Below are 72089 nucleotides of genomic sequence, written 5' to 3' on the forward strand. Positions count from 1 at the left end.
CCTCCCCCACTGTCCAAAGGCACTGAAGAGAACCCTGGGGCTCTTCGCCTACTATGCCCAATGGGTGCCCAATTATGCGGACAAAGCCAGGCCCCTCATGAAGTCCACATCCTTCCCCCTTACGGAGGAAGCGTGCGCAGCCTTCTCCCTCATTAAGGGAGACATTGCCAAGGCCACAATGCACGCAGTGGATGAGTCCATCCCCTTCCAAGTCGAGAGCGATGCATCCGACTTCGCCCTAGCCGCCACCCTTAACCAGGAGGGGAGACCGGTGGCCTTCTTCTCAAGGACCCTACAGGGCCCTGAGATCCGACACTCGTCGGTCGAGAAGGAGGCCCAGGCGATTGTGGAGGCGGTACGATGCTGGAGGCACTACCTGGCAGGCAAACGATTTACCCTCCTTACCGACCAACGTTCGGTCGCTTTTATGTTTAATAACAAGCTGAGGGGCAAAATCAAGAATGACAAGATCTTGAGGTGGAGAATCGAGCTCTCCACCTATGATTATGATATCTTGTACCGGCCAGGTAAGCTGAACGAACCCCCCGATGCTCTGTCACGAATTACATGCGCCAGCGCGCAAAGTGATAGACTTCAGACCCTCCACAACGACCTCTGCCACCCCGGGGTCACCAGACTTTATCACTTCATTAAGGCCCGCAACCTGCCCTACTCCATCGAGGAGGTCAGGACCATGACCAGGAACTGCCAGACCTGTGCCGAGTGCAAACCACACTTCTTTAGGCCGGACAGAGCAAGCCTGATCAAGGCCACCCGCCCCTTCGAGCGCCTGAGCATCGACTTTAAGGGGCCCCTCCCATCCTCTGACCGCAATGAGTACTCCCGTTTCCCCTTTGCCTTCCCCTGCCCAGACATGACCAGTACCACGGTCATTAAATGCCTGAACGACCTCTTCGCCTTGTTCGGGTTCCCAAACTATATACATAGTGACCGGGGCTCCTCCTTCATGAGCGAGGAACTCCATCAGTTCCTACTAGCGAGAGGTATTGCTGCAAGCAGGACCACCAGATACAACCCCCGAGGGAACGGCCAGGTGGAAAGAGAGAACGCGACGGTATGGAAGGCCGTTCTCTTAGCCTTAAAGTCTAAGGGCCTCCCAACCTCCCGCTGGCAGGATGTCCTCCCGGCAGCGCTGCATTCCACCCGGTCACTACTTTGCACTGCCATCAACGCCACCCCCCATGAACGAATGTTTGCTTTCCCCAGGAAGTCGACTACGGGAACCACGCTACCAACCTGGCTGACCTCTCCGGGGCCCGTCTTGCTGCGAAAGCACGTGAGGGCCTATAAAATGGACCCCCTGGTCGAGAGGGTGGACCTCCTGCACGCCAACCCCCAGTACGCCTATGTGGCATACCCAGACGGGCGGGAGGACACAGTCTCCTTATGAGACCTCGCACCCTCGGGCACTCCAGAGACACCACCTTCACCACCCCCCCCACCACCCCCCCAATTCCAGCCCAGGTAGGCGGCATGCCGGAACCCCACGAGCCTTCGCCGACCACGCAGACACCAGCATTAACACCGGATAATGCAACACCGCCGCTGCGACGATCAGAAAGGCTTACGAGGCCTCCGGACAGACTGACATACCAGAACTGGTAGTACACTTCACCCCGCCGGACTCAAATCTAAACAAGGGGTGAATGTGGTAAACCACTTTTATCGTTCACTATCGTTACACTATGGTTATCACTGTTATATCGTTACTCTATGGTTATCACTGTTCACACTGTTGTATCACTATACGAGGTCGCCTCTTGTCACGCTGCTATACCTGGGCTGACCACTGCTGACTCCGCCCATGACTCCACCTACCTGCCCAGGTATAAAGGTAGTCGACTGGCTGGCATTCCTCCTTGTTGTATCCGATCACCCACGAGGGTGGGCTCTGTTATTTAGCCAATAAAAACCTATAGTTACTTTCTTAACTCGTCGCTTTTCATTGGATGAATTGATAGGTATATCAAAACCCAAAACAAAAAACTACGAAAAATGGTTTGACTCCGAGTGCCAGAACATGAGGAAAAAACTCAGAAAAATATCAAACCAAAAACACAGACAACCAGAAAACGAGGAATTACGCCTTACTTATTGCCAGGCACTAACACAATACAAAAACACACTCAGAACCAAGAAAGAGCAGTATATTAAGAATACACTCATCTCCATTGAGGAATCCATTGATTCCAATTGTTTCTGGGACAACTGGAATACACTACACAAAAAACAACATGACGAACTGGCCATTCAAAACGGAGACACATGGGAAAACCATTTTGAAAAATTATACCAGAAAAACACACTAAGCCCAGAGCAATACCAAATATGCGAAAAACTGGAAAAGCTCGAATTTGCCATAAAAGATAACCAAAACCCAATAGACTCCACAATATCTGAAAAAGAGCTATTTGAAAAACTCAAGGACCTGCGACCAGGAAAAGCTTGCGGTGCAGACGGCATCCTAAGCGACATGATTAAACACACGGACGATAAAATGAAATTGGCTATACTGAAACTCTTCAACTTGGTTCTGAGTGTCGGTTACTTCCCTGATATCTGGAACGCCCATATACAAAAGTGGAGACAAAGTTGACCCAAATAACTATCGAGGCATCTGTGTAAACAGTAACCTGGGGAAGGTTTTCTGTAGTATCATAAACAAAAGACTTATAAACTTCCTTGAGGAACACAATGTCTTGAATAAAAGCCAAATTGGATTCCTACCAAACTATAGAACATCAGATCATATCTTCACCCTGCAGACCCTAATTGACAAACATGTTCATCAAAACAAAAGCAAAATTTTTGCCTGCTTTATAGATTTCCAGAAGGCTTTCGATTCCATCTGGCACGACGGTCTATTCTTGAAACTTATTGAAAGTGGTGTAGGGGGAAAAACATATGATGTAATTAAATCAATGTATACAAACAATAAATGTGCAGTTAAAATTGGAGACAAACAAACAAAATACTTCCCACAGGGGCGTGGTGTGACGCAGGGCTCGCCCATCTCACCGACACTCTTTAATATTTACATAAATGAATTGGCAAATCTACTTGAACAATCTACAGCACCTGGCCTCACCCTATATGAATCTAAGGTTAAATTCCTCCTCTATGCAGATGACCTGGTCCTGCTGTCACCAACTAAGGAGGGTCTACAGCAGAACCTGGATCTGCTAGAGTCATTCTGTCAGACCTGGGCCCTGACAACAAACCACCAAAAAAAACAAAGTCCTTGTGTTCCAGCAAAGATCCAGACATCAGGGACCCAGAATAAATTTCACACTAGGAACAACTAAAATTGAACAAACCACTAACTACACATACTTGGGCCTAAAAATCAGCTCTACGGGAAATTTTCATCTGGCTGTGAATGAACTGAAAGAGAAAGCTAGAAGGGCTTTCTATGCCATTAAAAAATCAATCCAAATAGAAATCCCGATTAGCATTTGGCTCAAAATTTTTATATCAGTAATTGACCCAATTGCACTCTATGGCAGTGAGGTGTGGGGACCGCTAACACAACAAGAATTTGCAAAATGGGACAAACACCCAATTGAGATCCTACATGCAGAATTCTGTAAAAGTATCCTCCGGACTCAAAGGAAAACCGTAAACAATGCATGCAGGGCAGAACTAGGCCAATATCCATTAATAATTACTATCCAAAAAAGAGCCACCAAATTTTGGAAACACCTAAAAATGAGCAACCCCCACTGCTATCATTACGAAGCCCTGAAATGCCAAGAGAGGACCATAAAGAAGAATACCCTCAGTCAACTAGTCCTGGGACTCAGTGAAGTAACTACTAACACTACTAACAATAACCAGCCCCAGGACAGTGACATCGTAGCGCAGAGAATTCGACCCAACACAATTGTCACTAAGCAAAAGGAAAAATATCTGTCATATTGGGCAGAAACAACAAAAACCCAAAACAAACTCATTTGCTACTTGGCCCTAAACAGACAATACAACATGGCTGAATACCTAACCATGGTAAAGGATAGCAAACTGAGAAAAACCTTGACAAGGTACAGACTTAGTGAACATAGCCTGGCCATCGAAAAAGGCAGACACAGACAGACCCGGCTGCCAAGAGAGGACAGGATATGCTCTCACTGCAGTCAGGGAGTGGTGGAGACAGAGATGCACTTCCTCACAGCTTGTGGAAAATATCAGGGCATCAGGGAGAATTTCTACCCAAAATTCACAAAAATATGACCTGAATTCAGAAATTTGAATGACGACCAAAAACTCCCATACCTACTAGGGGAACAGAGAAATTGTGTAACCTTAGCGGCACACTATGTTACAGCTTGCCATAAACAGAGGGACAACCATTAAACCTAAGAAAAGAGTATATACAAATTATACGAATGTATATTTATACACTCAGGGATATATCTGTTTATACACTGTATGGATAGATCTGCGTTTATGTGTTCAACCAGAAATGATTTTCGATGCTTTGGCAACATAAGATGTACCTTATCATGCCAATAAAGCGATTTAAATTGAATTGAATTGAGAGAAAGACTGTGGAGAAAGAGAGAGAGATTCTGGGGAGAGAGAGAGAGAGTGATTCTGGGGAGAGAGAGAGAGAGACTGGGGAGAGAGTGAGAGAGACTGGGGAGAGAGCGAGAGAGAGACGAGAGAGAGAGAGAGATTGGGGGGGAGAGAGACAGAGAGGGGAGAGAGAGAGAGATTGGGGAAAGAGTTAGAGAGAGACTGGGCAGAGAGCGATAGAAAGAGACTGGGGAGAGAGAGAGAGTGAGAGAGACTGGGGAGAGAGAGAGAGTGAGAGAGACTGGGGAGAGAGAGACTGGGGGAGAGAGAGAGAGTGAGAGAGACTGGTGAGAGAGAGAGAGTGAGAGAGACTGGGGAGAGAGAGAGTGAGAGAGACTGGGGAGAGTGAGAATGAGAGAGACGAGAGAGAGAGTGTGGGGGAGAGAGAGAGAGTCTAGGGAGAGAGAGAAAGAGACTGGGGGAGAGAGAGAGAGAGACTGGGGGGAGAGAGAGAGAGACTGGGGGAGAGAGAGAGATTGGGGAAAGAGAGTGACTGGCGAGAGAGAGAGACTGGCGAGAGAGAGAGAGACTTGGGGAGAGAGAGAGAGACTTGGGGAGAGAGAGAGAGACTTGGGGGGAGAGAGAGAGACTTGGGGGAGAGAGAGAGAGAGACTGGGAGGAGAGAGGGAGGGACTGGGGGAGAGAGAGAGCTGATTACCTGACCACGGTAAAAGATAGCAAATTGAGAAAAACCTTGACTATGTACAGACTTAGTGAGCATAGCCTGGCCATCGAAAAAGGCAGACACAGACAGACCTGGCTGCCAAGAGAGGGCAGGTTATGCTCTCACTGCAGTCAGGGAGTGGTGGAGACAGAGATGCACTTCTTCACAGCTTGTGGAAAATATCAGGGCATAAGGGGGAATTTCTACCCAAAATTCATAAAAATATGCCCTGAATTCAAAAATTTGAATGACGACTAAAAACTCCCATACCTATTAGGGGAACAGAGAAATTGCGTAACTTTAGCGGCAAACGATGTTACAGCTTGCCATAAGCAGAGGGACAACCATTAAATCTAAGAAAAGAGTATATGCATATTATATGAGTGTATATTTATACACACAGGGATATATCTGTTTATACACTGTATGGATAGATCAGCGTTTATGTGTTCAACCACAAATGTTTTTTTCGGTGCTTTGGCAACATCAGATGTACCTTGTCATGCCAATAAAGCAATTTGAATTGAATTGAATTGAATTGAGAGAGAACCTGGGGGAGAGAGAGAGAGAGAGACTGGGGGAGAGAGAGAGAGAGAGACTAGGGGAGAGAGAGAGACTGGGGAGAGAGAGACTGGGGAGAGAGAGAGACTGGGGAGAGAGAAAGACTGGGGAGAGAGAGGGAGAGAGGGACGGGAGAGAGAGAGAGACTGGGGAGAGAGAGAGGGGGACTGGGGGAGAGAGAGGGCTACTCCGGAGAGAGAGAGAGAGACTGGAGGGAGAGTGAGAGAGAGGGACTGCGAGGGAGAGAGAGAGAGAAAAAGAGAGAGAGTGACTGGGAGAGAGAGAGCGAGAGACTGGGGAGAAAGAGAGAGAGATTCTGGGGAGAAAGAGAGAGAAAGATTCTGGAGAGAGAAAGACTGGGGAGGGAGAGAGGGACTGGGGGAGGGAGAGAGGGACTGGGGGAGAGAGGGACTGGGGGAGAGAGAGAGGGACTGGGGGAGAGAGAAAGACTGGTTGAGAGAGAGAGAGACTGGGGAGAGAGAGAAATAGAGACTGGGGAGAGAGAGAGAGAGACTGGGGAGAGAGAGAGTGAGAGAGACTGGGGAGAGTGAGAATGAGAGAGACTGGAGAGAGAGAGTGTGGGGGAGAGAGAGAGAGTCTGGGGAGAGAGAGAAAGAGACTGGGGGACAGAGAGAGAGAGACTGGGGGGAGAGAGAGAGAGACTGGGGGAGAGAGAGAGACTGGGGGAGAGAGAGAGACTGGGGGAGGGAGAGAGAGAGTGACGGGGGAGAGAGAGAGAGAGAGAGAGACTAGGTAGAGAGAGACTGAGGGAGAGAGAGAGAGAGATGGGGAGAGAGAGAGAGAGGGACTGGGGGAGAGAGAGAGAGAGGGACTGGGGAGAGAGAGAGGGACTGGGGGAGAGAGAGAGGGACTGGGGGAGAGAGAGAGGGACTGGGGGAGAGAGAGAGATTGGGGAAAGAGAGTGACTGGCGAGAGAGAGAGACTGGCGAGAGAGAGAGAGACTTGGGGAGAGAGAGAGAGACTTGGGGAGAGAGAGAGAGACTTGGGGGGTGATGTGCCAAATAACTGCCCGAATCCGAAGTTAAAGCTTAAGATTGAAGCCTTTTATTAAATAAGAATCATGGCAGAGTTAACAGAGTCCATCATCGACCGAGCCCTTGGTAGAACATACCAGAAGAGGGGCGGGGCCAGGGAGGAGCATTAGTGGTTCCCCCTGGTGGAACATTCCAGACATTACAAGTGCAAGTACAAATATCAGAACACAGTTATTTCATCACATTCACCCCCTGCTATAGATTCAGTCTGTCAGGTGGTCTGATAATCCTCTGGGAATGACGTAACTCTTGCTGAGGCTCCTCCCGGAGTACTAACTCCGGTTCATTCGAATTCCCAGAATCATCAGTATTTTCCACACTGAGGGTTTGTGTCTCTGAAGGTCCAATACCACGATTGAAAACTCTACTCTCAGAGTCGAACTCTTTTCGAGCTCCAGCAGGTGCAAGATCTTTAATAGAGACCGTATCCTCTCGCCCATCCGAATATTGAATATACGCATACTGGGGATTAGCATGGAGGAGTTGTACTTCCTCCACCAGTGGATCAGTCTTGTGGCCTCTCACATGTCTGCGCAACAACACAGGGCCCGTGGTCGTCAACCATGTGGGTAACGATACTCCATTAGTAGCTTTTCTTGGAAAACTAAACATCCATTCATGAGGGGTGGCATTCGTCGCTGTACACAAAAGAGACCTTATGAAATGCAGCACGTCTGGCAGGACATCCTGCCAGCGAGAGGTCGGCAGGCCTCGTGATTTCAGAGACAGTACGATAGCCTTCCACACTGTCGCATTTTCGTTCTCGACCTGCCCATTACCACGAGGGTTATAGCTGGTAGTTCTACTCGTTGCAATCCCCTTCGATAGCAAAAACTGTTGTAATTCTTCGCTCATAAAGGAAGAACCCCTATCACTATGTATATAGTTAGGCATGCCGAACAAGGAAAACAGTTGGCAGAGGCATTTAATTACAACAGCACTAGTCACATCCGGACAGGGGATAACAAAAGGGAACCGAGAGTACTCGTCTATAATATTAAGAAAATAGACATTACAGTCGCTCGATGGAAGGGGACCTTTAAAATCGAGACTCAAACGCTCAAATGGTCAAGTTGCTTTAATAAGATGAGCTGGCTCGGACGGCTTATAGAAGTGGGGTTTGCATTCAGCACAAACATGACAGGTTCTGGTCATTGTCCGGACTTCCTCAATAGAGTAGGGTAGATTGTGGGACTTAATGAAGTGGTTCATTCTGGTAACCCCAGGGTGGCAGAGTGCGTCGTGGAGACTTTGAAGCTTATCTGTGTAGTGTATGTAACCGTTCCACCTTTAAGAGAACTATTTTAAGGGTTGCACTACTTTATCTTGGCTGCTGTATACTGTAATGCCGGTGGTGACCACACCGGTATATAAGTGCTGTGTAATGATTTATTGGGCAGTTGAGCCCGGACCTTCGATTAGTAAAGACCTGTTAAAATTTACTCTTGTGGTCTGTGTAGTAATTCTCACTATAACACACAGAACCTGGGGGAGAGAGAGAGAGAGACTGGGGGAGAGAGAGAGAGAGAGACTGGGGGAGAGAGCGAGACTGGGGAAAGAGAGACTGGGGAGAGAGAGAGACTGGGGAGAGAGAAAGACTGGGGAGAGGGAGAGAGGGACGGGAGAGAGAGAGAGACTGGGGGAGAGAGAGAGAGAGAGACTGGGGAGAGAGAGAGGGGGACTGGGGGAGAGAGAGAGCTACTCCGGAGAGAGAGAGAGAGACTGGAGGGAGAGAGAGAGAGGGACTGCGAGGGAGAGAGAGAGAGAAAAAGAGAGAGAGTGACTGGGAGAGAGAGCGAGAGACTGGGGAGAAAGAGAGAGAGATTCTGGGGAGAAAGAGAGAGAGAGATTCTGGGGAGAGAGAGAAAGACTGGGGAGGGAGAGAGGGACTGGGGGAGGGAGAGAGGGACTGGGGGAGAGAGAGAGGGACTGGGGGAGAGAGAAAGACTGGTTGAGTGAGAGGGAGACGGGGAGAGAGAGAAATAGAGACTGGGGAGAGAGAGAGAGAGACTGGGGAGAGAGCTGGGGACTGGGGGAGAGAGAGAGATACTGTGGAGAGAGAGAGAGACTGGGAGAGAGAGAGTGAGAGAGACTGGGAGAGAGAGAGTGAGAGAGACTGGGAGAGAGAGAGAGAGAGGGACTGGGAGAGAGAGAGCGAGGGACTGGGAGAGAGAGAGAGAGGACCTGGGAGAGAGAGAGAGACGGGGAGAGAGAGAGTGAGAGAGACGGGGGAGAGAGAGAGACAGGGGAGAGAGAGAGAGTCTGGGAGAGAGAGAGACAGAGACTGGGGAGAGAGAGAGAGACCTGGGGAGAGAGAGACTGGAGAGAGAGAGAGACTGGGGGAGGGAGAGAGAGAGAGAGAGACTGGGGGAGAGAGAGAGAGAGACTAGCGAGAGAGAGAGAAAGAGACTTGGGAGAGAGAGACAGAGAGACTGTGGGAGAGAGAGAGAGGGACTGGGGGAGAGAGAGAGAGGGACTGGGGGAGAGAGAGAGAGACTGGGGGAGAGAGAGAGAGACTTGAGAGAGAGAGAGAGACTGGGGAGAGAGAGAGAGACTGGGGGAGAGAGAGAGAGAGAGACTGGGAGGAGAGAGAGAGAGAGACTGGGAGAGAGAGGGGGACTGGGGAGAGAGAGAGACTGGGGGGAGATAGAGAGAGACGGGGAAAGAGAGAGAGCCTGGGGGAGCAGGAGAGAGAGATAGAGACGGTTAGTCCAGGCGAGAGTCACCAGCCAGTAAACACCAACAAGGCAGACATCGTAATACTGATAGACTCAAATGGGAAATTCCCCCGGGAGAAAAAGCTCTTCCCTAAACATAAAGTAGACAAGATCCGGTGCCCAACATCAGACAAAGCCCTGGAATGGCTAACCACAACCCAATTAGGCTCCCCCCAACACACCATAATACACACCGGCACAAATGACCTAAAGTCCCAGCAGGAAAGGGTGGCAACGTCGCTCCGAACAGTGATTGAGAAGGCAAGCACCACCTTCCCAAACACTAGAATCAATGTTTCCACATTGTTGCCGAGAAAAGACTTTAACAACAGAACAATCCACGAGATAAATGCCAGCATAGCAAGAGACTGTGAATTAAAACATAACGTGCACCTGGCCCAACACCCCACCCTCGATGTGGAATGTCTTCACGACCACATCCATCTCCACAAGGAGCGAATGCCGGTCTTTGCTAAGGCCCTGAAGGACGTCGCTCTTAACCGGGTCCACACCCAGACTCCAAGAGGACCCCCCCCGGCCACCAGAGACAAGTGGGGTACAGACCAGGACTACTACAGAGACCACCACCACACCAACCAGGACCAGAGAGGATCCCCACGTACAACACCAATGTCGGACCTGCACCACTCCTGCCCTACAGGGGAGCAGGACCACCCCCAGCCAGGCAGAGGGAGAGGTGCTCAGGACGTACGCAATACTACAGGCAGAGACAATCCATTAAGAGACATAATGCAGATGCTCAGCAGCATCTACTCCCGCCTTATGGATCAGGAAGCATAAGGACTAGTTGTTAGAAAGAGTTGCAGCCAATTATTCTCAGCATTTATAGACACTTGAAATGTTCTTTTTTCCTCATTTAAACACGACAAACACACACACACCTATCACAGTAAAAGACCAATCTTAGCATGAAATCCTTGTATATCTCAACCTGGAATACCCAAGGTCTACGCTCTTCAGTGCTTGGCCTGAAGAGTAGGACCTCAGAGTTCCTAGATGAAATCAATGATCTGGACATTATCTTTTTGTAAGAAACCTGGTGTAGAGGAGAAGGGCCCACTGGCTGTCCCCATGGGTACACAGAGCTGGTGGACCCCTCCAATAAACTGCCAGGAGTAACCCAGGGCAGAGACTCTGGAGGCATACTGATTTGGTTTAAAGCAGAGCTTAGGAATTACGTTAAATTTATAAAAAAGCGCAAAAACCATTTATGGCTCAAGATTAAGAGGGGCATCATTTCTAGCATGCAAGATGTTTTCATTTGCGCACTCTATATCCCCCCGATAGAATCCCCGTACTTCAAAGAGGACACCTTCTCCAACATTGAGAGGGAGATTAACCAATTCCAGGCCCAGGGGAACGTGTTGATCTGTGGTGACCTCAACTCAAGAACTGGCGAAGAACCAGACTTTACCAGTAATCAGGGGAATAATTACATATTTGGGAATAATCACTTTGATCTCCCTTTTCATCCACACAGGAATAACTGCGACAAACAGACAAATGCAAACGGAAAACAGCAAAGAATCACTTTGCCGAACAATGCTTTTTAAAAGTAAAAACAAAGAAAGGGCAACAAGTCCAAGTCAATGTGATTGAGGACACTGATATAAGTGAGACATTTTTTGTAGGAATGGTGTCATGTGACAATATAGAAAAGGATACAGAAAATGTGCAGCCCTCAGGAATAAACAATGCTGAACATAATGTCAATGCAGTAAAAGAGGACAAATGGATGATCCCACTGCAGGTGAATGGAGCATTAGTTACATTGAAACTAGACACTGGGGCAAAAGCAAACTTAATCAGTATGAGTGACATTAAAAGTATGAAAGAAAAGCCCAAAATACAGAAAAAGTCAGTACTACTGAAGGACTATAATGGACAGAAAATAGATAGCTTAGGTGTATGCAGAATTAAAGTGACAGTCAAAGACAAAGTGCATCATCTCATGTTTTCTGTTGTGGCTGAAGGACTTGATTCACTACTGGGTGACAAAGCTTGTGAGGACTTAGAACTGGTCAAGAGAGTATACCGTATAAACTGTGCCATAAACAGACCAGATGACTCAGTGGATTCTGTAGTAAATAATTTCCAGGATGTGTTCAAAGGATTTGGAGTTCTACCATTCACTTACAAGATCCAGTTAAAGGAGGATGCTCAGCCAGTGGTACATGCTCCACGAAGAGTTCCAGCACCCCTGCGTGACCGGCTCAAGAAAGAACTGGACAGAATAACCACACTAGGAGTCATCAGGAAAGTCAAAGAGCCAACAGACTGGATTAACTCCATGGTATGTGTAAAGAAAAAGAACAATTATCTAAGAATATGCATGGATCCAAAGGACTTAAATGCAAACATAAAACGTGAACACTACCAGATTCCCAAGTGAGAAGAAATCACCAGTGAAATGTCAGGTGCCAGATACTTTACAAAGCTCGATGCTCGAGGATTTTGGCAACTAAAACTGGATGAAGAGAGCACCAAATACTGTACCTTCAACACACCATTTGGCAGGTATTGTTTCCTCAGAATGCCTTTCGGGATAATATCTGCATCTGAAATCTTTCATAGAGCGAAATTGAAGGTCTGGAAGGAGTCCGGGTCTATATTGATGACATTATCATCTGGGGCTCCACACTAAAAACACAAGAGACTATACAAGAGCAGATCGATGACAATGCCGCAACTGCATCTTGTCAATCACCACCAGAACAATCTCATGAAAACACATCAGACTTACCCATGCTGAGAAGACCCACACGTGTAGTAAAAAAGCCTGATAGACTTAATCTTTGAGTACAAAGAAAAAACTATATTGAAAATGTATTGACTGTTGTGAAAATGTTTATGTTTATACAGCACCAACAAATGTGTTACTGATATCATCTTTATCGTTTTTCTTGAAAGTTAATTGATGTTGATTGATATTGATTTTGTTTAACCTCAAAGAAAGGGGGATGTAATGATCAATAACATGTCATTCTATAGTGGACACTAGGTGGAGCCGTAGAGCTGTGTACAGATGTATATTGCTGTATGTCTATATATATATATAAGACTACATTACCCAAGATGCACTAAGCTACCCAGCAGGCAGTAGTCAAGATGGCGGCCTGCACACGGTAGCACACATGCTGGATCTCTACAGATGCTGTACCTAGAGAACATGTACTGAATAAATAGCTAGCTAGAAGCTAGCAGTTCATAATAAGAATGTCTATTTATTAATGAACATAACAGTTAACAAGCAGTTTTTAGCCTAACCCTTATTTTAAGGTTGAAGTGTGGGATTCCTGACGGCTCCAAACCATGCCAAGTTAGAGGAGGCGGGCCGTTGGGTTGAACGACTTGGAGGTGTCGAGATGTCAGTGTTCAGGTGAGCGATGTGTGCATGAGTGCAAAGGTAAGTGTGTTTGGTGTGTCTAAAGTGATTAAATAAGTTTTACATACCTTTTCTTACCTTTTCAGCCTTCCTTCTTTTAGGTCTCATGAGTCCCTCATCTCACCAGCACAGAAAGCAGAATGGCTACGAACTGTCAAAAGTGACAGCCTGCAGCTTTCTGTGCAGGAGAGATTTTTAATTGAGTCTGTGGAGTAGGACTCAGGTTAGAAGTAAGACTGTCAGCGTTTGACAGCTTCAAACAGCTGTGAAGCGCTGATATTTCATCTGTCAAAACCTCTTGACAGATGAAATTTCAGTCTGTGATGTCACCTGTTGCCGGGTGGCCCTTAATTGGACTGCTGAGCCCGCTTGGCAGACTCAACAAGGTCAATCAAGTTAAGATCGCGTGGATTGGCCGCATCTCGATGGAGGCGGGACTACAACCCCGAAAGCTGCAGTCCCGCCTCCAACCCGACTCCTGAATGAAAATCCTGCCCAGTGATTTCGTTTAGTAGTGCATGTTTTAGCCAGTGTATGTTAGACCAAATAAATATATGTATGATTTTTCACTGAAGCATTCCTGTCCGTGACTTATTCCATTTACACTCTGAATAATAATTCCCGGGTATAGAACTTTCGTAAGGCGGGGGTGATTCGAACCATCCGTCTAGCAATTGGGCTGGGATCAAAACCGCTTACAACTTGTCCCCTGACTCCGCATTCCCTGACCTTGTTCATCAGTCTATTATAGGATACCTTATCGAAGGCATTTTGAAAATCTAGATAAATCGGTGCTTGGGCCCCAGCTATTCACAGTCTATATGAATTATTTGGATGAGGGGACTAAAGGTAACATTTCCAAGTTTGCTGATGACACAAAGTGAGGTGGCAGTGTCAGTTGTGAAGAGGATGTGAAGAGGCTTCAAGGGGATCTCGACAGGCTCAGTGAGTGGGCAAGAACATGGCAGATGGATTATAACGTGGATAAATGTGAAGTTATCCACTTTGGTAGAAAAAACAGAAAGGCAGAGTATTTCCTAAATGGTGAAAGATTGGGAAATGCAGATGCTTAAAGGGACCTGGGTGTCCTTGTACATGAGTCACTGGAAGTTAATGTGCAGGTGCAGCAAGCCATTAGGAAGGCAAATGGTATGCTGGCCTTCATTACAAGAGGATTTGAGTACAGGAGTACAGAAGTCTTACTCCAATTATATAGGGCCTTGGTGAGACCACACCTGGAGTACTGAGTACAATTTTGGTCTCCTTACCTAAGGAAGGATATACTTGCCATAGAGGGAGTGCAACGAAGGTTCACGAGATTGATTGATTCCTGGGATGGCGGGACTGTCGTATGAGAAGAGATTGAGTAAACTAGGCCTGTATTCTCTTGAATTCAGAAGAATGAGAGGGGATCTCATTGAAGCATACAAAATTATTGCAGGGCTTGATAGGGTGGATGCTGTGAGAATGTTTCCCTTGGCTGTGGAGTCTAGAACCAGGGACCACAGCCTCAGGACAAAGGGTAGGCCATTCAGGACTGAGATGAGAAGAAATTTCTTCACACAGAGGATGGTGAATCTTTGGAATTCTCTACCCCAGAGGGCTGTGGAGGCTCAGTCATTGGGTATATTCAAAACAGAAGTCAATAGATTTCTGACTAGTAAGGGCATCAAGGGATATGGTGATAGTGTTATGTTTGCACACTGGGTTACAGTGCTGCATTAGAGTTACTCTAGCACATGAAGTTTGATAGTGCTGTTATCGTTATATTATGTCTGACATTGGTGATAGGTACTCGATTGCCTTGGCCTGTAAGAGTTAGTTGGATCGGCCATTAAAACGACACAAGTTGATTTCTACATGCTGTCATTGAGTCATCCTTGCAAACGCAACAGATAGGGCCGGTGAATGGAGTTGAGGCAGAAGATCAGCCATGATCTCATTGAATGGCGGAGCAGGCTCAAAGGGCCAAATGGCCTACTCCTGCTCCTATTTCTTATGTTCTTATCTACTGCATTTCCATTGTCTACTCTCTCTGTTACCTCTTCAAAAAATTCAGTGAGGTTGGTCAAGCAAGACTTTCCGTTTTGAAATCCATGCTGGCTATTCATTAACATATCTACAATAATAGGCAGTTTTACTGACTGTCAGTGTTCTGAACTGTACATTCCATTTGTCCACATGTCTCTAAGATATCTCTGGAGTAGGTTGTTAACTCTACGGTACCCTTTGTAAGTGGTACTTGATTAAACTCACTCTCATATGTGTCCTTACTCATGACAGAGCAGTCTGCTGCTGTGTTGATACACATCAATATATTGCTCATTGATCAAAAGTTTTGTACGGAAGTCTTTCTCACGACTGCTTGCGTTGTTGCTAGTGGCATAGATACTGTAGATGTCTAGTTCTTCAACATCAGGTGTGTTCACTTCAATATTGTGAACTCCTGCCTTTTGTTGTTGCTGCTTTGCATTGCCACTAGAATGGTTCTTATTTCCTGCTTTCGATCTAGCTCTGCAAGCTGTTGAAATATGGCCTTGCTTCTGACAGTGAAAATACTTCACATTTCTGTATTGGCAGGTCTGTGGTGAGTGATTTTCATTGCAGTGATAACAATTCACTGAACTGCTCTCACCGACATGCTTTTGACTCGGTCTCAGAGCTTTTGGCTCGGCGGTGGCTTTGTGACTGTAGACCTCAGCTGCACTCGTCACTTGCGTAGGACGGAGCTCCCCATCATTCTTAGACGCCAGCTCCATAGATAGGGCAATTTTGCATGCTATGTCAAACATTAGATTCGGAGTGTTCAGTAGCTTGGACTGTGTGCGCTCATCCACTAGTCCACACACAAACTTATCTCGCAACACACGATCCAAAAATGTGCCAAAGTTACAATGCAAAAACAGGTTCTTAAGAGCTACAATGTACTCACTGATGGTTTCACTTTGTTTTTGGTTTCTGTTAAGTCTGTGTGTTATAGTGATAATTACTACACAGACTACAAGAGTAAATTCAACAGGTCTTTACTGGTTGGAGGTAGGGACTATACTGAATACAATATTACTACACAGTGCTTATATACCGGTGTGGTCACCACCGGTATTACGTATACAGCAGCCAGAGAAAGTAGTACATCTCTTAAGGTGGAACAGGCTTAAGTTCTCTTAAGGTGGAACAGGTTACATACACCACAATCCTTCCTTTTTAGCTTAACAGTCATATCCCCATTTAACATAACATAATAACATATATACATATATAACTTCAGGTATAACAGTTCAAAGGTTCAGTCTCTCAGGAGGCTTTCTGATGCGGCTTGGATAACGCCTCTCAGTAGTCTCTGATTCTTGTTGTTGAGGTGCCTCCTCTATTTGGTTTCCAATGTATTGGGTGTCATCATCATCAAGTACATTCCCTGCCGAGGTAGATGCTTCAGGTTCATTAACGTCTTCCACAGATGTCTCTGTCACAACCATGGGTTCGACCCTTGCTCTCGACTCTACCAGTTGATCCGCATGACGCCTTATCACATTATGACTAATATCTACTGTGTACATCAGAGGTCCTTGTCTGGCCCGAATTGTTCCGGACTGCCATTTTTCGTTTCCATAGCCCCTTGCCAACACTGGTTGTCCTACGTCGAAAGTTCGAGTGGTCTTGTTGTTAATATGCCGAAACTGTTTGTTTTCCACTTCCCTCTGCACATTTGGTTTTAACAAGTCCAACTTGGACCGCAACCTCCTGTTATAAAACATCATGGCAGGACTTTGGTTAGTCACTGCATGATCGGCGTTTCGATATGACATCAGGAACTTGTCGACCTTGTGTTGCAGCGGAATCTGGTCATCGTTCATGGCCTTAATTGCCTTTTTGAATGTCTGGACAAATCTTTCAGCCAACCCGTTTGTCGCCGGATGATATGGGGCAGAGGTATAATGTTTTACTCCATTCTTCTTTAAGAATTGTCGGAATTCTTCCGATACAAACTGTGGTCCGTTGTCCGAATAGATCTGTTCTGGCAATCCGTTCCTTGCGAATATTGTTCTTAACACCGCAATTGTCTTTTCTGAAGTAATGGTATTCATCTTGATGACTTCTGGCCATTTGGAATGTGCGTCCACCGCGATTAGGAACATGGAGTCCATGAATGGACCAGCAAAGTCAATGTGTACGCGTTGCCATGGGGCTGAAGGCTATTCCCATGGGTGTAGCGGTGCTATCGGAGGTGCATTTTGCACTTTTTTGCACCCAGCGCAGCTTTTCGTTAACTCCTCAATCTGTTGGTCAATACCCGGCCACCATACATAAGCCCTAGTAAGACTTTTCATTTTAACTCCCCCCAGATGACCTTCATGCAGTTCGTTTAAAACTCTTTCCCTTAACTTGGGAGGAATAATCACTCTTGTCCCATACATCAAGGTACCATGGCAGACGGACAGCTGGTCTCGCCTTGCCGAAAATGCCGGTAACAGAGGATCACCCCGTGTTGGCCATCCTTTCACTGTCACCTCGTAGACTCTGGACAGTGTCGGGTCGTTCCTGGTTTCTCTTTCAATACTTGCATTGGTGACTGGTAAACACTCGATGATGGTCGAATGAAATAACTCAACAGGGTCAACTTTCGTCGTGTCTTCTTCTTCAGGTAGTGGCAGGCGCGACAGCCCATCAGCATTGCCATGCTGTTTCGTACCTTTGAATTCTATTTGATATTGATGTGCCCTTAGGAAAAGATACCATCTCTGGAGACGCTGCGCTGCCATCACCGAAACACCCTTCTTAGGGTTAAAAATGGATACCAACGGTTGATGGTCTGTCAGAAGTGTGAATTTTTGGCCCTGCAGGTAATGATTAAACTTCTTCACTCCCCATACAAGGCTGAGAGCCTCCCTATCGATCTGCGCATAGTTGCGCTCAGCGGAGGTCAATGATCTGGATGCAAACGCGACTGGCCTTTCCATGCCATTTGGCAACTTGTGTGAGAGTACTGCCCCAATACCATATGGAGAAGCATCACAAGCCAACCGAATAGGCAGTGTCGGGTTGAAGTGAGCCAACACTTCCTCTGAGGTGATCAATTCTTTGCTTTTGCGAAATGCCTTCTTACAGTTTTCGCCCCATTCCCATGGTACCCCTTTCTGTAAAAGAGCGTTTAACGGGTGCAGTACCGTGGATAGATTTGGCAGAAATTTATGGTAATAGTTAATTAATCCTAGAAACGACCTCAACTGAGAGACATTCTCCGGAGCGGGAGCCTTTACAACTGCCTCAATCTTGTCAGGAGACTTATGAAGCCCCTCCCGGTCAATGACATGGCCACAGTATGAGATCCGCTTCTGGAAGAACTCACATTTCTGCCGATTTACTCTAAGTCCATACTCTTTCAGTCTGTTGAGCACCAGTTCCAAGTTTGCGAGATGTTGTTCATCACCATCACCTGTGATCAGAATATCGTCCAGGTAACATTGTGTGCCTGGAATTCCCTGTAATACCTGCTCCATGGCCCTCTGCCAAATTGCTGGAGCCGATGCCACTCCAAAAACCAGCCTATTGTACCGGTACAACCCTCGATGCGTGTTGATCGTGAGGTATTGGTGTGACTCTTCCTCAACCTCCATCTGCAAGTACGCCTGCGCCAGGTCTATCTTGGTGAAATGTTTCCCGCCAGACAATGAAGCGAAAATATCCTCAATCCGTGGAAGCGGATACTGCACCGTGTGAAGCACCGGATTAACGGTGATTTTGAAACCTCCACAGATGCGAACCTTCCCTGGATCTCCTGGCTTGTTGCTCGCAGGACGTTTCATAACGGGAACAATGGGCGTAGCCCACTCACTCCAATCTACCTTAGACAGTACACCTGAACGTTCTAGTGCTTCCAGTTCCGCTTGAACAGTAGGTCGTATTGCATAGGGTACCGGTCTGGCTTTAAAAAATTTTGGTTGTGCATGTTCATCAATCTTGATGTTTGCCGTAATTCCTCTCAGTGTTCCCAGTCCCTGCTGGAACACCTCTTTAGCATCATCCAATATTCTGGACAATCGTTTAGGTTTGACATCTGTTTCCCTGGAATCTACCGTTAGTGCCTTCAAGGAGTGCCAGTCCATATTCATTTTCCTAATCCACTCCCGTCCTAGTAGTGGTGGACCTCCTTCAGGTAGCACATATAAGTCCATTACTTGGCTTTCTTCGCCCTTGTGGACCACTTCTACCTCTACTTTTCCGATGGGGTACACTCTTTGCCCCGTGTATGTTTTCAATATAATCTCCGTATCCTGTAGGGGAATATGTTGGAATAACCTTCTGTAATCTTTCTTATTCATGACAGTCAATGCCGATCCAGTGTCCAATTCCATTTTTACTTGGACTCCTGCTATCTGAAGAGTGACCCAAATTGTCTGGAGATCTGCATCCTTACCAACGTTGTGTACTCTTAAGCTATCCAGTTCATTACTGCTAGTGTCTGAATCTGACTTCGGTTCAGTCAAACTGTTCTTTGTCACCTTGTGTACCTTTGCGTATTTTCCTTGCGGTGACTTTTTGTTGCTGGTCTTCTTTCCTGACCGGCATACTTTAGCTATGTGGCCAAGCCTGCCACACGTTCTGCATTCTTGGTTTTTAAACCAACACTGGTTCTGATCGTGCGTTGTCTTTCCACAACGATAACATTTGACAGAACTCAAACCCAATTTGTTTGTACCGAGTTCCGGTGACCGTAGCTGCATTACTGCCGTGCCTCTTGCTGCGGCTTCGTGTGCTGCTGCCATAGTGACCGCCTTCTCAAGCGTCAGCTCATTCTCCTCGAGCAGTCGCTTTTGTGTATCCTGTTTAAATAAACCACACACAAATTTATTTCGTAGTGCCTCTGTCAGTCCCGTTCCAAACTGACAATATTTTGCTAGCTTACGTAATTCCATCAAATATTCAGCATTGCTTTCATTCTGCAGCTGCCTTCTGTCGTAAAATTTAAATCGTTCCACTAGCATCAGCGGCGTGGGGTTTAGATGATTTTTCAGGACAGTAACAATCTCCTCGAACGTCTTATCCGCCGGTTCATCTGGTGATACAAGGTGTTTCAATTGCCCGTATGTCTTCGCACCCATTAAATTTAATAATGTTAGTGCTTTATCTGCAAAAGGAACTTTATTTGTCTTACAATAATTTTGTATGCGTTCTACATACATGGCCCAATCTTCGATGTCACTATCAAAGGTATTAATGTTCCCATGTTTAGGCATCGTTGCAATTTATTGTATTTTTATGTTATCCAAGATGGCGGCTTCCCGCTCTTGTCGTCGTCCTCCGCCCACAAAATGGTGGTTTTCCCGCGCTTGGCGGTCTTCAACCGTCCCCCGACGCTGTCTCCGCTTCACCGCGGCTCTCGCGCCTTCAGTTTCCCCAGATGCTGCGCCTTTTAGCCCGAATGCGGCCCTTATCTCTGGTCGCGATCGATGTCCCCGCGCTGCGCCTCTCGCTCGAAAGCGGCCCGGCCCTTATCTCCGGTCGCGATCGATCTCACCGCCCTTATTCCTCCGTCTTCCCAGCCCCGTCTGTACAGCCAACGCGGTTGACTTTCTGTCGCGTCACTGCCCGGCTTACCCACCACCAAGGTAGAAGAAGAAGCTGACAGTCGCTGATGGAGGCTTCGAGGTCAGGATGTCTTCTGCACTCCGGTTTCTCGATGCCTGCCGCTCGACGTGTCTTCCAGTAGGGTGATGAGGGTGGAAACCTATCTTCGACGTCCTGTCTGTGGACGAAGCCGCCGTGGAAATAACTGCCGCAGGGTAAGAATCGGACTCGTCGCCACTGTTAAGTCTGTGTGTTATAGTGATAATTACTACACGGACTACAAGAGTAAATTCAACAGGTCTTTACTGGTTGGAGGTAGGGACTATACTGAATACAATATTACTACACAGTGCTTATATACCGGTGTGGTCACCACCGGTATTACGTATACAGCAGCCAGAGAAAGTAGTACATCTCTTAAGGTGGAACAGGCTTAAGTTCTCTTAAAGTGGAACAGGTTACATACACCACAGTTTCTGGTACCAAACTTATTGTTCTCTGCTATTTCTAACGGCTTTGGGTTGAAATGGTCCTCGAGTTGCTCGACAATGTCTTCAAACGACGCATCCTTCACTTTCCCTGGCGCGGGTAGGTTTGCCAACGTTCCGTAGACATCTGGCTCAATCTCCGTTAGAAAAATTGCCTTTTTCCGTTCATGAATGACTTTATTTTGAGCTTGAACATTCTCATCTGCACCTTCAGTCTCAATAATGTTATTGGCCTTAAAAAAAAATCTCCATCCGCTCAATGTAAGAACTGAATGGTTTGTGAGCTCGGTCACACATGCCGAGGCTTCTGATGAATCCTGTAGGCGCGGCCATGATTGTCCCAATCCCGTCGAACAGTGACTCAGCACGCTACCTGTGTATCTTAAACTTTTCCACTCGAATGTTGAACACTGTCCTTCCATGGTCCCTAAAAATGGCTTTTGGATCCCATCCTCGTTGCCAAAAATGTAATATATGTTGGCAGAACAAATGAAGGACAGAGGCATGATGAGTTGCTAGTCCATGTGCTTGCTTTACTAGGCCAGAACGAACTGAGCATGCTCATACTAAACCATGTGACAAGCCATGTGATAATACAATACAGTCCCACTCCCGCTCTTTCCCTCATTGCTCTGCAAAATCTCCCCTTCAAGTATTTATATAATTCCCTTTTGAAAGTTACTATTGAATCTGCTTCCACCATCCATTCAGGTAGTTAATTCCAGATCACAACAACTTGCCGTGTAAACAGTTTTTCCCTCATGTTGCCTCTGGTTCTTTGGCCAATTAAATCTGTGTCCTTTGGTTACCGACCCTCCTGCCACTGGAAACAGTTTCTCCTTATTTACTCTATAAGAACACTTCATGAATTTGAACACCTCTATCAAATCTCCTCTTAACCTTCTGTGCTTTAAGGAGAACAACCCCAGTTTCTATAGTCTAGCCACATAACTGAAATCTTTCCTCTACCATTCTAGTAAATCTCCTCTGCACCCTCTCTAAGGCCTTGACATCTTTCCTAAAGTGTGGTACCCAGAATTGGCCGCAATAGTCCAGGAGGAAACAGTTTGTGGTTAATTATACAAGTCTATGCTGCAGGCCCACTTACCACTAAACAATTATTACCAAGCCTGCCACTACATGAGGCTAGAGGAACACCAATGCCTTTTTACTTGTGTTTTTAAATGATAACCTACCTGCATGTAATCAGGGGAGTAAGCAGTGTGGGTAAGCTTTCAGTGCTTTGATTAAACATGTTGGCCCAAATGACAAAGGCCAGCTCGTTGCAAACAGCATGTTGGCAGTGTAGCCTGCTGATACTGGCTTTCCAGGCTCCTCGGCAAAGCACGCCCAATCAAGTGAGGTCTGCTGGTGCTGGTGGAACTGTATGATGGGGGGATTGTCCTATGAAGAGATTGAGTAGACTAGGCCTATATTCTCTAGAGTTTAGAAGAATGAGAGGTGATCCCATTGAAACATACAAAATTCTTACAGGACTTGACAGGGTAGATGCAGGGAGGATGTTTCCCCTGGCTGGGGAGTCTAGAACCAGAGGTCACAGTCTCAGAATAAGGGGTCGGCCATTTAGGACTGAGATGAGGAGAAATTTCTTCACTCAGAGGGTTGTGAATATTTGGAATTTCTACCCCAATGGGCTGTGGAGGCTCAGTCGTTGAGTATATTCAAGACAGAGATCGATAGATTTTTGGATATTAAGGGAATCAAGGGATATGGGGATATTGCAGGAAAGTGAAGATGAGGTAGAAGATCAGCAATGATCTTATTGAATGGTGGAGCAGACTTGAAGGGACCAAATGGCCTACTCCTGCTCCTATTTCACCCCCGTCAGTGCCTTCAGAAGAGAAATGGGGAGAAAACTGCAGGGGAAGAAATTGCCCCCCCCCCACCATCCCAAAATACTGAAGTAAATTTTACAAATTCGTACTGTGAGTGCAGAGCTTCAGTCAATGGGAGTGCCTATCATGAATCCAGGTGCAGAGGTCATCATGCCCAATTCACAGAGAAAGTACTTACATGTATACAGCGCCTTACATGTCCTCAGGATGTCCCAAAATGCTTCACAGCCAATCAAGTGCTTTTGAAGTGTAGTCACTGTTATATATAAAATTACAACATGGAAATAGGCCAGTCGGCCCAACCAGCCTGTGCCGGCATTTCCCCTCCACACGAGCAAAGAGTTCTAATCACATTTACCCAGTGTTCCCACATCCATTCATTCTCTTTTCCTTTATCCATCTATGCAATCTAGTCTTGAACGTTGACATAGTTTCTGCCTCAGCCACTAACCCTGGAAGTGAATTCCACAGCCTCACAACTCTCTGTGTAAAGAGGCTTCTCCTGCCCTCTGTTCCAAATCTCTCACATTTAATCTTGTGTCTGTGGCCCCTCGTTCTAGACCCCTCAACTACTGGAAATAGCTTCTATCTACCCTGTCCCACCCTTTCAAAACTTTTAACATTTCTACTATATTGCCCTGTAATTTGCATTGTTCGTACCAAAGATGCCCCAAAGTTGTTGTGCAAGCGAAAACAGCAGCCAATTTGTGTACAGCAAGGTCTCACAAACAGCTGTGAGAGTGCTTGAAGGATATATGTTTGAATAATGTCATGCGATCTTTCACAGCCACCTGAGAGGACAGAAAAGAACTCTGTTTAACGTCTCATCCGAGAGATGGCACCTCCAACAGTGCAGCACTCCCTCAGTACTGCACTGAAATGTCAGCCTGGGTTATGGGCTCAAGTCCAGGAGTAGGGGGTGGGGGCTTGAACCTGTTAGATCCGTGTATCTTGATGTTGTGTGTCCTTCAATAACTAGACAAGAGACTGCAGGGAACAATCAACAGGTGTTTACTGGATGAGGGTTACTCTAAAACTAACTGTACAGATCCCTACTCAGGGTTTATATACAGGTGTGGTCACTGCCAGTACTACAGTATACAGGAGCTGTAAAAAGTAGTTCTCCCCTTAAAGGTGCATACACTACAATTCCTCCCCTTTTAGATTAACAGTACCATAACATTCATTTAACAATTAAATATCAACTAATTACAATTAACACTTTTAACATGCAACATTAACTGAAATAGTCTATTTATAAATTCAGTCTTGGGGCGGCTTCCTGATCCTTTCGGGATAGCGCCTTTCCTGAGTGTCTTGCTCTTGGTGCGGAGGCGATTCTGGCCCCCTGTCGTCGGTTGGTTCATCAGCTTCCGATGCTACTGTTTCTGGGGTAGATGCAACCTGTATGTCGGGTCCATCACCAGGTACGCGAGACATGGGGTTGACTCGTTCCTGTGACTCTAGGATCTGGTCGACATGGAGTCTCACAATGTTCTCCCCAACATCCACTGTGTACATTAGTGGCCCCTGCCGTGTGCATATCATTCCTGGTTGCCATTTCTCTGTTCGGTAGTCGCGGGCCAAGACTGGTTGCCCTACATTGAAGCTCCTTGTTGGCTTCTCATTGATGTGCTGGAATTGCTTATTCTCAACATCTCTTCGTACATTTGGTCTGAGCAAATCCAGACGAGAGCTCAACCTTCGGTAAAAGAACATCATGGCCGGGGTCTGGTTGGTGACTGCATGTGTCGCATTTCTGTAGGCTAAGAGGAAATTGTCCACCTTATGCTGCAGTGGAATGTCGTCATCGCACATGGCCCTTACTGCTTTTTTAAAGGTTTGTACGAACCTCTCAGCCAATCCATTTGTGGTTGGATGATGCAGGGCGGATGTGTAATGCCTTACCCCATTCCTTTTCATAAATCTTCGAAAATCTTCGGATACAAACTGTGGTCCGTTATCAGAGCAAATCTGCTCTGGCAAGCCGTTCCTGGCAAATATGGTCCGTAGGACTGCAATAGTTTTCTCCGTGGTGGTGGAGGACATTTTGATCACCTCAGGCCATTTCGAGTGCGCATCCACGGCTATTAAAAACATTGAGTCCATGAATGGACCAGCAAAATCAATATGCACCCGTTGCCATGGAGATGAGGGCCACTCCCATGGGTGTAGAGGGGCATGTGGTGGTGCATTTTGGACCTTCTGGCATCCTGAGCAGCTCTTTGTCAGGTCCTTGATTTCCTGATCGATCCCCGGCCACCACACATAAGCCCTAGCAAGGCTTTTCATTTTCACCCCTCCCAGATGGCCTTCGTGAAGCTCATTGAGCACTCTCTCCCTTAACTTGGATGGAATTACCACTCGGGATCCACACATCAAGGTCCCCTGGCATACTGACAGCTGTTCTCTTCTGGATGAGAATGCTGGCCACAGTGAGTTGCCATGTGTTGGCCATCCCTTCACCGTCAAGTCCTATACCCGAGACAGTGTCGGGTCATTTCGGGTCTCCTTCTCTATATCAGCGTTAGTTACTGGCAAGCGTTCAATTATAGTCGAATAAAATATTTCGACAGGGTCCACTGCTGGTGCTTCCTCCGCAGTAGGCAGTGGCAGGTGTGATAGCCCATCAGTGTTTCCATGCTGTTTCGTGCCCTTATACTCGATTTCATATTGGTTCACCCCTAGAAAAAGGGACCATCTATGTAGCCGTTGCGCAGTCATCACCGGAACGCCCTTCTTTGGATTAAAGATGGAGACAAGTGGTTGGTGGTCAGTCAGCAAGGTGAACTTCTGCCCGTGCAGATAGTGGTTGAACTTTTTCACTCCCCACACTAGGCTGAGGGCCTCCCTGTCAATCTGGGCGTAGTTACGCTCGGCTGAGGTTAGTGACCGAGACGCAAAGGCTACTGGCCTCTCCGAGCCGTCCGGGAATTTGTGCGACAGCACCGCTCCAATACCATAGGGTGATGCATCACATGCCAACCGAATTGGTAGTGCTGGGTTGAAATGAGCCAACACCTCTTTTGATGTGATCAATTCTTTGCACTTCTGGAAAGCTCGTTTACATTCGTCATTCCACTTCCATGGTACCCCCGTTTGCAGTAGGGTGTTCAGTGGGTGTAGTACTGTAGACAAATTCGGCAAGAACTTATGGTAGTAGTTCACCAGTCCGAGGAATGACCTCAGTTGTGACACATTTTCCAGTGCTGGAGCCTTGACTACTGCCTCAATCTTTTCAGGGGACTTATGTAACCCCTCTTCATCAATAACGTGGCCACAATACGAGATCTGCTTCTGGAAAAACTCGCATTTGTGGCGATTAGCTCGGAGCCCATATTCCTTCAATCTAGTGAGCACCTGCTCCAGGTTGGCGAGGTGATCACTGTCATTTTCACCCGTGACCAGGATGTCGTCCAAATAACACTGGGTCCCTGGAATCCCTTGCAGGACTTGATCCATTGCCCTTTGCCAAATAGCCGGAGCTGATGCTACCCCGAACACCAGCCGGTTGTATTGGTAGAGACCTTTATGAGTGTTGATCATGAGGGACTGTTTCGAGGCTTCTTCTACCTCCATTTGCAGGTATGCCTGGGCCAGATGAATCTTAGTGAAGCATTTCCCTCCAGATAGCGAGGCGAAAATATCTTCAATCCGCGGAAGCGGATATTGTACCGTGTGAAGGACTGGGTTCACTGTCACCTTAAAGTCCCCACAGATGCAAACCTTCTTTGGTTCCCCAGGCGTATTACTCAACGACCTCTTCATTACAGGAATGATGGGTGTAGCCCACTCGCTCCAGTCCACATTGGACAGTACTCCTGAACGTTCCAAACCTTCCAGCTCTGCTTCGACGGCTGGACGGATCGCATAAGGCACCGGTCTGGCCTTAAAAACCTTTGGGCTTGCATTTTCCTCTATTTTGATCGTCGCTGTTATGCCTTTTAGTGTTCCGAGTCCCTCCTGGAACACTTCTTGTGCGTCAGTTAGCATTTTTGACAGTCGTCCAGGTGTGACGTCGTCATCCTTTTTGGCATCTACAGTCAGTGCTTGTATGGAATGCCAATCTAGCTGTATCTTCCGGATCCATTCATGTCCTAGTAGTGGTGGTCCTCCATCTGGCAATACATATAGGTCCATTTTTGGTGTTTCCTTGCCGTTATATATAACGTTCACCCTTATTTTTCCTTTGGGGTCGACTTTTTGTCCCGTGTACGTCTTCAAGACAATCTCTGTATCTCTCAAGGGTATATGTGAGAATAACCGCTTGTAGTCCCTTCGGTTTAGGACTGTTAGGGCTGATCCTGTGTCCAATTCCATTTTCACTTGGACTCCGGCTATCTTGAGCGTGACCCAGATAGTTTGGTGATCCTCTGTTTTGATCACATTATATAGTTTCAGACAACCCAGCTCCTTGCTTCTGGAGTCTGTATTACTTTTCTGTTCGTCTGAACTACTCTCTGCCACCTTATGTACCTTCTTGTACTTCTCCTGTGGAGATTTCTTGCTGCTGGTTTTCTTTCCCGACCTGCAGACTCTTGCTATAAGTCCTACTTTTCCACACTGTCTGCACACTTGGTCCTTGAACCAGCAATCATTATGGTCGTGTGTTGTTCTGCTGCAGCGATAGCACTTCACTCTTCCGTATGACATTTCATTTGTGCCATATTCTTGTGGTCTCCATTGTATCTCTGCAGCGCCCTGTGCGGCTGCTTCGTGTGATACTGCCATGCTGATAGAAGCCGTTTCTGGGTTCCTTCACTTTGAAGCCCACACACAAACTTGTCCCTTAAAGTATCTGCTAGTCCCGTTCCAAACTGGCAGTGTTTCGATAGCTTGCGCAGTTCCGTTAAATACTCAGCATTACTTTCATCTTTATGCTGGTTCCTTTTGTGAAACTTAAATCTTTCTGCTATCAGCAGCGGTGTGGGGTCTAAGTGGTCCTGTAGGATTGACACTACGTTTTCAAAATCCTTTTCCACTGGCTTCTCTGCGGTTACTAGGTTTCGCAGTAAGCCATATGTTTTTGCACCCATTGAATTCAACAATACCAGTGCTTTCCTGTCATCTGGCACTTCATTCGCCTTGCAGTACACTTCCATGCGTTCGACATATGTCGCCCAATCTTCGACTTCATTGTCGAACGCTGTGACACTGCCACTCTTTGGCATCCCTGGGTGTGGTTAGACTGGCTCAAAATGGCATCTCCTGCGCTCTCCCTTCTGCTCCGCTGTGGCTCAAAATGGCGTCTCCCGCGCTCTCCCTTCTTCTCCGCTGCGGCTCAAAATGGCGTCTCCCGCGCTCTCCCTTCTTCTCCGCTGCGGCTCAAAATGGCGTCTCCTGCGCTTTCCTTTCTTCCCCGCTGACGCTGCTCGGCCCTTGAACACCGGCTGCGCTCTGCGCATTTTCCTTTCTTCCCCGCTGACGCTGCTCGGCCCTTGAACACCGGCTGTGCTCTTCGCGTTTTCCTGCGCGCCTCTCTCTCTCATTGACGCTGCTCATTCCTGAACACCGGCCGCGCCCTGTGCACTCTCGTTGACGCCGCTCGGTCCTGAACACCGGCTGCGCCCTGTGCGCTCTACCCCCTCTCTTCTCCCGTCGACGCTGCTCAGCCTTTTTCTGTGCCGTCGGTCGGCTCTAGCCGCCGCTGTCCGGGAAGGGTCTGCGCCGTACCTGTTGCCAGCCCATTTCGCTGGACCACCGTGACTGGAGAACCAAGCCCAGCTCTCAACAGCCTCCCCTGCGATGCTCAAGTCTCCGCTGGATGGTCGACGCCCGTGCTTCTGGACTCGGCCTTCTTCTTTCACTGTTTTCCAGGAGCTAATCCCTGGGAGGTGATGCAGAGCTGCAGGTAGGTTTGAATCTTCTCGTCGCCAATGTTAGATCCGTGTATCTTGATGTTGTGTGCCCTTCAATAACTAGAAAAGAGACTGCAGGGAACAATCAACAGGTGTTTACTGGATGAGGGTTACTCTAAAACTAACTCTACAGATCACTACTCAGGGTTTATATACAGGTGTGGTCACTGCCGGTACTTACAGTATACAGGAGCTGTAAAAAGTAGTTCTCCCCTTAAAGGTACATACACTACAGAACCCATAACCTTCTGCCTCAAGAGTGCTACCCACTGAGCCACGGCTGATCCTTAGTCGGTAGAAAATCATGCAGGCCGTGAAGCGGTTGCCTGACCTCCGTGCTCAGATTGCCAATACGCACTCCTATAGCGCAAAACAAAATTGTAAAATTTATCCCTATATTTTGCTGAAAGGATTGACAATATACAATGACAGATTGAGGACATTTTAACCCCTACTGCCGTACGGACTGTTCTGTTAACGTTGTGGATATTTCGCCATCGGCTTTGCCAGAATTTTATAAATCTGGTAAAATATTAAAGCAAAATGTCATTGCTCATTCGAAGCAGGCACTGGGCACTTTGTATGAAGGTGGGCAGTGAGGCATTGGTTGGGTGACGTCATGGAGTGGGAGGAAGAGGGGGACACACTGTGGTGGGAAATTTAAAGCACTGATCGGCATGTAAATCATCTATATAAAAATCCAATGATCTCCCGGGCTGCTAGAGGCAGCACCCAGGAGACTCCCTGTCATTCCAGGAGGGTTGGAAACCCGAGTGTGAGGCCCTTCTTGATTTTGCATTAATTCTACAACAGGTTCAATGGATACGACCGCCTTTTTTCCGTATTCATTCTTGGGATATGGGCTTTGTTGGCAAGGTTGGCATTTACTGGCCTTCCCTAGTGGCCTGAGAATGTGGTGGTGGGTCTTCTTCTTGAACCACTGCAGTCCGTGTAGTGAAGGTTAAACAATATTAGAACAGAACGAAAGGAACACAAGAAGAGAGAGAGAGAGACAGGAACAGAGAAAGACACATTGAGAAGAAATAATGAGAGAGAGGACAGGAAGAGCAACACAGGAAAAGTGCAACAAAGATACAAGGCCCGATTTTAGCCTAACGCGCTAGGCGGGAACATGGCGAGTTTGGGTTGGTTGCCTGTTTAACACCCCGTCCGATTTTGTTCTCCGCTGACTTAGATGGAGTGTTAAATCAGGAAGTGTGTAAAATGAGCGTATGACCCAAAGCAGCCCTGTTCCCGCAGGGATCTGGGGCTAGAGAATGTGAGATAGAAAGAGAGGTCGAGACAAAACACAACAGCAAACAGACAGAGATACATAGTGAGACAGACAGAGGCTGAGGCAAAACATACAAGGGTGGACTTTAACTATCGGGTGGGCAGCTGGCGGTGCTGGGAGTGTAGGGGTGGGGGCTGTCCGCTCGATCCCTCATGCAGGAGGCCCGGTCCATTTTGACGTGTGGTGAGCTGCATGCACTGAATGGGCATCCTGCCAGCTCCTGGCCAACGTATATCAGGCACCAGAAAGCCGACCCAGCCAGGTGGTTGCAATCATTGGGTGGGGTAGTGGAGGGCGACAGTGGCTCATGTTGTTCTAGTGGGACTCGGAGGAGCACACCTGTCCCTCCTGGCCACACAAATACTTACCGTTAACACTTACCCTTTTGGGCTTTTTCTGCTGTTCCGCTAGGTTTTACTGAAAGGAGCAGTCCTATGCAAGCCGTTAAATTGGCAGCGGGGTCCTATGTACGTGAAAGGACCCTGATTTGCATGAATTCATGAGGATCCCGCCTGATTCAGGCGAGTGGCTCGGCCGCCCATGAAAATACAATGGTGGATGGGAGGCGGAAGGGTAAGTCCACCGCTTGGATTTTAACACTGCCTGTAGGATCCGCAAAATTGGACTTTATATTAATAAGGGTCAAATGGCAGAAGAGGCCGTGATTTTAAAGACTGTTTTAAAAGAAGCCCAGAAAAAGGGGCATACAAAATGGCCGCCATATCATGTGACCAGCTTATTGGGACACTTTAAAATAGTTCCTGCGCAACCGCAGACAGCTTTGTGGATTCAACCTACAGCAAGTTCTGGAAGCCGTTTCTGAGAGAATGAAACCAGACCCACACGTATACATATGGATTAGATGCAGATCCAGTCAAGATCGGCCTGGAGACAGAGGCCATCAAAATGTTGACCTAGACAAAAGGGGACAATTTCATATTCATGAGAACAGCACCCAGGACTAGATAATGAGATCAGCAGGACATTAAAAACAATGAAGGTAATTCCAGACCAGAGATGGGCCTTTACCAGCCGTTTAAGACATTTTAAAATATAATAACTACCCCGCTGTGCTCCCAGCCCGCCAAAAATAAAACAAAGACTAACCTGATTTTGGGCGGGAAGTGAAGCCTCTGAAGAAAAGGTATAACTGGAGTTACAGTTGGAGGGGGTTACAGTTGCGAGCTGGAACACAGTTGCAAGCTTGGAGACAGTTGCAGCTTGTGTCGAGTTTGAATCCGGACAGCCAGAAGAAGAAACAGGCACTCGCAGGAGGAAGAAGAAGGCCAACATCGAGAAGGCCGTCTCGAAGCTGGCGTCCCATCCCGGGGAAACACATCGGGAGACCATCGACCATCCCCGGGCCGTTGCCGGAACGAGAGGCCATCGACCCAACTTGGGAGAAGAGACAAAAAAATAAAGGTCCCAAGAGAAGAAACCTTCCAGCCACCCCGGCTCGGGAGAAGAGATAAAAACAAAATGAAGAAGCGATGGGAGCCAGCCCAAGGCTCCTCTAACCAGGGTCGAGCCGACGATCCTCGACACCGCCGACATCCAGGCCCGCCGGTGTCCAGCCGCCCCCGACCCCCACCTCAGAAGAGAGGTGTGGCGCAGCTCGCAGGGGCTCCACGATCCACGTGTAGACGAAAAGCCTGAAAGGACCAAACACAGACTCGATTTCAAAACCTTGTACTTCCTAGTGGGATTGGTGAGCATGTTTCTGGCCCTTCACAATCAGATCTAGATAGGTTTAATAAGGGGGGGTGGATTTAAGGGTACAATTAACATGAGTTGTTGTCCCTCGATGTTCCGTGTGTTTCCTTATTTCATAATGATCTTTGTAGAGTATAAGATGCCTGTATTTACTTTAGTTAGTTATGATTTGTTTGTGTGTTTTTCCCTCCCATGTACTCCCTTATCTGCTTGCATTTGATTTGATATTTTTCCTTATGCAATAAAATTTCATTTTGTTTCATCAAACTTGGTCTACAAGAGTTTTCTCTACATTGTAGTTCCTGCCCCTAAGTCCAGAGTATAGAATCTAAGGGGCGAGTGGGTCGAACCACTCAAGGTTTTACTGTGCAAGAGAGAGAGGCCTCTAGAGAGAGAAACCTCAGGGAAACCTCTCAAGGAAAACCCCTTACCCTGCCAACACCCGGTTTCCACCAGGCGGAGGGAGTTAGAATCGGTCCTGCAGCAAACAGAGACAGGTAGTGAGACAGAAGGGCAGAGAAGAAGACCAAACACAACAGGGAATGGACAGAGATACTGGGACGGAGTGGGGGGAGTAGATTTTAACCTTCACTGCTGGGCGTAACACTGGCAGTAGCGGATAGGCTGCCCCTTATCCACTCGCCCAATTGTCCTTCCGCCTCGCGGGGAAACTTCAAATCTATTCCAGTGTCTAAACACAACAAAAACTTGCATTTATATAGCGCCTTTAACATAGTAAAACGTTCCCAAGGTGCTTCAGAGAGCATTATCAAACAAAATTTGACATCGAGCCACACAAAGAAATATTAGGACAGGTGACGAGGTAGGATTTAAGGAGCGTTTTAAAGGAGGAAAGAAAGGTAGAGAGGCGGAGAGGTTTAGGGAGGGAATTCCAGAGCTTAGGGCCTAGGCATTTGAAGGCACGGCCACTGATGGCAGAATGATTAAAATCGGGGATGTGCAAGAGGCCAGAATTGGAGGAGCGCAGAGATCTCAGAGGGTTGTGGGGCTGGAGGAGTTTACAGAGATGGGGAGGGGTGAGGCCATGGAGGGATTTGAAAATAGTAAACAGACAAAGTCAGAAAGTGGGAGGTGAATTTTTCTTTGGCTGTTCTTGTGCTTTCTGAGATCCAGAACCCGCCCCCTTTAAATGCACACCTTGCTCACCATTGTTCACAATGCATGAAGCAGAGCCATGTAACTCTAAACACCTAGCAGTGGAGCTCATCCTGTCCCACCCACAGCCTCAGCCCATTGGTTCAGATAACCATATTGAGAGTGCTTCCTGTTGCTCCTGATTGGCCCCTCACTTGTCAGTCATTAGAGGGTATCAGGCTACACTAAGTGTCATGAGGCAACATGCCAACAGTTACGGTTCAATGAAGACAAAAGACAAAACTATTGAAACATGCGCACTCGTTGAGGCGGTCACAAGACTGGCCAAACATTATCAACGTACATAAAGGAGACTTGTTGCAAGTTTGAACCACAGGTGAGTTTTACCTCAAACATTACCAGTGGATATTTAATACAGGAGGGAACTGTGTCGTTGATGATCTCTGACAAAAGAAGGCATTGGCACATTTCCTTAGCCTGAAGCAGGTTCAGTTGATCACATTTACTGAAACAATTGTTCTTTCTTTGGTGATGTTCTGTACAGCGGGTTATCTTAGCGCATTGACTTGTTCTCAAATTTTAGAGATTGTATTGGGGATAATGGATTATTGGAGTGAGTTACAGGCTGGAATCTAAACGCGGGGTTCAGTGGTTTATATATAGTATAATGGATTCTGGGAATGAGATGCAGTCTTGGATTTAACTGAGGAGTTGAGAAGTTTTTGAAAGAATAATGAGTAGATGGGCGTGAGGTACAGGCTGGAATCTAGTTGAGGGGTTCAGTGGCTTATATATAAAATAATGAATACCTGTGAGTGAGGTACAGGCTGGAATCTAGTTGAGGGGTTCAGTGGCTTATATATAAAATAATGAATACCTGGGAGTGAGGTACAAGCTGGAATCTAGTTGAGCGGCTCAGTGGTTTATATATAAAATAATGAATACCTGTGAGTGAGGTACAGGCTGGAATCTAGTTGAGGGGTTCAGTGGCTTATATATAAAATAATGAATACCTGGGAGTGAGGTACAAGCTGGAATCTAGTTGAGCGGCTCAGTGGTTTATATATAAAATAATGAATACCTGTGAGTGAGGTACAAGCTGGAATCTAGTTGAGGGGTTCAGTGGTTTATATATAAAATAATGAATACCTGTGAGTGAGGTACAGGCTGGAATTTAGTTGAGGGGTTCAGTGGCTTATATATAAAATAATGAATACCTGGGAGTGAGGTACAAGCTGGAATCTAACCAACACCAACAACAACAGGTTGCATTTATATAGTGCCTATAAGATAGAAAAATATCCCAAGGTGCTTCACAAAGGCGTAATAAGATAAAAGGACGACGAGCCACAGATAGAGATATTAGGAGGGGTGGGTGACCAAAACCTTGGTCAAAAAGGTAGGTTTTAGGGGAGGATCTTAAAGCACTTTGTGTAGGGGGTGGTGTTTGGGTCAGCTTCACCTCTGACTTATGAGCGGTTCGAATCACTCCCACTCCCTTGGTTCTAGACCTTGGACTTATTTGGAGGCTGTAATGAAATTGCAGCAGAGAACTGAATTTTGGTGAAAGAACTTTGATCTTTATTTGAGAAAGAAAATACACAACACAATAATCTTAACACTCTAAATTGGGGGAACACTTCGGAATATATGAGGGAAAATAACAATAGACAGAATACTTCACCCCTCCCAATCCCACTTCACTAGCTAAGTTGGGCTCCAGAGGACCAGGGATAATGCTCACCAAAATGACTTGTTTTGACAATTGTAGAGGTTCGCAATTTCGGGGTTCTCTAGATGTGTTGGTTGGGGCCTGCTGTACCCCGGACGCGGTAGAGGACTTCACCTGTGTAGCTGGTCAGTCTTCATGAGTCCGCTGATGCGGTAGGGTGCGTATTGGATCTATCAGGTGAGTACCCAATTTCTTTTGGTTAGAAGTAGGGTTTTGAGTCTTTTCAGTAAAATCTTACCCAGGGGTAAGTCAGGATAGTTTATAGAGTGGAAAAACTTGCGGATCTTCGGTTTCTTCCAAGTTAGTTTTCTTGTTGGTCGCGGTGGTCCAATATTACCCGGTTGCTGGTAATATTTTTGGTTGTTTGTTTCGTGGGGCCCTGGTCTGCCGCAATGGTGTGTTACTTCTTTGAGAGGGAGAACTGCTTCAAGATGGACTTCTTGATCCCGATGTTGGTGGATCTCTTCTGGGTCGATGATTCCTTCGAACTTGAACCGTTGACTCGAACTGCTTGAACCCGGACTGCTTTCTTGAACTGTTTTCTGTGAGAAACAGGCCTTCAGTTATACTGATTGAGGCCTGCTAATCTGCACGCCAAATCAGTTCTGGCTTATTGTTAGTTTTGGCGGGCTCATTAATTTTGATTGGTTTGAAATGTTTCATTGGTTTCGGAATGGTCCCATCGATCTTAAGTTGTTTTAAGAACATGTGAAGTGGTTTCGGGATAGTCCCATTGATTGTTTAACCTCTTGTTTAATTGCAGTAAAGTTGTCTTTTCCTGTGGGGGCCAAGGTTCTTTTGTTGGTTCACAGAAATCACAGAAATCACAGAAACCCCACAGTGCAGATAAAGGCCATTTTGGCCCATCGAGCCTGCACCGACACATATTCCACCCGATCCCCGTAACCCCTGCACCAACACATATCCCACCCTATCCCCGTAACCCCATGTATTTAATCCCCCTAACACTAAGGGTCAATTTATCATAGCCAATCAACCTAACCTGCACATCTTTGGAATGTGGGAGGAAACCGGAGCACCCGGAGAAAACCCACGCAAACACGGGGAGAATGTGCAAACTCCACACAGACAGTCACCCGAGGCCGGATTCGAACCCGGGTCCCTGGCGCTGTGAGGCAACAGTGCTAACCACTATGCCACTGTGCCGCATGTTTTGCATTATGCAAGGTTTTGGATGGTTCTGTAATTTTGGCGGGAACTGCTTTTCCGTTGGTCTATTGTCAGTATGTAAAATGACGGAGACAGTCTAGATAGTCCCCAGACAGCTCCGTTAATGCCAATACCCAAAACTGTCAATTTACAGAAGCCAATCCCAATTCTTTTGTTGCAGCCTTTTTCCTTCCACAGGCTCGAACATGCTTTTAAAAATAAAACCAAAACCCTGGGGTCTTTGATTTTAAATCTCCCTTAGGCCCAATATTCTTATACCATTCTGACATGGTTTATTAACAGTCCAAAAATCCCTTCTTTAGGGTAATCTCCTTGGTTTTGGGGGGGAGGGATCTGCTGAATTTTGCGAATCTTACATTTGGAATGTCCTGAGGTAATGAAAGGTGCTATATAAATGCAAGTTCTTTCTTTTATATTCAACACAGTCATTATTTTAATATCTCAACAATCTGATTGGGGAATTTGTTGGCAGTTCTATTAATTTTAGTAAAAACTTTTGAAGGCCTGTGCAGCTTTAATTGTATTTGGAGAATTGCTGAAGTCTAATTGGGAAGCAATGTTAGTGCATATCCTGCGGGAGAAGGCAGAGATCTGTGATTAAAATGTAGATTATGTGACTACACCACCGCTTAAAATACTCATGTGAGACCAGCCAGCAATAACAATATACTTCACATTGCTCTGCATTGTCGACCATCCCCTCAACAGCCAAATATGAAGTGGCAAGGTCTGGTTGTTAAAAGTAGCATATTTTTAAAAAATGCAAAGTACTGCGGATGCTGGAAATCTGAAATATAAACAGAAAATGCTGGAAATGCTCAGCAGCTCAGGCAGCATCTGTGGAGAGAGAAACAGAGTTAATGTTACAGGTCGATGACCCTTCGTCAGAACTCTTCGGAGTTGAAATGACCTGAAACGCTAACTTTGTTTCTCTCCCCACAGATGCTGTGCGTTTCCAGCATTTTCTGTTATTTAAAAAAAAGCCTCTCGTTGCCATCTGTTTTAATGATGTTAGCGTTTTGTCGTGATTGTCAGTTTCCACAACATGTGGATTTCTGCTGTCCCATGGCTGACCAAGGCTGCTTCATTTTTAACTTTTTTCTCCGTGATTTTTCTGAAACCAGCAGCAAAGGCCAGAGCACAATCACACTGTCCTGAAATCGTACGCCAATGGACATTTCGGTGTCCATCGTGTTACCAAATCTGCATCCCTTGGAAATGAAACACAGTGTGGGGTGCAACTGAAAATCTCTTTGGGTGAATTGTAAGATCCATCACTCGAAATACTGCGCAATTGTTCTCCTTCGAACAGAGAAGGTTAGGGGAGATTTAATAGAGGCATTCAAAATTAAGAAAGATTTTGATAGAGTAAATAAGGAGAAACTGTTTCCACTGGCTAGAGTGTCTGTAACCAAAGGGCACAAATTATGCTAATTGGCAAAAGAACCAGAGGGGAGATGAGTAGAAAGTTTTTTACACAGCGAGGTGTTGTGATCTGGAACGCGCTGCCTGAAAGGGCGGTGGAAGCAGATTCAATAGTAACTTTCAAAAGGGAATTGGATAAATACATGAAAAGAAAAAAATTGGGGAAAGAGCAGGGGAGTGGGACTAATTGGACAGCTCTTTCAAAGAGCTAGCACAGGCACAATGGGCTGAATGGTCTCCTCCGTGCTGTAAGATTCTATGAAAGAACAAAAGTACTCGTAGGAATACAGTACAGTTCCAAGTGGGCTTTAGCATCATTTTGTCATTTAAAATTGGCAACAATGGCATCCAATGGGGCAGTGCGTTGAGGCACTCGTACACCACAATGGGATTGGGCTCCTAGCCGCGATCCAACAGGCAATGCCAGGTTCAGCCATGCCGCCAGGGCCAGTAGAGAGAGAGTTACCCTGCCCACTCTCGCTGGCCCTCACGTGGCCTGGGGATGGTGATTGGCACAATAAGGATCAGGAGCGGGGACAGCAAAACAAAAATGGAAATAGCAGCAAATGGCCTTTAATAACTCTTTAATGTAATGGTTGTATTTATTTGTACCTTTGCTCCTGATATGCTTGACATAGGGAGAGCAGTATTTAACAGGTAGAAATGACTGCAGGTGAGTTCCACTATGTTTGAGTTACTAGGTTAATTCCAGAGATGAGAGGGTTGACTTATGAGGAAAGGTTGAGCAGGTTGGGCCTATACTCTTTGGAATTTAGAAGAATGAGAGGTGATCTTATTGAAACATATAAGATACTGAGGGGGCTTGACAAGGTAGATGCAGAGAGGATGTTTCCCCTCATGGGGAAATCTAGAACGTGGGGGCACAGTTTTAGAATAAAGGGTCGCCCTTTTAGAACTGAGATGAGGAGGAATTTCTTCTATCAGTGGGCCGTAAATCTGTGGAATTCTCTGCCCCAGAGAGCAGTGGAGGCTGGGTCATTAAATACGTTTAAGGTGGAGATAGACAAATTTTTGCAAGATAAGGGAGTGAAGGGTTATGGGGAGCAGGCAGGGAAGTGGCTTTGAGTCCAAGATCAGCCATGATCTGATTGAATGGCAGAGCAGGCTCGAGGGGCCAAGTGGCCTATTCCTGCTCCTAATTCTTATGTTCTTATGATCCTGCTTATCAACCAGAAACATCTGCATATTGATTGAAAAGAAAATGAAAACACTGAATACAACAGCTAACAGTAGCCAATCAGCCTACAAACCCGAATAGATCTAGGGCAAATGCACCTATCGTCTGAAACCCAATTGGTTCATTACCATCCTTCAGGGAAGGGAACCTACTCCCTCCCTACTTGACTCGGCCTACACGTGACTCCAATCCCACAATATGTGTCTGACTCTTTACACTCTCTGAAGTGGCTTAATAAGCCGCTCAGTTGTAAAACAAACACGACACGCCACAAGGACTTCAAGAAGAACGCCCAACACCTTTCCAGGGCAACTGGGGAGGAGCAATAAATGTGGCCTTGCCAGTGCTCCCACATCCAGAGATCAAATCTTACAAAACACAACGGCTGTGTTCCAATCTCCTGTGCCCATTTTGGGGAGAACAGCAGTTACATATCTATCGACTGCTCTGGATCAAGTGCCAAGCTGCCAATGAACAGCACACAATTCAAGTTCATCTTCTGGTCCATGGTGACCCCCAGGATCCTGGTACTGGAAGACTCGGGTCACGAAAAGTTGATTGTGATTTCTCCTGTTCGAGATGGTCATTACCTGGCACTTACGTGGTGTGAATGTTACCTCCCTCTTGCCAGCCCTTGGGCTGCTTCATTATTGGAGGAGTTGGGAATGAAGCTGAAAACTGTAAAGCCATCACCAAACAGCAACCTGATGATGGGAGGGGAGGTCGATAATGAAGCAGCTGAAGAAGTAAAAGTAATTCATTAGCTGTGAAGCGCTTCGGTACGTTTCGAGGATGTGAAAGGTGCTATGTAAATGTACAAGACCTTTCTTTTTTTTAAACGATTAAGAGTCCATTATAGACAGCAGCAGAGAAGCTCACTCTTTGTGATGACACTTTCCGATCTAATGATAGAGTGAGAAGTGCCGTTACTGAACATGCACGAGTATTGCTGGGCTATATTCTATATTTTATTAATGTGTCAGTGGCCAGGCAGACAGCCTGTTCCTTTCAGTTCCTCGCCACTTTTATATTATTCAGCATTAACACACCCTTTGTACCGTCTTTGGTGACATGCTGCAAATTCAATGGATCCAAGGCAAAGGGAGGAAAAGCAGAATCTCACCAGAATTATCTGTGTCAGCTAAAGACAATTGGATCAAGAACTTCTGACAACATTCAGTGGAATTCTACACAAAGTATATAAAAATAAATGAGATACATAGGAACAGGAGGAGGCCATTGAGCCCCTCGAGCCTGTTCCGCCATTTAATTAGATCATGGCTGATCTGTATCTTAACTCCATTTACCTGCCTTGAATCATAGAATCAAAGAATGGTTACAGCACAGAAGGAGGCCATTCGGCCCATCAAGCCCCTCCCGGCTCTCTGCAAGAGCCCCTCAGCTAGTCCCACTCCCCCGCCCTTTCCCCATAGCCCTGCAAATGTTTATTTTTCAGGTACTTATCCAACTCCCTTCCGAAAGCCGTGATTGATCTGCCTCCACCGCCCTTTCAGCCAGTGCATTCCAGATCGTAACCACTCGCAGCGTAAAAACAGTTTTTTATTATGTCGCCTTTGGTTCTTTTGCCAATCACCTTAAATCTGTGTCCTCTGGTGCTCGACCCTTCCGCCAATGGGAACAGTTTCTCTCTATCTACTCTGTCCAGACCCCTCATGATTTTGAACACCTCTATCAAAGCTACTCTCAGCCTTCTCTGCTCCAAGGAGAACAACCCCAGCTTCTCCAGTCTATTCACATAACTGAAGTCCCTCATCCCTTGAACCATTCTTGTAAATCTTTTCTGCACCCTCTCTAAGGCCTTCACATCCTTCCTAAAGTGCGGTGCCCAGAATTGTACACAATACTCCAGTTGAGGCCGAACCAGTGTTTTATACAGGTTCATCATAAGTTCCATGCTTTTGTACTCTATGGGCGCGATCTTTCCAGCCCTGGGGAGGTGGGTATGGAGGCGGGACTGCCGGGAAAATGGCAGAATTTGGGGGTGGGTGCCCATCCCGCCCCCAACCCACCTCAATGCCATCTTGCGAGGAGGCGGGTAGCTGACCCGCGCCGGGTCCCGTCTCCTTGGAGGCGGGAAGGGGATTACAGCCAGTTAACTGCCTGTCAACAGGTAGTTAACAGGCAGATAAGAAGATTATCCCCATTTTGCCCACACAAGTGCGGGCTTGCCGAAGGCTCCGAACCCCGCCAGGGTCACCGAGGCGAGCAGTGGGTCTGTGGGGGTCGGAGGGGTGCAAAAGTGCACTGTGAAGGTAAGTGATGGGTGCATGTGTGGATAGGTAAGTATGTGAGGTAAGTGGGAAGTGTTAGAAAATGTTTACTTACCATTGTTTCTTCCTGCAGGCTTCAAGAGTTGGGGATGAGGAGAGTCTCGAACCTCCGCGGCAGAGATAACAGGTGACTGCTGCATTCTCCAATGCAACAACCATCTGATTTCTGCTAAAGAAAGAGGTTTGATGAGTCTTGAATTCAAGAACTCATCAAAGTACATAGAATGTCAGCGTCTGACAGCTTCACAGAGCTGTCAAACGATGACAATTCATCTGTCAAAAATTTTTGACAGATGAAACGTCATACGCTGATGTTCTCTGTCACTGGCTTTCCCTTAATTGGCCTGCTAAACCCGCTGGGCAGGCTTAACAAGGTCAATCAAGGGAAAATAGCGTGGGTTGGCCACAAGTCGATGGAGGCGGAACATCGACCTGACAAGCAGCAGTCCTGCCTCCAACGCGCCCCCATTGGCAAAATTGCCCCCTATGGGCCGGATTTTACTTACCAAGGGGAGTTGGTGGCGGGACTGCTGTCCTCTGGGTTCTAGTCCCACCCCCAGCATCGTCCGATGCACAGACGCTATTTTCCTCTGATTGGCCTTGTTAAGCCCGCCCTGCGGGCTTGCCGGCCAATTAAGAGAAAGCTGGTGTCAGATGACATCAGTTGATGACGCTTCATCTGCCGCTTTTCTCAAAGGGACATGAAACATTTATTTTTGACATGATCTGTCAGTGTTTGACAGCATTGAGGTGATGTCAAACACTGACAATCACTGTACAAAGGTGAGCCCTTGCACCCAGGTTCTCCAATGACTCTCTCCTTAGGATGAAATAGATGGCAGCTGCAGGTGAGGGTACAGAAGCGATCTGTCACTTCTGCCAATGAGGTGAGGCCACAAAATCACTTCATAGCTTGTCACCTACAGAAAAATCTAAACACATTAAAAATGACTTTCCCAACATTTCCTTACCTCTGATACTCACCAGTGTCCCATTGCATCCTTCACACCACTCCTGCAGCTGTCATCCAAACACCAATATTACAACAGACCCACAGCATGACTCACTTACCCGGGGTTCACCGATGTTGGGAAGCCCACAGCAGAAATTGCAAAATGGGAAAAAGCCTCTTAACTGCCTGTTAACTACCTGTTAACAGGCAGTTAAGTGGCTATAATCCTCTTCCCGCCGCTCGGAGTCAGGTCCCTGTGCAAATCGGGGTCCTGACTCCCAGGAAGATTGGTTGGATGCAGGTTGGGAGCGGGTCCGGGACCCGCTCCCATTCTTTTTGATTTTCCCAGCAGTCCCGCCTCCAACCCCGCCTCCTCAGGGCTGGTAAAATCCAGCCCATGCCTCTATTCATGAAGCCCAGGATTCCGTAACCCTTTTTAACTGCTTTCTCAACCTGCTCTGCCATCTTCAACAATTTGGTTCCTTATCTCTTAATACCCTTGCTGAACAAAAATTTTTCCATCTCAGTTTTGAAATTTCCAATTGACCCCCCAGCCTCAACAGATATTTTGGGGAAAGAGTTCCAGATTTCCACTACCCTTTGTGTGAAGAAGTGCTTCCTGACATCACCCCTGAATGGCCGAGCTCTAATTTTAAGGCTATGCCCCCTTGTTTTGGACTTCCGCACAAGAGGTAATAGTTTCTTTCTATCTACCCTATCAACTCCTTTAATCATCTTAAACACCTCAATTAAATCACCCCTGAATCTTCTATAGTTGGGTGGTTCGGTACACTCTTCTGGGGAAGTTTTGTATTTTGTCACTGGCCCCGTTTCAGTCTTGACCCTTTATCCTGGGCCAGGGCACAGATATTGGCGCGACATCCTGAAGTTCTGGAATAAAATATAACTTTAGTTTTATATTCTTAACCCTTGGCTTGTGGCTTCTTCAGGTGATGCCATCTTCAATAACAACTATGGCCAGAAATCCGCATCTTCACCTCAGGCGAAAAACACAAGACACTGGAGTCCCATCAGAACCCTAGCATCTACAGACCAGCTTTCTGCTCTGGACGATTTTGTAACCGTTAACAAACCTCATTCTTTTAGATGTGTTTATCCAGCTAAACCCAGCCCTTCATTACTTGCATTTCTCTTTCTGCCTTTACTGCTTCTTTTACTTTCTGTTAATTTTCCTATTCTAAGTCATTAATAAACACTCCGCTATTTAAAAATGGTGAGAAACCAGGGAATTATGGACCAATTAGCCTAACATCAGTTGTTGGGAAATTGCCAGAGTCTATAATTAAGGATAAGGTGACTGAACACCTCGAAAACTTTCAGTTGATCAGAGAGAGCCAGCATGGATTTGTGAAAGGTAGGTCATGCCTGACAAACCGGATTGAATTTTTTGAAGAGGTGACTAAAGCAGTGGACAGGGGAATTTCTAAGGATTTTATTTATATGGACTTCTAGAAGGCATCTGATAAAGTCCCACATAAGAGACTGTTAACTAAGCTAGAAGCCCACATAATTGAGGGCAAATTATTGACCTGGTTAGGAAATTGGCTGAGTGGCAGGAGACAGGCAGTAGGGATAATGGGCAGGTACTTAAATTGGCAGAATGTGACTAGTGGTGCCCCGCAGGGATCTGTGTTGGGCCTCAACTATTCACAATATTTATTAATGACTTAGATAATGGCATAGAAAGTCATATCTCCAAATTTGCCGATGACACAAAAATAGGCGACATTGTAGGCAGTGTAGATGGAAGCATAAAATTACTAAGGGATATCGACAGATTAAGTGAATGGACGAAACTGTGGCAAATGGATTTCAATGTAGGAAAATGTGAGATCATCTACTTTGGACCTAAACAGGATACAACAGGGTACTTTCTAAATGGTGAAAGGCAAAAACATTGGAGGTCCAAAGAGACTCAGGGGGTTGTAGGATTTGCAAAATTTCTACATTTCCCCGAAGGTTATTATTAATAAAAAGGGACCCTGCGTGGACATTTTAAATCAAAAAGGGTACCCAAGATGGCATCTGTGCCTCGTGGCAGAAAGCCTGTGAGATTTTAAAACTTGGACTCTGCAACGCAGGCAGCTTGTGGAGAAATCGAAACCAAAGCTGCAGTTTCTGTGAAGAGAGACTTTGCATTTTGAAAACCAGACAGGACTTTGAATTATGTATTAGATCAAATTGGAGACAAATCTGTCGTGTATGTACCTTTAAGGGGAGAACTACTTTTTACAGCTCCTGTATACTGTAGTACCGGCAGTGACCACACCTGTATATAACCCTGAGTAGGGATCTGTACTGTTAGTTTTATAGCAACGCTCATCCAGTAAACACCTGTTGATTGTTCTCTGCAGTCTCTGTCTAGTGATTGAAAGACACACCATACATCAAGATTCACGGATTTAACAAAATCTAAACCCAGTTAGGCCTATAGTTAAGGCCATCAAGCAGTTTGCATAAATAATCAGCAACAGATTAAGGAAGCCATCGAGGTTGGACAGGCCCATCAAGGTGCATTCATAACAAAACAAGTTAATTATCGGGCCAGTAGATGCGATTACCAGCCATCTAAAAACAGTTAGTATAGATTGCTACCATTATTTAAAATAGCCCGCCAAGATTAAGACAAAGAACTGACCTGATTTGGCGTGCAGATAAGGGTTTTCGAAAGGAGTATAATTGAAGGCCCCGGGTAGCAATCGCTCTCTTCTCTTCTCTCTGGCCTCTCCTTACTCCTCGCCCTCGTGGCTGTTGCTCTTTCCTCATCCCGCGCTTACCCCCTGGCCTTTGCCCGTGCCTTTCCCCACTCCATCTGGAATTGCCCAGGAACTGCATTGGGCGGACACGGACAATTCAGGCCAGGCGAGGCGGGACGCGATGAGGCAAGGAGGGGAGACGAACTGAGGAAGACGACTGAAGACAGACTTCGAATCATCGGGCCTTCAGTCTCAGCTGACCTGCAACTATCTTTATGCAAACTCAAACTGTCATCTGAGGAAGAGGAACCTTCATTCCTGCAAGGTAAAGTACCCAAGCAGAGACTTTGGCCTAGAAATTCGGTGGGCTGCGCCACCAGTTAGCGCCTAAAGAGGGCACTCAGTGGCTTTAGCGCCACTGGCCACGCCTCCCACGAAATTTAGCGGGGCACTGATGGCGGCGTTAGCCTGTAGCGCTGCGCCACCACCGATGGCGTCATCGGTGTGCGCAGCGCCCCGCTACTGCCCCGAACATGATATTGGGTCGTGCCCCCCCCATAGCACTGGTCGTAAATCGCGACCGGTCCAGGGGGGCCTACCTGTGGTGGTAGTGGCGCAAATTAAAGAGGAGGTGCAGGGCGGCCGTTTTTTTTGGTGGCCGCCTGCCAGCACCTCGTCGCGCTGCCCTCCCCGGCCTCCTGATCCCCCTCCCCGGGCAGTGCCGGCTGTGTCTCGAGAGCCCGGCACCTCTCCTCAGTGCCGGGCTCTTTTACCGGCACTCGTGATCAGAGATCGCGCTGGTGCAGGGCCCTCCCCTTTAAGAAGGGGAGGAAGGCCTGCAGTACCGCAGCACGCCGTGCCGCAGCGTGTGGCACTGCGGCATGTTGCGTTGCGATATTCAGTTTCAGCGCCCCAAGACGGACACGGGGCGCCTCAAGCAGCGCCCCGCTTCTGTTTGGGGCGCTCAAACTGAATACCCCGCTGGCGCTCCCAGCTCCTTCTGGGGTGGGAATTCCGGCGCCCAGGCGGGGTGCCACTGAATTTTTAGGCCTTTAACTTTGGGGTACTCAAACCTGGACAACGCCCTTGCAGCACCCGGAGACCACGTGACGACGGCAGGCTCCAGAGAGCACCAAGAGCGAACCCCAAACCCCACCGCTGTTTTGAGTTCAGCAGACCCTTTTGATTGGTAAGCGTAAATTCTGGCCCCACATAGCTTAATCTAGTTAGTTATAGGGGGTGGGATAAGGATAAGGGGATTGTTAAGATAGTTGTTTTCCCTCGATGTGCCGTGTGTTCCCCATTCCCTGTATAAGTATAGTTATTTGTATTTGACTGTAATCTTATGCACTGGTAACTTCTCATAAGACTGTGTTATTTTTCTGTTTAATAAAATCTTGAGTTTTGCTTACATCCAAACCACCTGCCTACTCGAGTCTTTTCTGTACCGCCGCCTGTACCTAAGTCCAGTGTCTAGAACCCAGGGGCATGGGAGCGATTCGAACTGCTCATCAACAGTCAGAGGCATAACTGATTGGGCGTATGCGCCAAACACCACCACACGCCACCCCCTACAGGGTCCAGGTACATAGATCATTAAAATGTAATGAACAGGTACAGACAATAAACAAAAAGGCTAATGGAATGCTGACCTTTATATCTAGAGGATTAGAATACAAGGGGGTAGAAGTTATGCTGCAGCTATACAAAGCCCTGGTTAGACCACACCTGGATTACTGTGAGCAGTTCTGGGGACCACACCTTAGGAAGGATATATTGGCCTTGGAGGGAGTGCAGCGTAGATTTACCAGAATGATACCCAGACTTCAAGGGTGTAGAAGGTGGTGTCTGGGGTCAGCTTCACCTCTGACTTATGAACGGTTCGAATCGCTCCCACTCCCTTGGTTCTAGACCTTGGACTTATTTGGGGGTTGTGATAAAAATGAAGCAGACAACTGGTTTTGGTGCAAGAACTTTGAATTTTATTTGAGAAAGAAAATACAACACAATAATAACACTCTAATAAAATGGGGAAACACTTCGACATACACGAGGGAAAAATTACAGTAGACAAATATCTCACCCCTCCCAATCCCACCTTACTAGCTAAGTTAGACTCTAAAAGTACCAGGGATAATGCTTACCAAACGACTCCTTGACAGTTGAGCTGGTTTGCGATTTTGGGGTACGCTATATGTGTCGGTTGGGGCCTGCTGTACCCCGGACGCGGTAGAGGACTTCACCTGCGTATCTGGTCAGTCTTCCCGAGTCCGCAGATGCGGTAGGATGCGTATTGGATCTATCAGGTGAGTACCCAATTTTCTTTGGTTAGAAATAGGGCTTAGAGTCTTTTTGAATGAAATCTTACCCAGGGGTAAGTCAGAATAGCTTGTAGAGTGGAAAAAAAACTTGCGGATCTTTGGTTTCTTTCGAATTGGTTTTCCGTTGGTCGCGGTGGCCCAATATTACCCGGTTGGCTGAGGGTAATATTTGGTTGGTTGTTTCGTGGGGCCCTTGGTGCCGCGAGGTGTCCGATGGTGTGTTATTTCTTCTTCTTCAAGAGAACTGCTTCGAGATGCTTGCTCCTTGATCTTGATGTTACTCAATGATGGCTCTTCTTGAACTCCTTTCTTCAACTTGTACTTGGAACTGTTTTTCACTTCTTGAACAGGCCTCCAATTATACTAATCGAGGCCTGCTAATCTGCGCGCCAAATCAGTCTCGGTTCATTGTTAGATTTTGGCGGGCTCGATTTAACATTGATTTGTGTAATTTGTTTAAGCGGTTTCGGGATGGCTCCCTGAGCTGTTGAAGTTGTTTAAGAATGTGAGAAGTAATTTTGGGATGGTTTCCTGAGCTTTTGAACTCCTATTTCATTGTAGTGCAATGTCCTCCGTGTTTGAGTTTCCTGTGGGGTCTGAGATTCTTTGTAGGTTGGCGAAGCGATTTGTTTTATGCATGTTTTTGGATGGGTCCTGTAACTTGGGTGGAGACTGCTCTTCCGTGGGTCTATTGTTATAATGTAAATTGTCTGATAGGGGCTGAGTGACGTTTACAGTTCCCCCAGACAGTTTGATTAACTGATTAACTCCAATACTCAAACTGTCTATTACAGAGGTTGATCCCAAATCTTTGTTGCAGCCTTTTTCTTCCATTGCAGGCCCAAACATGCTCCCTTTTAAAATGCCAAGTCTGTTTTTAACCTTGAATCTCCCTGTTAGGCCCAACATGCTTTTTATCCTCCTGAAGTTTTTAGCAAGTGCCCAAAGTCATTTTTAATAGGGTTTTCTTTCGTTTTGGGGATCTGTTAATTTTGAGAATCCTACAAGGGTTAAGTTACGAGGAGAGATTACACAAACTAGCGTTGTATTCCCTGGAATTTAGAAGGTTAAGGGGTTATTTGATCAAAGTTTTTAAGGTATTAAGGGGAACAGATAGAGTAGATAGAGAGAAACTATTTCCACTGGTTGGGGATTCTGGGACTAGGGGGCATAGTCTAAAAATTAGAGCCAGACCTTTTAGGAGTGAAATTAGGAAACACTTCTATACACAAAGGGTGGTAGAATTTTGGAACTCTCTTCCGCAAACAGCAATTGATGCTAGATTAATTAATTTTAAATCTGAGATTGATAGCTTTCTGTTAACCAAAGGTACAGTATTAAGGGATATGGGCCAAAGGCGGGTATATGGAGTTAGGTCGCAGAACAGCCGTGATCTCATGGAATAGGTGGGTCAGTGGCAACTTGGATAAGGAATTGGCTTAAGGACAGAAAACAGCGAGTTGTGGTAAATGGCTGCTTTACAGACTGGAGGATGGTAGACAGTGGTGTTCCCCAAGGTGCAGTGCTGGGCCACTGCTTTTTTTGATATATTTAAATGACCTGGATATTGGAATACAGAGTAGAATTTCTAAATTTGCCAATGACACCAAATTTAGGGGTGTGGCAAACAGCGAGGATGATACCAATTGTCTGCAACAGGACATAGAAAGGCTAGCAGAATGGGCAGACAAGTGGCAGATGGAATTTAATACAGAGAAGTGTGAGGTGATGCATTTTGTAAGAAGTCACACAACACCAGGTTATAGTCCAACAGCTTTATTTGAAATCACAAGCTTTCGGAGCGCTGCTCCTTCTTCAGGTGAAGTGGAGAAATGCATAAAGACACAGCTTATATAGTCAGAGAATCATGTCAGATGTTTACAGGTAACCTTTCCAACTGCCATTGGAACTCCCAGCTTCTGTCGCGACACTACAGACTTCTTACAGAAGCTCAGCACCCACGGACCAGTTGAACCAGGAACACTCCTCGCCACGATGGACGTCTCGGCACTCTACACCAGTATCCCCCACGATGACGGCATCGCTGCGACAGCCTCAGTACTCAACACCAACAACAGCCAATCTCCAGACGCCATCCTACAACTCATCCGCTTCATCCTTGACCACAATGTCTTCACCTTCGACAACCAGTTCTTTACCCAAACACACGGAACAGCCATGGAGACCAAATTCGCACCCCAATACGCAAACATCTTCATGCACAAGTTCGAGCAAGACTTCTTCGCTGCACAGGATCTCCAACCAACGCTATACACCAGATACATCGACGACATTTTCTTCCTATGGACCCACGGCAAAGAATCACTGAAAAGACTACACGATAACATCAACAAGTTCCATCCCACCATCAAACTCACCATGGACTACTCCTCAGAATCAGTCTCATTCCTGGACACACGAATCTCCATCAAAGACGGACACCTCAGCACTTCACTCTACCGCAAGCCCACGGACAACCTCACGATGCTTCACTTCTCCAGCTTCCACCCTAACCACGTTAAAGAAGCCATCCCCTATGGACAAGCCCTGCGAATACACAGGATCTGCTCAGACGAGGAGGAATGCGATGGACACCTACAGACACTGAAAGACGCCCTTGTAAGAACGGGATATGACGCTCGACTCGTCGATCGACAGTTCCGACGGGCCACAGCGAAAAATCGCATAGACCTCCTCAGAAGACAAACACGGGACACAACCAACAGAGTACCCTTCGTCGTCCAGTACTTCCCCGGAGCGGAGAAACTACGCCATGTTCTTCACAGCCTTCAACATGTCATCGATGATGACGAACACCTCGCTAAGGCCATCCCCACGCCTCCACTACTCGCTTTCAAACAGCCGCCTAACCTCAAACAGACCATCGTTCGCAGCAAATTACCCAGCTTTCAGGAGAACAGCGACCACGACACCACACAACCCTGCCACAGCAACCTCTGCAAGACATGCCAGATCATCAACACAGATACCATCATCACACGTGAGGACACCACCCACCAGGTACATGGTACATACTCATGTGACTCGGCCAACGTTGTCTACCTCATACGTTGCAGGAAAGGATGCCCCGGAGCATGGTACATCGGCGAGACCATGCAGACACTGCGACAACGGATGAACGGACACCGCGCAACAATCACCAGGCAGGAGTGTTCCCTCCCAGTCGGGGAACACTTCAGCAGTCAAGGACATTCAGCCTCCGATCTTCGGGTAAGCATTCTCCAAGGTGGCCTTCGAGACACACGACAACGCAAAATCGTCGAGCAGAAACTGATAGCCAAGTTCCGCACTCATGAGGACGGCCTCAACCGAGATCTTGGGTTCATGTCACGCTACATGTAACCCCACCTGATGCAGGGTCATCCAGACTTGAGTCGACATTGGCTTGTTCTCTCTACACAGATGCGGCCGGACCTGCTGTGATTTCCAGCCAAAAAAAATGTTTTTTGTCTGTTTTTTTGTTTTTCATACAGACCCCAGCATCTGCAATATTTGACACCTTGTGACCCCACCTCATTGTTCTTTGATGTAATGTTTTCCTGACTGACCTGTTTGGACATCATTCACACCTTTGACTGCTGTGATTATCTCTCTGCCGAGGTGTGATTAATGGCAGTTGGAAAGGTTACCTGTAAACATCTGACATGATTCTCTGACTATATAAGCTGTGTCTTTATGCATTTCTCCACTTCACCTGAAGAAGGAGCAGCGCTCCAAAAGCTTGTGATTTTAAATAAAGCTGTTGGACTATAACCTGGTGTTGTGTGACTTCTTACATTTGTCCACCCCAGTCCAACTCCGGCATCTCCACACCGTGATGCATTTTGGCAGAGGGAACAGGGAGAGGCAATATACACCTAATGGCACAGTTTTAAAGAGTGTGCAGGGACAGAGGGACCGGGGAGTTAATGTGCATAAGTCCCTGAAGGTGGCAGGACATATTAAGAGAGTGGTTAACAATGCATATGGGATATTGGGCTTCATAAATAGAGGTATTGAGTACAAAAGTAGTGAAGTTATGCTGAACCTTTATAAAGCGCTGGTTGGGCCACAACTGGGGTATTGCACCTAGTTCTGGTCACCACACTTTAGGAAGGATGTGAAGGCCCTTGAGAGGGTGCAGAGGAGATTTAGCAGAATGGTTCCAATAATGGGGGATCTTAGCTACAAGGACAGGTTGGAGAGGCTGGATTTGTTTTCATTAGAGCAACAGAGGTTGAGGGGTGATTTGTTAGAGGTGTACAAGATTATGACGGGTTTGCATAGGCTAGACGGGGAAAGGCTGTTCCCACTAGTTGATGGTACAAGGAGTAGGGGACACAGATTTAAGGTTTTGGGCAAGAGATACGGGGGGATGTGAGGAAAAACAATTACAGAGTAACTGATCCCCTGTATATATTACAGAGTAACTGACCCCCTGTGTCTATTACCGAGTAACTGACCCCTGTGTATATTACAGAGTAACTGACCCCTGTGTATATTACAGAGTAACTGACCCCCTGTGTCTATTACCGAGTAACTGACTCCTGTGTATATTACAGAGTAATTGACCCCCTGTGTATATTACAGAGTAACTGTTCCCCTGTGTATATTACAAAGTAACTGATCCTCTGTGTATATTACAGAGTAACTGTTCCTCTGTGTATATTACAGAGTAGCTGTTCCTCTGTGTATATTACAAAGTAACTGACCCCCTGTGTATATTACAGAGTAACTGTTCCTCTGTGTATATTACAAAGTAACTGATCCCCTGTGTATATTAGAGTAACTGACCCCCTGTGTCTATTACCGAGTAACTGACCCCCTGTGTATATTATGGAGTAACTGTTCCTCTGTGTATATTACAAAGTAACTGATCCCCTGTGTATATTAGAGTAACTGACCCCCTGTGTCTATTACCGAGTAACTGACCCCCTGTGTATATTACAGAGTAACTGTTCCTCTGTGTATATTACAAAGTAACTGATCCCCTGTGTATGTTACAAAGTAACTGATCCCCTGTGTATATTACAAAGTAACTGATCCCCTGTGTATATTATAGAGTAACTGATCCCCTGTGTATATTAGAGTAACTGATCCCCTGTGTATATTACAGAGTAACTGACCCCCTGTGTATATTGCAGAGTAACTGTTCCCCTGTGTATATTACAAAGTAACTGATCCCCTGTGTATATTACAGAGTAACTGTTCCCCTGTGTATATTACAAAGTAACTGATCCCCTGTGTATATTAGAGTAACTGACCCCCTGTGTATATTACAGAGTAACTGTTCCCCTGTTGTATATTACAAAGTAACTGTTCCCCTGTGTGTATTAGAGTAACTGACCCCCTGTGTATATTACAGAGTAACTGATCCCGAGTCCATTACCGAGTAACTGTTCCCCTGTGTATATTAGAAAGTAACTGATCCCCTGTGTATATTACAGAGTAACTGATCCTGAGTCTATTACAGAGTAACTGATCCCCTGTGTATATTATAGAGTAACTGACCCCCTGTGTATATTACAGAGTAACTGATCCCGAGTCTATTACAGAGTAACTGTTCCCCTGTGTATATTACAAAGTAACTGATCCCCTGTGTATATTACAGAGTAACTGATTCCCTGTGTATATTACAGAGTAACTGATCCTGAGTCTATTACAGAGTAACTGATCCCCTGTGTATATTACAGAGTAACTGACCCCCTGTGTCTATTACCGAGTAACTGACCCCTGTGTATATTACAGAGTAACTGACCCCTGTGTATATTACAGAGTAACTGACCCCGTGTCTATTACCGAGTAACTGACCCCTGTGTATATTACAGAGTAATTGACCCCCTGTGTATATTACAGAGTAACTGTTCCCCTGTGTATATTACAAAGTAACTGATCCTCTGTGTATATTACAGAGTAACTGTTCCTCTGTGTATATTACAGAGTAACTGTTCCTCTGTGTATATTACAAAGTAACTGATCCCCTGTGTATATTAGAGTAATTGACTCCCTGTGTCTATTACCGAGTAACTGACCCCCTGTGTATATTATGGAGTAACTGTTCCTCTGTGTATATTACAGAGTTACTGTTCCTCTGTGTATATTACAAAGTAACTGATCCCCTGTGTATATTAGAGTAACTGACCCCCTGTGTCTATTACCGAGTAACTGACCCCCTGTGTATATTATGGAGTAACTGTTCCTCTGTGTATATTACAAAGTAACTGATCCCCTGTGTATATTAGAGTAACTGACCCCCTGTGTCTATTACCGAGTAACTGACCCCCTGTGTATATTACAGAGTAACTGTTCCTCTGTGTATATTACAAAGTAACTGATCCCCTGTGTATGTTACAAAGTAACTGATCCCCTGTGTATATTACAAAGTAACTGATCCCCTGTGTATATTATAGAGTAACTGATCCCCTGTGTATATTAGAGTAACTGATCCCCTGTGTATATTACAGAGTAACTGTTCCCCTGTGTATATTACAAAGTAACTGATCCCCTGTGTATATTACAAAGTAACTGATCCCCTGTGTATATTATAGAGTAACTGATCCCCTGTGTATATTAGAGTAACTGATCCCCTGTGTATATTAGAGTAACTGATCCCCTGTGTATATTACAGAGTAACTGTTCCCCTGTGTATATTACAGAGTAACTGTTCCCCTGTGTATATTACAAAGTAACTGATCCCCTGCGTATATTAGAGTAACTGACCCCCTGTGTATATTACAGAGTAACTGTTCCCCTGTGTATATTACAAAGTAACTGATCCCCTGTGTATATTAGAGTAACTGACCCCCTGTGTATATTACAGAGTAACTGTTCCCCTGTTGTATATTACAAAGTAACTGTTCCCCTGTGTGTATTAGAGTAACTGACCCCCTATGTATATTACAGAGTAACTGATCCCGAGTCTATTACAGAGTAACTGTTCCCCTGTGTATATTAGAAAGTAACTGATCCCCTGTGTATATCACAGAGTAACTGATCCCCTGTGTATATTACAGAGTAACTGATCCTGAGTCTATTACAGAGTAACTGATCCCCTGTGTATATTATAGAGTAACTGACCCCCTGTGTATATTACAGAGTAACTGATCCTGAGTCTATTACAGAGTAACTGTTCCCCTGTGTATATTACAAAGTAACTGATCCCCTGTGTATATTACAGAGTAACTGATCCCCTGTGTATATTACAGAGTAACTGATCCTGAGTCTATTACAGAGTAACTGATCCCCTGTGTATATTACAGAGTAACTGATCCCCTGTGTATATTACAGAGTAACTGATCCTGAGTCTATTACAGAGTAACTGATCCCCTGTGTATATTACAGAGTAACTTATCCCGTGTATATTACAGAGTAACTGACCCCCTGTGTATATTACAGAGTAACTGACCCCCTGTGTATATTACAGGGGTACAGAGTAACTGACCCCATGCATATTACAGAGTAACTGACCCCCTGTGTATATTACAGTGTAACCGACCCCCTGTGTATATTACAGAGTAACTGACTCCCTGTGTATAGTACCGAGTAACTGACCCCCTGTGTATATTACAGAGTAACTGGCCCCCTGTGTATATTACAGTGTAACTGACCCCCTGTGTATATTACAGAGTAACTGACCCCCTGTGTATATTACAAAGTAACTGACCCCCTGTGTATATTACAAAGTATCTGACCCCTGTGTAGATTACAGAGTAACTGATCCCCTGTTTATATTACAGAATAACTGCTCCCCTGGGCTTGAATTTCATCGGGCCGTTGAGGCGGGATTGGAGGTGTGTGGGGGGTTAAAATTGCAAAATCTGGCGGGCAGGCCCAACCCCGCCTCCATCCCTCCTCCAAGCAATTTTTCTTAAATCATGTCTACTGATCCCGTCTCTGTCCCGCCTCCAAGAGGCAGGATAGGCCGTTAGGGCCCTTACAAGCACCAAATTGCCTCTATAATGCCATTTTGATAGGCCTTTGTGATTTTAAGCCTTTTCCCACGTGAAGCACGCCTGTTCTGACACACGACAGTGAAACCTGATGGGAGCACAATTGGATTGCTGAATATAAGCTGCAGCTCAACCATTAAATAGGAGATTTGATCAGCCATCATTTGCAGGTGGCAGGACTTTGTTGTCTCAGGTCTGGGGGAACTTTTAGAAGGCGTAACCACAGCTGTGGAAGTTTGGAGCCTGACACCCATCTCCAGTGTGACCTCCTGGGAAACCCCTCTTGCCACCTTGACTGAGCACTTCCTCAACTGAGGCATATACCAGAATCATGGGAGGCATTTATTTCTTTCCCTTCTAGACATCAGATGAGGACAAAGACCAGCCGCGGCACCAGCAGAACCATGAACAACAGCAGCAGCAACAGCAGCAGCAGCAACAGCAGCAGCAACAACAGGAGCGACAAGCTGCTGCTCACCCACCTGCAGCTGCACAGGCCAGAAGGAGCCAGCACATGGAAGCCCGTCGGCGCAGGAGATACCCCCAAACAGGGTCTTCAGACACAGGATCAGTTACCTCAACATGTCTGAGCAGCAGTGCCAAAGGCAGCTCTGACTTTCACGAGAGGTAGTGGTTGACATCTGCGTAATGCTGCAACAAGACCTGGAGCCCAGAGGACCAGGTGGACAACCCTTACCAGTGGCCGTCAAAGTCACCACTCTTATGTTCATTAATAAATAGACATTCTTATTATGAACACAGCTAGCTTTTGCTAGTTAGTTTATTGAGCACATGTGGACTAGGTACTGTATCTGTAGAGGCTTCCATCTTGACTGCTGCCTTGTGGGTAGCCTAGTGCCTCATGGGTAATGTAGTCTTAATATCTATACAGCTGGGTAGTGTAGTCTTATACATACAGCTATATACAGCTCTACACAGCTCTACGGCTCCACCTAGTGTCCACTATAGAATGACATGTTAATGATCATTACATCCCCCTTTCTTTGAGGTTTAACAAAATCAATATCAATCAACTTTCAAGAAAACAATAAAGATAATATCAGTAACACTTTTGTTAGTGCTCTATAAACATAAACATTTTCAAAGCTTTACATTGTACTCAAAGATTAAGTCTATCAGGCTCTTTTACTTCACGTGTGGATCTTCTCAACACGCATAAGTCTGATGTGTCTTCATGAGATTGTTCTGGCGGTGAATGACAAGATGCAGTTGCGGCATTGTCATCAATCTGCTCTTGAATAGTCTCTTGTGTTTTTAGGAGGGAACGGCGGTTCCTCCTGAGAATCTGTCCTTCCTCAGTTCTAACAGTGTATGACCTTGGTCCTACTTCCTCAAGAACTGTAGCTTTCCTGTTCCATGCATCTGGATCCTCAATCCTGACAACATCATCCCTTGTCAATGGTTTTAGAGTTTTGGATGACTTGTCATAGTATGATTTCTGTTTCAGCTTTAACAGTTGAAGTCTCTGTCTCAGTTCCTCACTTTGCTTTTCTTTTGCACAGCAGGGTAGCGTGGTGCGCAACTTGCGACCCATTAGTAGTTCAGCAGGTGAAGTCTAAAGGTGAGGCTCGGTAGCTCAGCAGGGCGAGATAAGGATCAGACTTGCTTTCTGTCGCTTTCTTCAGCAGCTGCTTGAGAACTTGAACACCTTTCTCTGCCGTACCATTTGACTGAGCATACAAAGGACTGGATGTGATGTGCTGAAAGTCATACTGTGCTGCAAACTGTTGCCACTGCTTACAGTTGAAGCACGGACCATTGTCGCTAATGGCAATCCTGGGAATTCCATGTCTGGCGAAGATGGATTTCACATGCATTATTACACTGCTTGCTGTGGTGCTTGAGAGCAGCGCCATCTCAGGATAGTTAGAATAGTAGTCAATCACTATTAGATAGGCTTTACCATTTAAATGAAAAAGGTCCATACCAACCTTTTGCCATGGTGCTGCTGGTATGTCAGCTACTATCATTGGTTCCTTTGCTTGTTTGTTTTGGTGTTTCTGACATGTCTCACATTTGCCTATCATGTTCTCAATGTCCTTATTTATGCCAGGCCAATAAACAGTGTCTCTTGCCCTCCTTTTGCATTTTTCAATTCCGAGGTGTCCCTCATGAATCCTTTTGAGCATGTCTTGACGTAGAGCCTGTGGAATGACTATTCTGTTCTGTTTTAGTAATAGTCCACTTGCGACACTCAATTCTGACCTTATGTGAAAATATTTTGGACAGGAACCTTTTGGCCAACCATGATGAATGTTCTCTATTACTGTTTGTAATACTGTATCTTTTACTGTTTCTTCTGCTATTTGCTTTGATTTTGTGTCTGACACGGGCAGCGCAGCAGTGACCATACTCACATGAACATCCACGTCTTCTTCAGTAGAGCTCACATAACTCATTGTGGGTGCTCGGGATAGTGCATCTGCTAACACTATGTATTTGCCTGGTGTGTAGATCAGTTCAAAGTCATATCTTTGCAGCTTCATCATGAGTCGTTGAATCCTTGGAGACATCGCATTCAGGTTTTTTTTTATGATGGCAACCAAAGGGCTGTGGTCTGTCTCAACTGTGAAGGTGGGAAGTCCATATATGTAGCCCTGAAACTTTTCTAGTCCAACTACCAAGCCTAGACATTCCTTTTCAATCTGGGCGTATCGACACTCAGTATCAGTCATAGACTTGGAGGCATAGGCAACAGGCTTCCAATCTTCACCCTCTGCTTGTAGCAAGACCGCACCTAAGCCATCTTTTGATGCATCCGTTGACACTTTGATTCTTTTTGTTGGGTCAAAGAAGGTGAGTACAGGTGTGGTTGTCAGCACTGTTTTGAGGTTTATCCACTCTTGTTCATGTCTTTCTGTCCATGCGAACTCATTTGTTTTATGTAGCAGGTCTCGCAGACAGGCTGTCTTGGCTGACAAGTTAGGAATGAACTTTCCAAAGAAGTTTATCATCCCCATGATGCGTAGCATTCCTTTTTTGTCAGTGGGTCGGGGCATTTTGAGTATGGCGTTTACCTTTTCCATATCTGGCTCTATTCCTTTACCAGATAGATTGTCTCCTAGGAAAGTGACTTCCTGGACGCCAAACTGACACTTGGCTTTGTTGAGCTTCAGTCCATTCCGGTGGATGCTCTGTAGCACTTTAGTCAGTCTCTCATTGTGTTCTTTCAGTGTGGAACCCCAGATGATGATGTCATCAACATAGACCCGAACTCCTTCCAGACCTTCAATTATGTGTTCCATCGCTCTATGAAAGATTTCAGATGCAGATATTATCCCGAAAGGCATTCTGAGGAAACAATACCTGCCAAATGGTGTGTTGAAGGTACAATATTTGGTGCTCTCTTCATCGAGTTTTAGTTGCCAAAATCCTTGTGAGGCATCGAGCTTTGTAAAGTATCTGGCACCTGACATTTCACTGGTGATTTCTTCTCGCTTGGGAATCTGGTAGTGTTCACGTTTTATGTTTGCATTTAAGTCCTTTGGATCCATGCATATTCTTAGATCATTGTTCTTTTTCTTTACACATACCATGGAGTTAACCCAGTCTGTTGGCTCTTCGACTTTCCTGATGACTCCTAGTGTGGTCATTCTGTCCAGTTCATTCTTGAGCCGGTGACGCAGGGGTGCTGGAACTCTTCGTGGAGCATGTACCACTGGCTGGGCATCCTGCTTTAGCTGGATCTTGTAAGTGAATGGTAGAACTCCAAATCCTTTGAACACATCCTGGAAATTATTCACTACAGAATCCACCGAGTCATCTGGTCTGCTTATGGCACAGTTTATACGGTAGACTCTCTTGACCAGTTCTAAGTCCTCACAAGCTTTGTCACCTAGTAGAGAATCAAGTCTTTCAGCCACAACAGAAAACATGAGATGATGCACTTTGTCTTTGACTGTCACTTTAAGTCTGCATACACCGAAGGTATCTATTTTCTGTCCATTATAGTCCTTCAGTAGCACTGACTTTTTCTGTATTTTGGGCTTTTCTTTCATATTGTTAATGTCACTCATACTGATTAAGTTTGCTTTTGTCCCAGTGTCTAGTTTCAAGGTAACTAATGCTCCATTTACCTGCAGTGGGATCATCCATTTGTCCTCTTTTACTGCATTAACTTTATGTTCAGCATTGTCCATTTCTGAGGGCTGCACATTTTCTGTATCCTTTTTGATATTGTCACATGACACCATTCGTACAAAATATGTCTCATTTAAATCAGTGTCCTCAATTACATTAACTCGTTGTCCATTCTTAGTTTTTACTTTTGAAAAGCATTGTTTGGCAAAGTGATTCTTTCCATTACACTTTGTGCACATTTTTCCAAACGCTGGGCATTGTTTTAACTGGTGTTTGTAACCACAGCGTTTACAATTAAAATTTTCATCCTCCGATTGCTTTTCATTTCTGTTCTGCCCATGTTTCTTCCCCTTGTAGGACACAGTACCGACAGCAGCATTATCACTCATTACAATCGCATCATTATTGATTTCACTGAAAGTCTTCACGTGCTTTCGAGCTAGCTTGCTGGCTTGGCATATTTTCACCGCATTTTCCAAATTTAGTTTGGTTTCTCTCAACAGACGTTCCCTGACTTTTTTATCATGAATACCAAACACAATCTGGTCATGAATCATGGATGCTTTGAGCTCAGAGAAATTACATGTCTGTGCTTTCAGTTTCAGATCAGTTATAAAGCTATCAAAAGTCTCATTTTGTTGCTGTGTCCGAGAACGGAAGATGTATCTTTCATAGGTCTCATTCTTTTTGGGAGAGCAATGTGCATCAAATGTTTTTAGCACATCTTCTAATTTTTCTCTGTTCTCTGGATTAAATACAAATGTATTAAATACCTCTATCGCCTGTGGGCCTGCAACCGTAAGCAGCAACGCTATCTTCCTTGTGTCTGGCTTTGTACCGAATCCAATGGCTGCAGTGTAGAGTTCGAATTGTTGTTGAAAAGTCTGCCAATTGTAATCAATTTTTCCTGTGAGTTTCAAACGCTCTGGTGGCTTCAAATTCTCCATTTCGCTTTTCACAATTTTCAGCAGATCTTCACCATCCTGGTACCATCTTATGCTCATTAATAAATAGACATTCTTATTATGAACACAGCTAGCTTTTGCTAGTTACTTTATTGAGCACATGTGGACGAGGTACTGTATCTGTAGAGGCTTCCATCTTGACTGCTGCCTTGTGGGTAGCCTAGTGCCTCATGGGTAATGTAGTCTTAATATCTATACAGCTGGGTAGTGTAGTCTTATACATACAGCTATATACAGCTCTACACAGCTCTACGGCTCCACCTAGTGTCCACTATAGAATGACATGTTATTGATCATTACAACCACCGCACTCAAATTTTTTGCCTCAGGCTCATTCCAGGGATCAGCAGCAGACATCAGCGGCATCTCCCAGGCGGCTGCACACACTTGCACCATGCAGGTAACCGATGCCCTCTTTGCCATCGCGCACAATCACATCCATTTCACCAAGGATCCAGCAAGTGTCACAGTGCATGTGGTTGCATTAGCTAATCTGGCAGGCTTTCCAAGGGTGCAGGGCATCATTGACTGCACACATGTGGCCCTTAAGGCACCCCATCGCAATCCAGGTATTTTTGTCAACCGCAAGGGCTTCCACTCCCTTAACATTCAGCTGGTGTGTGACCACAAGAAGGAAATTTTGCATGTTTGTGCCAAGTACCCTGGCAGTTGCCATGACTCCTTCATACTGCGCCAGTCTAGTGTGCCTCTGCTATTCAGTCCACCAGGCCAACTTAATGGATGGCTACTAGGAGACAAGGGCTGTCCCCTGAGGACTTGGCTAATGACGCCATTGAGGAGCCCATCCAATGAAGCTGAGGAGAGCTACAACTCCAGCCACATGTCCACCAGAGCCATAATCGAGCAAACCATCGGTTTGCTGAAGTTGCGTTTCAGATGCCTGGATAGATCAGGTGGAGCCCTGCAGTACTCAGCAGTCATGGTCTCCAGAATCGTCGTGGTTTGCTGTGCACTTCACAACATGGCACAGCGTCGTGGCTTGCAGATTCCTGAGGACCAAGTGGCTCGTCACATATCCTCCTCAGATGAGGAGGAGGAGGAGGAGAAGGAGGAGGAAGAGAGCGAAAATGAACATCTTGCAGAGGCCCATCAAACAGCGGCAGCAGTACGTGAGAACATTGCTGCCCAGGATGCAAGGAACGCACTCAGCTTGGCCAAATTTGCTTATGTAAGGGGTTTTCGATCGACGAGGTCTCTCTCTCTCTCTAGAGGCCTCTTTCTCTTGCACAGTAATTCACCGAGTGGTTCGACCCACTCACCCCTTAGGTTCTATACACTGGACTTTGAGGCAGGAACTACAATGCAGAGAATACTCTATAGACCAAGTTTAATGAAACAAAATGAAATTTTATTGCATAAAGGAAAAATTGAATGTAAGCCAATAAGGTACATGGGAGGGAAAAACAAATCATAATACAATACTAACCAACATATCTACAGGCATATTATGCTTTACAAGGTTCATCATGAAATAGGGAAACACACGGAACATCGAGGGACAACAACTCATTGTTAATTATCCCCTAAATGCCCACCCCCTAAACCTAGCTAGATTAGATTATGAGGGGCCAGAAACATGCTCACCAGTCCCAGTTAGAAACATAGAGGTTTTGAAGTCTGCGTTTTGGTCCTCTCAGGCGTCCTGTCTCCACGTGGTCATTGGGCTGTAGGAGCAGTGGGCTGCTCAAGCTGATGGCTCCTTCTCTTCAACAAGACGCGCTGACCATCATTTCACCCGCAGTTCATTTTTCTCAGTGCTCCTGCATTCAACGCTGGCCACCCGTTCTGTAGGGCGTTTCGTCTCCTCTTCTTCTCGTCTCGTCAACGGCCCGGGGTTTTTGTCGATGATCTCCCGATAACTACCCCGGGTCTCGTCTTCTTCTTCTGAGTCCGAAAAGGCCTTCTTCGGACCCCCGAGCAATCTCTCGAAACGACTGGCTCTTCAAAAGCTACCAAGCTAAAAACTGCAAAAAGCTCTCGATGGCTACCCCGGGACTCCAGTTATACTTTTCCATAGAGGCCCTTATCTCCCGCCAAATCAAGGTTAGTCTTTGTTTAACTTTTGGCGGGCTTGTAGCACAGCGGGGTAGTCTTTGTTTTTAAAGTATCTTCGGGATGGCCGGTAACTGCCATCTCTGGTCTGGAATGACCTTGTGTTGTCTTTAATGTCCCTCTTTGAACTTGAATCTGTTCCCCTTTGTCTGGGTAAACATTTAGATGGCCTTTATTTACAGGCCGATCTGATTGGATCTGCATCCAATCTGTATGTATGGGGCTCTGTCTGGTTTCGTTTTCCCTGAAACTGCCTTCCAGAACCTACTGTGGGCTGAATCCACAAAAGCTGTCTGGGGACTGCAGGAACCATTTTAAAGTGTCCCAAAAGCTGGTCACGGGGGTCTGGCGGCCATTTTGTGTGCCCCTTTTTCTGGGCTTCTTTTTAAAACAGTCTTTAAAAATTAAGGCCTTTTCTGCCAATAGACCCTTATAGGAAAATGTTCAATTTTGCGAATTCTACACTTAGCCTAGCCAATCAAGCATTTTTGTCTCGCAGCTTCTTACCTGAGCATCGACAATGGCCAACCAGCAGATTCCAAGCAATTTGACCACCATACTGACAATTGCAAGTAATCCTAAGCCCACAATGTGGAAGTCCCATTCGCGAAATGACACATGCCACAACTACAGCAGTAGCCATCAGATTTTTTATTTACAGTCATCAGCTGATGGCTTTTTAACATAAAACATCAAATTTCACCCTAGTGACTACCCTTGTGACTATTTGTGCAGTATCTTTCTCTTACACGTGCTCCTACGTGGTGCTTCCCCTGTGGCTTCAGCAGATGTGGAGGCCCTATGCTCATTTTCTTGCTGCTCCTGTCTCAACACCTTTGGCGGGCATCCTCTGGGGTTGCGAACCTGTGAGGGCTCGCCAACAGTCTGCTGCTCCTGCAATTGTGCATGGGTTGAGACGCCAATCTCAGTTGGGTGTGGACTCTGGTAGGGCTCCGACCGAGGGCTCTGCGGTGGCATGGAAGTGTGAGCACTCAGAGAGCAGCCCCCACTTCCTTGATGTCTGCCACCAACTTCCCTCTCGTGGGTCAGGTTCCCCTCAGTGCTTGCAAGTGGCTTGAGAGCACCTTGCTGCACATCAGGGGGGCCATGGGGACCCATATCTGCACTGGCAGTCCTACTCAGAAGGATTTCCATGAAGATCTGGTTTCTCTGTTCAATAGATGACCATCGCTCCTCCAGAGATGTCATTTTATTCAGAACACTCACCATGTTTTCTGCACTTTAGCGACTTAACACCTCCATGGTGGTTGCCATCCTTTCCATGGTGATGCGTTCATGCGCCAATGACTCCACAAAGGCTCTGCTCATGTTCGCAATGGGATCCTCCATTTGCTCCACACTCGCAGCGACTCTGGAGACAAAACCTGCCAGAGACTCCTGCATCTGTTCCAGGAGTTCCAGCCCCGCTGATCTTATGGATGGACCCAGAGGCAGAGGGTCGACATGCAGCTGAGCTGAGCTGGCAAGGTCCTGCGCCCTCTGACTAGGACTCTCCACTGCAGTCCCTGTCTCCACAATCTGCTGATGCTCACTTATGAGCTGTGATACACCAAGTGACAACACTACTCTATCTCGCGATGTTCCCTCCGAGGTGTGAATGTCTGTGCTGGTGCTGGGTGCGGTGAATTCTGCTGATGCTGCGCCCTCAGAGGTTGCAGCTTCCTCTGAGGAGTCTTGAATCTCATGCTCTTCCTCCTGGATAGTGGGGACAGGTGCTTGCGATGGTCCTGTGGGGAGTAAAGGAAAGAGTCAGAGATGTGAGGCCAAGGTTACATGCACGTTGCATATTGCAGATGATCATAAGTCCATCTGTTAGAGCTTCAGAATCATTATCAGCAACTCATGCAATGTCATTGAGAGAGATGGAAAACTATTCTGTCACCAGCTTGCTGCGATGCGCCCGTCTGTCCATCCCACACTTGGGAATCTTCCTCCACTCCCATGATCTCCAGGGCCGCCTCCTCCCAGGTGGTGAGCTGGGCTACTGAGGGTGGTGCTCCTCCTGTCCTCGCTCTTTCCCTCTTATTGTGAGCTCTCTTTTCCTGCAATGAGGGATGTTGTGTATTTTGAGATTTAACAGAAGTGGCGACGAGGACGTCTGAACTTACGTGGCTCTGCTGTGCGGAAGATAGTCGGGTTTTACGTGTTTAAAATTGTTATTTTTGCCCTGGACAGTTAATTAAAGTGAGGCTGGCTCGAGGATAAAGGAGCTTGAAATGGCGGGAAGACGAGATGGCGTATAAGGTACTAACGACTTGAGGAAGGGGAGGAAAAACAGTGAGTAAATCGGGAAGGACATTTATTCAACTGTGAAACAATTTGTGAATTGAAGCACTTAACTGATCGTGATTTTAGTTGAGTTCAACATTGGAAGGATCCTTAGTGAATGATAATTAGGAGCCTGAGAGAAGGAAAATGGCTGGAATTATCGGTAACATTGGACCGTTTGATGAGAATGTCGAACAATGGAGCTCATACACAGAATGATTTGAATACTTCACACAAGCAAATGACATTGGAGGGAACAAAGTAGTACTTACATTGTTAAGTGTGATGGGACCAAAGACTTTCAATCTTTTGCGTACTTCAGTGCATCCAGATAAACCAGGGACTAAACAATATAACGAAATTGTGGAGATACTAAAAGGGCATTTTTCACCCAAACCCCTAGTCATAGCTGAGAGGTTTAGGTTCCACAGGCGTAACCAGGAAGAAGGAGAAACAGTGACCATGTTTGTAGCTGCACTAAAAAGACTATCAGAGCACTGTGAGTTTAATGACGTGCTAAATGATACTATAAGAGACAGGCTAGTGTGTGGTATGAGAACTGAAGCCATACAGAAGAGACTATTAACAGAGAGTAATCTGACTCTACAAAAGGCCATTGAAATCAGTATTTCCATGGAATTGGCAGCTAAGGAAGCTCAACAGTTGGGTGCAACAGAAAAAGTGCACAAAGTAAGAACAGAGAGCCAAGGGCCATGCTTCCGTTGTGGCAAAATGGGGCACCTTGCGTCTGCATGCTGGTGTGTGGACATGGATTGCCACAGCTGTGGTAAAAAGGGACATATTCAGCGCACATGCAGAAATAAAAAGGACACAGAGAAAACGTCAAAGACGGAAGGAAGAAAAAAAACATTCAGACAAAAGACAAAGAAGCATGTCCGCTCTGTAGAACAGGACAAAACAGAGGCAAGTGACACTTCAGAGGGGGAACTATTACTGAACGTGCTGACTGTAGCTGGGGATTCGCATGGCTACTGGGTCTCACCCTTGCTAGAGGGGCAGCCTGTGCGAATGCAGATCGATACCGGGGCAGCAGTATCTCTTATATCAGAGACAGCCTACAAAAAGACATTAAAGCACCTTCCACTTCAGCCAGCTAACATAGCGTTGAAGACATATACCGGTGAAAGAGTAACCATGAGAGGTATCACTGGGGTCACAGTTCAGTTGAATGGACAAACTAGGAAGTTACCACTCTACGTAGTTAAAGGAGACTACGCCTCCCTGCTGGGACGTTCGTGGGTGGAGAGAATAAAATTAGACTGGTTATCAGTCTACATGATGTCACACAATGATCCAGGCTTACCCGCCATCTTAAAGAAACATGCAGAAGTCTTTAATGGAGAACTGGGTAGCATGAAAGATATTACTGTGAAGCTTCGTATTAAGCAGGATAGCAAACCCAAGTTCATGAAGGCACGACCTGTACCTTATGCCATCAGACCAAAAGTCGAGGGTGACTTAGAAGCCCTAGTTGAAAGCGGAGTACTAGAACCAGTCAGCGTGAGTGAATGGGCAACGCCCATCGTACCAGTGCTCAAGAAAGGGGGTGGAGTTAGGATATGTGGCGATTTTAAAGTAACTGTTAACCCTGTATTGTCAGTGGAGCAATATCCACTTTCCCATATTGATGATTTGTTTGCGGGACTTGCTGGGGGCCAGAAGTTTAGCACAATCGACCTCTGTCAAGCCTACCTGCAAATGCATGTGGATGAACAGTCACGAGAAATGCTGACTATTGTGACGCACAAGGGCCTATTTAGGTATCGTCGACTTCCTTTCGGAATTACATCAGCTCCAGCGCTTTTCCAACATGCTACGGACCAGATCCTTAGTGGATTGCCTGTAGTCCAGTGCTACTTAGATGATATCGTAGTTACTGGGTGTGATGACCAAGACCATCTGCGTAACTTGGACGCAACGCTACAGAGACTGAGGGATTACGGACTCAGAGTTCGCAGGGATAAATGCGATTTTTTTCAGGCATCAGTTGAGTACCTTGGTCAAGTGATCGATGCCACAGGCCTTCACAAGGCACCGTCCAAGACCAAGGCAATCGTGGATGCCCCAGCACCTGAAAATATCAGCCAGCTGTGTTCTTTTTTAGAGTTACTGAACTACTATGGATGGTTCATACCGAACCTAGCCTCGATGCTGAGGCCGCTGCATTGGTTGCTATGTAAAGACAAGAAGTGGGAATGGACTAACAAGTGCCAGGAGGCATTCATGACAGCAAAGGACACACTCCTGAAGTCAGAGGCTTTGACGCATTTTAACCCTTCATTACCAATACAGTTAGCTTGCGATGCATCATCATATGGTGTGGGAGCGGTCGTTTCTCATATCATGCCAAACGGAGAAGAGAAGCCGATAGCATTCACATCTAGGACTTTGAACAGAGCTGAAACGAACTACGCCCAAATAGAACGAGAAGCACTGAGCATCGTTTTTGGCATTCGCAAGTTTCACCAATATTTGTACGGGAGACAATTCACCCTACTAACAGATCACCGCCCTCTCACGACCATCTTCGGGCCACATATACGGATTCCGTCACTTGCTGCGAGCAGAATGCATAGGTGGGCGCTGCTGTTGTCTGCACACACATTTGACATTAGGGGCTAGATTTTCAGTATAGACAGTTTTGGGGCGCTAACCTTAGCGCCCGCCCGAAGTTAGCGCCCGCCCCAAAGTAGCGCCCCGTTGCCGGAAATTCAGTGGCTTCGCCCTAAGAGGTTGGTGGAGCGCTAAAAGAGGCGTTCCACTACTATCTTTAGGCGCTAAGCCGGCGGTGCAGAGCGCAGCGCCCGAGCTCGGGCGCAGCGCACGGCAGACACTCTGGTGCCAGTGAGCTCTTAAAGGGGAAGGGTGCATGTGTTTTTTTCGGAGGAGGAGGAGGAGGAGGAGGAGGAGGAGGAGGAGGAGGAGGAGGTGGTGGTGGTGGTGGTGGTGGCCGGAAACATAAATACACCGTTCACAACAACACACTGGATCCTTCCACACAACACATGCAGACTGCCGTTTATAGTGCAGGAGGAGTGCCCTTTAATTTGCGCTCCCCAGGGTGTGTTGCGTTCCATTTTACAAACGCTCTGGACGCCAGCCGCAGAATGGGGCGGTCCGACTGAAGTTTGGATTCGGGGCGGCCAAAGGGCGTTGCACGAGGATGTGACATCATTTTCTGCACGCGCATCCGGGCGGCCGCTAAACTTTGCGCCGGCGCTAATGGGCAACTTAATTTGGGGCGGGGCGCAAACTGCGCTGCGCCCGGGCGCTACACGAATAGCACCCGAAAATCACTTCTCTTAAGGCGCTAACTGCTGGCGCAAGCAACTGAAAATCTAGCCCTAGATATCATAAGTCTGACCTGCACGGCAACGCCGATGGTCTTTCCAGGTTGCCGCTGCCTGTCACCAAGCCTATGACATGTAGCATGGACATCTGCTATTTTAGGCAGGTGGAGAACGCGCCTGTTACTTCGACACAGGTCCGACGAAACGCCAGAAATGACCCAGTGTTGTCTGCAGTGCTGGACATTATTGTCAGGGGCAAGCTTGACAGCGATGACTCAAACATGAAACCATGGGCTAGATTTTCAGTTTAGGCAGTTTTGGGGCGCTAGCTTTAGCGCCCGCCCGAAGTTAGCGCCCGCCCCAAAGTAGCGCCCCGTTGCCGGGAATTCAGTGGCTTCGCCCTAAGAGGTTGGTGGAGCGCTAAAAGAGGCGTTCCACTACTCTCTTTAGGCGCTAAGCCGGCGGTCCAGAGGGATAGCGCCCAGGCGGGGCGCAGCACGGGTGCGGTCATTTTTGCACTGACAGCAGACCCCGTGGTGCCGACCAGCTCTTAAAGGGGGAAGGGACGAATTAGTCTGCTGCCACGCCCTGCACACTGCAGCCTTGCAAAGAGGCCTCAACACTACTGCTCAGCCCCAGGGAGTCATGGCAACGCCAGAGAAGGCCCGTCAGCGTGCCCTGCGCTTCTCAGAGGGTGATCTGGACATCATGCTCACAGCTCTGGAGGTGAGGCGCAAGATCTTGTTTCCAGACAGTGGGAGGAATCCAACCCACCACGACTACACCAAAGCCTGGAAGCAGATCGCCCAGAGGGTGACATTCACCGGCGAGGCCCCCAGGACCCACACACAATGCCGTAAGAAGTACAACGATCTGACCAGGATTGTGAGGGTGAGTAGCCTTTCCAGTCTCCTCCTCATTCTTGCATGTACACCTGACATGATGGGCAAAGGGACCTGAAAGTCCTTTTGGCCAGCCCTCAGCCAGCAGCATTGGGACAGTCATGAGCATCAAATGGCCATTCGGCACTCTACACTTTGGCCAAGCTATTCCACCATGGGAGGCAGTGCACACTACATCAGGGCTTCACTCTGTCCAAGCTATTCCACCATGGGAGGCAGTGCACACTACATCAGGGCTTCACTCTGTCCAAGCTATTCCACCATGGGAGGCAGTGCACACTACATCAGGGCTTCACTCTGGCCAAGCTATTCCACCATGGGAGGCAGTGCACACTACATCAGGGCTTCACTGCGCCCTTACAGCCCGTCCTTTCTCTTGCAGGCTAAAGTAGCGTTTAATCGCCAGGCCCGTGCCAGGGGTGGCCGCGCCAAGCTGCAGGAGCTCACTCGGCTGGAGGAGCGCGTGTGTGTGCTCATGGGAGCACGTGTGATTGTCCCCACAGCGTGCGGTGTATCCGACCCTCCACTGCCCGGCAATGGTAAGGACCTCGCCTTTTGGCCCTCTCGCGTCGCACTGGCCCATCCGAGCTACCTCCTTTGCCACTGTCCCACCAATGCGCTGAATCCCACCAGTCCTAACTCCCTCGCTGACGCCGTCTCCTCACTCTGAAGCTACTCTTGTGCATTCCTGCTTTCAGCTGGTGACGACCAGGACCCTGAGGCTGCCAGTGACAGCACCTCCAACCAGGAGGAGGAGGAGGAGCAAGCCGGACCTTCGGGGGAACAGTCACGTCCCGCAGGAGAGGAGGAAATGCTCGACACCTCCTCACTGGACGAGTGCCTGGAGGAACTGTCGCAGGGCAATGCAGCTTCTGGGACCAGTGGCGTCCAGCCACCCAGCAGCCGTGCGCGTGGCCCGCGGCCTTCCCCCCAAAGGGGGGAAGGATCAGAGGGGAGTGCTGCTGCTCGGCAAACTCGCCGTCACCAACGCGGCAAGGGTCCCCTAGTTCGGCCCCCTCCTCCCCAGCGGGAGAGTCGCGACTCCAGTCCGGACACCTTCACTTCGGAGGAGGTGCGGAAGCTCGATCAGATGGCCGACGACTCGGACCGGCGCCACACGGAGCTCATGAGCGTGGTGGGGCGCATGCCTGAGGCCATCGAGTCGCTGGCGACCAGTGTGCGCGAGTTCGGGGCAGCAACTGCCGCGACTGGCCGCATGCTAACTGATGCCGTCAAGACCCTGGCGGATGTGATGCGCGCGCACACCAGGACCAGAGGGCCACTCACTGCTGCCACACGCGCTGTCTCAGGCAGGCATCGCCAGGGCAGGCGCCGCGCTGGACCATCCCAGCAAGCCGGCCGTCGGCTGATTGCTGCGGATCCTGCAGTGCGGGCCCGGCCGAGTGCCACCGCGCCACAGCACCAGCCAGCGCATCCCAGACGCCAGCTGGCCCACATTGCACCATCCGTCGCCGCCATTCCCCCTCTGGGGCGTCAAGGGCAAGCGGCTGCAGCTGATGGTGGCCAGGCTCAGGCGCGCCACTCAGGAGACGGCCCCTCGAGGCCCAAACGCCGTGTAGGCCGCCCCCCAGTGGCATCTGGCGGAAGGGCATCTGAGCCTCAGGCGCCTTCCCCCAGCCTCGCAGCAGCCACTGGGCAGAGCTTGCGAAGGAGCAGCAGGCAGGGCAGGGGAGGCAAAATGCTGGCCAAGGTCTCGCCCTCGCGGGCCACTCAGTAGAGGGTGTGGCCAGCTTTCCTTTAATATGGCGGTGGCCATCTTTATTTTGCCCATGGTTGTGCTTTTGGAGGGCTTTTTTTTTGCGTTAGGCCGACGTTGAGGCCCGGTTTCAATAAAGGTGGAGTGGCTCCTCCCCAGTTTGTGGGAGTGAGTCGTTTGTTGGGCTTTTTGTGGGGCCCGTTTATTGTTTTTGGGGATTCATGTGGGAAGGGCTTTTCATTTTTGTTTAATAAAAAATTATCTTTATTCATGCAGTCTCCATGGTTGTTCTTCTTAGTGTTTGTTGGCTTCGCCGGCTGAGGGCTTGCGGAGCGGCTGCATTCATCTTCCCTCATGGCCCCTGGCCATTCCCTGACAGGGGGCTTAGAAGTACCGTGTAATAAGGTGGCGTCGTGCGGCCCTTGGCCCTGGTCGCTCCCTCCTGGGAACGTACTCCTGCTCCTCCTCCTCCTCCTCCTCCTCCTCCTCATGCTCCTCCTGCTCCTCCTCCTGAGGTGCTGGTCCAACGTCAGGTGGCAGTGCCTGAGTCCTGCGGATAGCCAGGTTGTGTAGCATGCAGCAAACCACCACAAATTGGGAGACCCGGTCCGGCGAATACTGGAGAGCTCCTCCGGAGCGATCAAGGCAGCGGAACCGCTGCTTGAGGACCCCAATAGTTAGCTCGATGATGTTGCGGGTGGTTTGATGGCTCTCGTTGTAGGCCTCTTCAGCAGCGGTCCTGGGCGCGCGGAGCGGGGTCATGAGCCAGGTGCACAAAGGATAGCCTTTGTCCCCGAGTAGCCATCCTCTTGGGGGAGGCTGTGCCTGGAACATGTCATGCACAGTACTCTGCCGCAGGATAAAGGCATCGTGGCTGCTGCCTGGGAAGCTGGCATTGACTGCCATGATGCGCTGCTTGTGGTCACAGACCAGCTGCACATTCAGAGAATGGTAGCCCTTCCTGTTGCGATACTGCTCGCCATGCTCCAGAGGGGCCCGCAAAGCCACATGCGTACAGTCAATGGCGCCCTGCACCAAGGGGAATTCCCCGAGTCTGGAAAATCCCAATGCGCGCTGATGCTGGCTCTCCAGGGCCATGGGGAAGGAGATGAATTGGCTTCTCCTTCTGAACAGTGCTTCGGTCACCTGGCGGATGCAGCGATGCGCGCCGTACTGGGAGATGTTTGCTATGTCCCCAGCAGCGTATTGGAAGGAGCCGGTGGCATAGAAGTTCAATGCCACTGTCACCTTCACTTCCACCGACAGAGACGTCCTGCACCTGAGCTTTGGCCGCAGATCTCGGCGAAGCAGGTGGCAGATCTCTGCAATCACCCCCTTCCGGAATCGGAGCCTTTTAACACATCGCGCGGCACTCATGTTTAGGTAGGAGCGCTGCTGGCGGTATAGCCTGACTGGGTAAGGCCTACGTGGCCGACGCCTGTAGCCCCCTCTGCCTCTAGCCAGGGCTGCCCCTCTCACAATACGTCTGCGAGCCCTACGGACATGGAGCTGCAGCTCCGCGTTGGCACCCCATGCAACCCCCATCAAATCCTGGCAAACACTCTAATTTCCAAATGGCCACTTGCAGCGCTGTTGCCTGAGTCCAAAAATACCTGGCTCTTGCTGCTTGAAACCAGTTAGCTATCCTCCTTGTTGTGTCTCCAGAAATGCGTTGCACAAGACTGTTTTCTGAAATAATGGATGGCCTTTATACTGGAGAGGACGTTCCCTTTAATTAGCGCCCCCCGGGGCCCGCGCTGGTTGTGTTGCGTTCCTTTTTCCAAACGCTCCGGCCGCCCGCCGCACAATGGGGCGGTCCGACTGAAGTTTGCAATCGGGGCGGCCAAAGGGCGTTGCACGAGGATGTGACGTCATTTTCTGCGCGCGCATCCGGGCGGGCGCTAAACTTTGCGCCGGCGCTAACGGGCAACTTAATTTGGGGCGGGGCGCAAACTGCGCTGCGCCCGGGCGCTACACGCATAGCGCCCGGAAATCACTTCTCTTAAGGCGCTAACTGCTGGCGCAAGCAACTGAAAATCTAGCCCCATATCTCTTAAGGAGAAAC

The sequence above is a fragment of the Somniosus microcephalus genome, chromosome 13, assembly GCF_052327205.1.
Source record: "Somniosus microcephalus isolate GS21.2 chromosome 13, FLI_Smic_1.0, whole genome shotgun sequence".
Lineage (NCBI taxonomy): Eukaryota > Metazoa > Chordata > Chondrichthyes > Squaliformes > Somniosidae > Somniosus > Somniosus microcephalus.